At 40.0% G+C, this 64,422-nt stretch overlaps 2 protein-coding genes and 1 long non-coding RNA gene across 7 annotated transcripts; 2 read left to right on the forward strand and 1 right to left on the reverse strand.

Moving 5' to 3' along the window:
- Positions 1-8,533: 8,533 nt before the first annotated feature.
- Positions 8,534-56,840, reverse strand: SLC16A4 (solute carrier family 16 member 4). Of its 4 annotated transcripts, none has more exons than XM_032625717.1 (10): positions 56,142-56,839; positions 54,876-54,994; positions 50,486-50,618; positions 49,630-49,773; positions 49,288-49,449; positions 47,493-48,008; positions 45,357-45,568; positions 44,189-44,282; positions 11,212-11,273; positions 8,534-9,239 (listed from the first exon to the last, which is right to left on the reverse strand). In XM_032625717.1, exons 2-9 carry the CDS (start codon positions 54,960-54,962, stop codon positions 11,251-11,253), a joined length of 1,371 nt encoding a protein of 456 aa, XP_032481608.1. In that variant the 5' UTR covers positions 54,963-54,994; positions 56,142-56,839; the 3' UTR covers positions 8,534-9,239; positions 11,212-11,250. The 4 variants fall into 4 exon arrangements, with proteins under 4 accessions (XP_032481608.1, XP_032481600.1, XP_032481591.1 ...); XM_032625709.1 differs by having other exon boundaries at positions 8,539-8,946; XM_032625700.1 differs by lacking the exons at positions 8,534-9,239; positions 11,212-11,273 and adding an exon at positions 25,765-27,592 and having other exon boundaries at positions 56,142-56,840.
- On the forward strand, positions 12,630-20,036 carry RBM15 (RNA binding motif protein 15). 2 transcript variants are annotated; one of them, XM_032625677.1, is made up of 2 exons: positions 12,630-15,656; positions 19,671-20,036. In XM_032625677.1, exons 1-2 carry the CDS (start codon positions 12,791-12,793, stop codon positions 19,691-19,693), a joined length of 2,889 nt encoding a protein of 962 aa, XP_032481568.1. In that variant the 5' UTR covers positions 12,630-12,790; the 3' UTR covers positions 19,694-20,036. The 2 variants fall into 2 exon arrangements, with proteins under 2 accessions (XP_032481568.1, XP_032481561.1); XM_032625670.1 differs by having other exon boundaries at positions 15,939-20,027.
- Positions 41,511-42,729, forward strand: LOC116750721. The gene is made up of 2 exons (XR_004349074.1): positions 41,511-42,001; positions 42,249-42,729. It is a non-coding gene; the product is annotated as an uncharacterized LOC116750721 (long non-coding RNA).
- Positions 56,841-64,422: the final 7,582 nt, after the last annotated feature.

The following is a 64,422-nucleotide window of genomic DNA, read 5'->3' on the forward strand; positions in this document are numbered from 1 at the left end:
CAGCCATAAAAAGGAATGAAACTGGGTCATTTGTAGAGATGTGGGTGGACCTAGAGACTGTCATACAGAGTGACATAAGTCAGAAAGAGAAAAACAAATATTGTAGATTAACGCTTATATGTGGAATCTAGAAAACTGGTAAAGATGAACCAGTTTGCAAGGCAGAAATAGAGACAGAGATGTAGAGAACAAACGTATGGACACCAAGGGGGGAAAGTGGGGTTGGGGGTGGTGGTGGTGGGATGAACTGGGAGATTGGGATTGACATATATACACTAATATGTGTAAGATAGATAACTAATAAGAACCTGCTGTATTAAATAAATAAATAAATACATAAGAAAAGGCCATGCAGTTTCTGCCTGGTTGTCTTGGAATGGAAGCCGATGCCACGTAAGAAGTCTGCCTACCGTCAGACTACTCTGCCAGAGAGGCTGTGTGTAGCAGATTACAACCAATGTCAACTGCCAACCAAGTGAATGACTCACCTTGGATATCCAGCCCAGATGAAATGACTAAAGCCCCAGCCAACATCTGACCGCAACCACATGGCAGACCTGAAGTTTGAACCACCCAATGGAGCCCTTCTCAAATTCCTGATCCATGATTGTTTTTAGCTGCTAAGCACTGGGGTAATCTGTTACATAGCAATAGTAATCGGAACAGGGGTCATTAGCATAGGGGAGAGTAGGACCTCATCATTGTGTTCTGCATAATAAGCTCCCGTCCTCTAATCTGTTCCATGACACTGCATCCTGCCTCACCTTCCCTACCCTACCACCACTCACCTTCCACTGCATCCTGCCTCACCTTCCCTACCCTACCACCACTCACCTTCCACGGAACTGCCAGGGTTCTTTCTTAAGTGGTTCCCAAGTAATCTTATCAAATCGCTTCCCTTCTTGAAAACCTTCCACAGTTCCAAATGGCCTGCAAAGGTCCTCAAATTTCAGTATGTACTATAAAGTGGTACGGTGGTCAACTGTAATGACCATGGGGTGCCCAGACATTTGGTCAAATGTATTCGGGATGTGTCTGTGAGGGTGTTGCTGGATGAGATTAACATTTGAATTGGAAGACTGAATAAAGCCACTGCCCCCCAGTGTGGGCTGGCCTTATCGAATGAAAGATCTAAATAAAACAAAAAGGTTGTGTAAAAGGCAACTCCTCCTACTGCCTGATTGAACTGGGATTATGGTCTTTTCCTTCCTTCGGACTCAAACTGAAAACTTCTCTCTTCATGGGTCTTGAGCCTGTTGGCTTTTGGACTGGAACTTACACCATTGGCTTTCCTGGTTCTCAGGCATTTGGACTCTGACTGGAATTTATACTGTCAGCTTTTCTGGGTCTCCAGCTTGCCGACTGCAGGTCTTGGGACATAGCTGTATCTATCTGTATCTATATCTGTGTCTTAATCTGTATCTATATCATCTATCTTTTTTTTTTTTTTTTTTTTTTTTTTTTGCAGTACACGGGCGTCTCACTGTTGCGGCCTCTCCCGTTGCGGAGCACAGGCTCCGGATGTGCAGGCTCAGCGGCCATGGCTCACGGGCCCAGCCGCTCCATGACATGTGGAATCCTCCCGGACCGGGCACGAACCCGTGTCCCCTGCATCGGCAGGCGGACTCTCAACCACTGCGCCACCAGGGAAGCCCTATATCATCTATCTTTATCTACATCCTACTAGTTCCGTTTCTCTGGAGAACACTGACTAATACAGTTGGAGTCTGGGAATTGATTCCCCAGGTGATTTTGATTCTGACACCGGTTGACAAACCCTAGCCTACAGGATACAGTCCTTTACAACCCAATAGTCTGCTCCCACTTTTGTTAAACATCTCACCACTACCCTCAAGAAGACAATGGCTTTGCTGCAGAACCTCTATATTCTCTATTTATCTACCAGCTTTCATAGTTTGAGCTTTAATTTCTGTAATTTGTATTATGAAAACAATAATTGTATTCTCAATATAAAAATATATAAAATGAAATTGTAAATTAATAATTTACATAATGTGCTTTTAAATATGCATGTGCATAAAATTTATAAATTAAATAGTAACAGTAGGAAAAAGTATCTCTTTCAGATAAACATCCCCATCACCACCCCTTCCATGCCCCTGGAGAATCTGATATTCTGTCCCACTGAGCTAAAAACCACTACTTTAGCCAGTAGGGCTCCCTGAAGATCCCCCAATCATGCTAGTCTCTCTTCCTGGAAGGGTTTTTGCTCCTTTGACATATATTTATTGAAGATTTAGCGTGTGCCAGGCACTGTGCTATGCAACGTAGCCCTCCCTCCCAGAGAGAAGCAATTGATTCTTTCTCTGAGGACCATAGCCCCTGAGTCTGTACTTGTATCCTAGCCTCGTCCTGCCATGATGTGTTAGTTATCGCCTTCCCTAGACTGCAGCTTCTCAGGTCAGGGATTGTTATCTTGCTCATCTTTGTATCTCAGTCACTGGCACAGTGCCCGATATCTAGTAAGAACTCAATGAATGTTGATGAATGAGTTCATAAATGAATGATGATAGCCCAGTGTCTGGCACATCAGAGATGATAAATAAATATTGGTTGAAATGCTATAGAACTGAAAGTACGGGTCACAGAAACAAGGTCAGGAAGAATTTCAAGAAGGAAGGTTTCTTGAACGCAGTCAAAAAGATCCCAAAAGATCAAGAAGGGTGAACACTGAGGAGAAAAAGGAAACATTGGATTTGACAAAAAGGAAGTTAATGTTAAATCCTAGAAAAAAAAAGCAATTGACAAAATGTTTATCACAAAACCAACAAGTGAAGATCAGTGTTTACTTACCTTCCAAGTGTTAGTGGTACCTCTTTACATCCTGTGACTGGGTGAGCTCCCGTGAACCCTGCAGTTTATTATGCCACAGTCTTCACTAAGTAGCTAGTTAAAATGCCCATACATTAACCATCAAAGCTTAAAAATCTTTCACTTACACTTGAATTTTAAGCTTAACCGTACATTAACCAAGATAACCATACAGTTATCTTTCCTAAGAAAAAATGGGACCACTAGCTGAGGGGTTATTACCACAGATATCTTCTCTCTCCATTCATTCTTTGAGCACGTATTTATTATGCTACAAACTGTGCTGGGTAGGGTCCATTCTTCAGCTAATGGTGCAGATTCTATTAGTAGAGCTCATGTGTACTTGTGGCTCCATTTTTCAAATCCTAAATCCTAGACTTGCCGGGATTCCCAGGGCAGTTTAACTCCTGGGAAATTCCTCTTAGGAAACACTTAAACTCTTCTTACCATTTGCTGTACCAAAAACAGCACTAGCTCGGGCAGCTAGGATGTCTCGAGTGGAAACATTGCCCAGAGTACATCCTAGGGAACCCTGGTTTACATTCTGGGTCATATTAAAATGAAGGCTTCTTTACTGCAGGATTTGAGAGAGTCCTTTTTTTTTTCTTTTTTTCTTTCTTTGCCAGTCTTTTATATGCAAAGATGCATGGGGGCAGGGTTGGAGGCTTGGATAATACAGTATAAAGTGTTTTCTAAACTCATTTTCTTCTTCTTGGGACCATTTTATGGGATACTGGGAAATACTGATATAGATTATGAATGTTCATTCACTCAACAAAAATTGTTTGTGTCAGTTATGTGCCTGACGGTGTGCTGAGAACTGTGGATAATATGGTAAGTAACCAGACACACAGGACTGTCCTTATGAAGAACTGGGGGGAGAAAAAGACATAAATCAAATGCACTAAATTGTAAATTGAATAATTACAACAGTAAAATTGCAACTGTGACCATGCAATGAAGGAGAGGCACACTACATGGCAAGTGAGAGCCTATAATAGGGGACTTCAGTCTGGTCAGGGAAGGCTGCTCTGAGGAGGTAACCTGGAAATGATCCCTGAAGTATGAATAGGAGTTCACCCGGTGATGAGGGTGGAGAAGAGCATATGCCCTGGGATGGGAGGGAGTTCCGTGAGTGTGTGGGACAGAAAGAAGGCCAATGGGGGATGGGGAGCAAGATGAGGCTAGAATGGTATAAAGGGCCAAACCATATAGGACATTATAGGCCATGTTAGGAATTCCGGTCTTTATTTGAGGAGCAATGGAAACCATCGATTTGTGTTTTGGAAAGATCATTCAAGCTGCTGAGTGGACAACTGATTGGAGGCGGGCCAGGGTGGATCTAGGTGGACTGTTTAAAAGGCTATTGAAGTGGTCTAGGATGATGGCTATTTGGTGATGGTGGTGGAAGAGATGATGACAAGAATTCATCCTCATTGGTCTAGATCAAGTCCCTCTTCTACAAAGCAGCTGAACCCACACAGAGCTGGGTTTGTAATAATACACAGGTACCATCCACTTCACCAGAGATCTTCTTTCTGCACCTGAGGGATTGGGGGTGTAGAAAGGGGTGGTCTGCTCTTACCTCAATTCATTCAAGCAAATCATTGTATAGAAGCTTTTGTCCTCAGATTAGAGATGCTCTCTGGAGCATCTGTCATTAGGATCCAAAGAGAGCCCCTGCCTGTAACCATGTTCTTTGGGGTCTGCTTTTACCCTGTGGGACTATAGGTTTGTTTCCAGGCATCTGGGAATTTCAAAGCTGGGAGGTGTCACAGAGATCATCTTCACCCTCAACTGTATGCAAGAATTTCTTCTACATATTTGAAAACACCTCAAACAGGTGTCCATTCATTCTATCCCCAATTACACTAGCTATAAGCTGTCTCATCCTGTCCCCAAGCCTCTGGGGTCTTTAGAGCTTAAACACTATCTCATAACTCACCCATAATAATTGCTCTCATTCTCATATTTTACATACTCTCTCATTTCCTCACAATAGCTTCAATTTACAGAGTTTAAGTGACATGCTCACAGTAAGGAAATTTAGGGTCACACCCTTAATGAAACTTTGCTTGGAACATACGATTCTACCCTGTGCATTCTATGTCGTCTGGAATTTTACAATGAACACGTATAATTCCCCTGACTACTCCAGCCCACACTGAGTTCTCTTATCACTAAACTTTTATACTTAACTTAAAATTTTTTATATTTTAATAATTCAGTGACTAATTTTAAGTGTACCTGATTTTTTTTTCGGTACGCGGGCCTCTCACTGTTGTGGCCTCTCCCGTTGCGGAGCACAGGCTCCGGACGCGCAGGCTCAGCGGTCGTGGCTCACGGGCCTTGCCGCTCCGCGGCATGTGGGATCCTCCCGGACCGGGGCACAAACCTGTGTCGCCTGCATCGGCAGGCGGACTCTCAACCACTGCGCCACCAGGGAAGCCCTAAGTGTACCTGATTTTTATCCTCATCCAAGGAAATTCTGGGTAGGGATCATGTCATACAATTTCTCCCTGTATTTTCACTACGCTGGGCACATAGAACATGCTTTTAAAAAGATTGATTGATTGATTAGTTAAAGGAGCTCATAATTTTTTAAATGTCATGGAAATACTGTCTATGGTCATGGACAAACACATGCAAACATTTGCAGAAATCCATTTCTTCTACTAGGTTATTTACAGTTGTGTTGAGGGGCTGGGTTTCCCCAAAGCTGGTTTCTTCTTGCTAATAGTGGGCTCACAGAGATAGCTTGTGAGATCTCAGAACTTAATTGCATTTGTGTGAGAAATTTTAGGTACTAAACACACCAGAAAATATAGAATCTACAACTTTTTGTCATATTCTATTAACTTTATAACCTCACCAGTGTTTATAAATGGATGGAATTCGACATGAAAGATACAGGAAGACTACATACAACACACCATCCAGAACTCCTTAAATTGGAATCTCCACCCGACATGGGAGCAGCAAGAGGATTTTGCCTAATACCCAATAAGAAGCAGCAAATAAAGCTTTGATTGCCTCTGACTTTAGAAGTTTTGTCCAATAATTGAGAGTCTGTGAGTTCCCATCTCCTTTGCAAGTCAGCTAATTTTTGCCTCTAAATTGACTACAATCAAATGAAATACTCTCTTCCAGTTGCTATAAACTGCTGAGGTTAAAACACCATTCTTAAAGTAGGCAGATACTAACACAGTTACTATATATTTTCCCACTATGTTAGTGAGCTAAGGAATTGTCTATGTCATTTGTTGTAAAATTTTTTGTTACAATTTTCCCTGTCAAAGTATTGTATCTGTTCACAACATAGAAGGGGAGAATGGATATTGGGGAGGCAATCAGCCTTCTAGTGTCACCCCTAATATGTAGGGATGACTTCAAATCAAATGCTTTCACAGACTGGGAAAAAAACCAAACCTACACATTTTATTCTTCTTAAGTATTTGTAAAATATATTGGATCTCTAAGCCTCAGTTTCCTTACCCGATAAAAAAAAGGGAGGGATTATAAGCCTGCCTATCTCCTTGGGTTGTTGTGAGGGTGAAGCAAGTCAATGCAAGGAAAGTTTTTGCAGAATGCCTGGTATGTAGCATACGCTCAGTAAAGTCTGGCTTCTATTTTTATTATCTATTCGTGAATTATGTAATCCGATGTACTTGTTCAGATTTCAACCTGTGGGAAGGAGAGGCTGCTGCTGGAGAACGATGCATGTCATTTTCAAGAACCTGGTTCATATGGGGTACAGTGGAAAGCATCCCGCAGTGGGACTTACTTAGTGGACTTAAGTTCTGTCCCCCACCTTGCAGACTTATGTGCCAGATTCAGAAAGTCACAGAACATAAAATTACAGGACTTTGTGGAAGGTAGATTTTGTCGAGAGAAGCCAGGACTCCAGAATTGGGCTACTACTGCTCCTTTCCCTTGGACTTTCTTTAAAACAAAACAAACAAAAAGTACCACCACCAGCAACAACTGTATTTAGCCTCTTGAACCAGTTTCCCAATCTGCAATTAAGATAATCATATTTTCCCTAACTCATATGATTGCTATGAAGATCAAATTGGATAATGTAAGTGAAATTATGAAATGACAGTTTTAATTGAACCTCGCTAAGTACCTTGAGCTTTCCATGCATTGTGTCATGTAATTCACCCAGTAGGTAGTTGTGGAAGACACCGTTGGTGACCCCAATGCCTGTTCTCCCCCTTTTCCTTAGAAATAAGACCTCTGATTTTTAGCTGGGCTAAAGTAGATACAGAATATACTTCCTGGCTTTCCTTGCTAAGTGTGGCCAGAGGTCTACCTTCTGGCGAGTGAGATAGAAGTTTAGTGTGTTACTTCCAGGTAGTGTCTTAAGAGGAGGAGGACATGCTGTTGTTCCTCCCATCATCTGCCCTGTTGGGTGACTGGAATGGTTATTTGATGACTGGAATTTGAAAAGCCATATTAGATTGTGTGGTAGCGTAAGAATTGCAGGGCATCAAAATAGAAGGAAATGATCCATTCCTTGAAAGTCTTCTGATAATATGGAAGTCATAGTAACATTATGAATGAAAAATGCAAGTCTCAGGAAGACTACAAATACAAATTAGTATAAAGTTACAAAATAAGCAAAACTAAAATAACATATTTTTAAGGTGATGTGTGTGCATGTGTATGAGCGCACATGCATACACACATACATATATATTAAAGAACTTTAAAGAATTCATATATATATTTTTTCCCCAAACCTCATGACAAGGATTTTAAAATTACTTTAAAAATTTTTAAATTCCATTAAAAAATTTTTAAGTTCTTAAAACAAAACAAGGGATTTCTAAATACCAGATTCAGGATAGTAGCCATCTGAGGGTAGGCAGTGGGTAAGGGAGGAACATTTATGTAGATGTAGATTATTGATAACTGTCTTTTTCTTGCATTGAATGATAGGTTCATGGGTATTCACTATGTTCTTGATAAGTAAATGAAAAGTTTAAAGGCCCATGGACGGACCATTGATGATTATGTGTCATGAACTAAGGATTATGATTAATCCAATTCTGTGTACTCAAGTTCAGAGAGAAAAGATACTAGCAATAGCAATACATGCTTACTGTGTACTGGGCACTGTTCTTTTTTTTTTTTTTAGAGTAATAATTTTTAAAAAATATTTATTTATTTGGTTGCACTGAGTCCTACTTGTGGCAGGCAGGCTCCTTAGTTGCTGCACGCGTGTGGGATCTAGTTTCCTGACTAGGGATCAAACCTGGGCCCCTGCATTGGAAGCGCGGAGTCTTATACACTGCACCACCACTAGACATCTTCTAAGCTCTTAATACAGTCAGGTGACCCATGGTTGGTTGAATCCAAGGATGCAGAACCTGTGGATACTGAGGGTCGACTGTGTGTTTTAACCCACTTAATCTTCCCAGTAAAGAGGTTCTATGATTATTCCCATTTTACAGATGAGAAAACAAAGGCCCAGAGAGATTAACAGTAACTCTTGAGACCCACAGCAGAGCTGGGATTTAATCCAGCCTGGCTGTTTCCAGAGTTCATGCTCTTAGACACTGCCCTATGTCTAAATAAATGAAAGAGATAATTGTATTAGGGCTTAGTCATGTAGGATAAATTATAACAGAGGCTTTCTGTAACAATGTTAAAGGATGAACCATATGCACAGCTTTTTAAGTATACTAAACACCACTGAACTGTATGCTTTAAATGGGTGAATTTTATGGTATGTAAATTATATCTTAATAAAGCTGTTTTTAAAAATTCTACAAACCACAAATAAGTGACTTTATAATGCAAACTGTGTCCCAAATGATTGTTCGCTATTTTAGGGATTTCATATATGTCTATGGGTAAAATACACACTTTTTCTGTAGAGCAAACAAAACAAACCTTACTGTTAGGAGACCACTCACTTTATGAAAGAAAATGAAGCAGAAAATTTTAATCCACTACTGTGAGTGGGAAAATTTTTTTTTTAAATTCCCAGCTTCAGGCCTTTTTGTATCTGTCAGGGAAATCAAAGGGCTCTCGGCTCCCAAGATAAATTTCATATTGCAGTCATAACTGTCTCTGTATGTACTGAGGATACACAAACAGTAAAACCTAGGAAGGAAGAGGGTGGAAAGAACACATTTGATTGAAAACATACTGATACCTTTTAATTGCACAGCTTTCTTCCATGCACATAACTTTTATTTTGCTTTCCTTTTTAATCTAAAACTGATTTTAAAGGAGACGGAGAAAGCACTGCATTTAGACAGCTAGATGTGGGCAATCTCCTGCTGGGTGCGTCCTCTAGGGCCTTTGAGTTGTACAGCTCCAAGGGGCCAACACTGACACCACAATGGGCAATGGCAGCTTTTCCTCAACACTATTTCTTCGTTTTCGACAAGGCACTAAAAGGAGAGATCAACATGCTGCTATGATAGCTTGGTAGCTTAACTGTGTTTTCATGACTGCTGAAATATCCTCCTCACAGTCAGTTATCCTCACAAATCTGGCCATAGATCACAAGGAGACCAGATGAAAGCCTGGACTGGACCTCAACAACTCGCTCACCAACACAAGAAAAAGTGTTTAAAGTCTTGGCCCTCTAAACCATGGGTCACTTTTATCTTCTCTCAGCTCTCTCTAAAGTGCATGTGTGAACATAGGCTGATATAACCTCACTAAACCACTTCATACTTTAAAAAACACAGAGAAAATGAAAACAAAATAAATCACTTATTTTAAGTACATCTTGGATCAACATATCATGTCATTATTTAGTTCTGTCCTACCTACACACACACACACACACACACACACACACACACACACACACACACACACATCCCACACAGACTATATTTTGGCTCTGTTATTGATAATGGAATCCAGTCCTTTTCTGTCTACCCATTAAACTTACCAGTCCTCTTGATACCAGACAGGCTGTCAGCTCCCCACCCCTTAGATAAACCTTCCTACTGCAGCCACATGTGGGCAGTATCGTCCATCAAGTTCCCTAGTATTTCAAATGGCAAGCCACTAAACCTAGCAGAGCCTCAGGCACTGCCACACATACTGGTATTGCTCTCTGACTTCTCTCCCTCAATTCTTGTGCTCCCTCAGTCCCTATGATGAGATTTGGGAAACTATACTTATTTGGTCCTTTTTTTTTTTTTTTTTGATCAGTGAGTCATCTAAGCAGGTCAATTTAGGCCAAAAATAGTCACCTTGGATGGAACCTGATTTATTTGGATTGGCTATAACACTGATTAAAGTAATCAGATAATGGCTTAACTTCAACTTTGTGTTGTGTTACTATAACCTTGAAACAGATGAAAACTGAACCCCCCTAACTATGCAAAGTTTTTTCTTTTGAATAATGTGTGTTTTTTAATTCCCTAGCATCCAGATTTCTATCTGTAAGTATCATTTCCCACTAAAGGAACCAGAACTCCTAGGAGAAATGGCTGATTCCATGTCAGGGGCAGATAAGCCTGGAACAAAATAATGAAGAGGGGGAAGAGCAAGAGGACAGTGTAGATGAAACAAGATTGACATGATTTGAAAACTGTTGAAATTGGGTGTTGGGCACAAGAGAATTCTTTATAGCATTCTACTTTTGTATATTTTTTAGTTTTTCCATAAAAAGTTTTTTAAGGAAAGCTAAAAATAATTGCTATTTTGAAAACAATGAAACAGCAATAGCATGCACATGGTAAACAAGTTTTCTTTTAACAATGCATAAAGGTATAGAATGAAAACTTGTCTTTTTCCACCTAGCCCCTCCTTAGCATGATCTCAGTAACAACTTCCTAAGTATTCTCAATTAAGTTTCTATGAATATATATTAAAAAATGTACAAACATATACAGGTATATCATTTTTTAAAGCTACAAATGGTAGCATATTATACACATCGTACTATGTCTCATTAAGTTATTTCACTACCTGGTTTTAATACAATGACTATGTCTACACAATACAATATCATAGATATGCTTTTACATACTGGGCTTCTTTCAAGTTTTTTGATGTAATCAAGAGACAAAAGGCTCATATCTTCACCTTCCTCAAGATTACTTAATAAAAAGAAGGATGGCTAAGGCTGGGGTAAACAGGTTGCAGTCCCTAATCTTAAAAGTTTCAAGTTTAGGTTTCCGTTTGGGGGACCCTGTTACCTTGAAAAATGCCTTTAAAAAACATCTCACATTCTCTCCTTACAGACAGGATCTTGAGAGGTGTGGTTAAGAGGATCAATACAAGAATCCTCTTAACCTCTGCCGGGAGGATATCGGGGAGAACTGCAGAAACCTAACCCCTGTGATGAACTCAGCACTACCTCCCTTCACCAGACGGTGGGCAGCCGGACAGAGGCTGTACCTGTTATCATCTTGGTCTCCGGCACCTCACGCAAGTGCTTTATCGTCTGACACGATGAAGGTCTGTGGAAAGAAAGTCGGGTTTTAAAGCGGTTAACGATTGAAAGAACTAAAAGAGATGGGTTTACAGACAGAAAGGTGGCTGTTCTACTGGGTTCTAGTATAGACTAACCTGGGGTGGGGTGACGTACAAGAAGCCACAGAAAAAAACGCGACACATCTGCATGGAGCGTAAATTGTACTCGATTATTCAACAGGGAGGGATACTACATATGAAAGACAAACGCAGCTCTATTACGGAACTACAAAACCCCAAATCCACGTAAATTTGCAACACAAAACAGGAAGCCCTGACCCCTCCGCCGTGGCCTGACAGTTCCCACCCCGCCCGCGGGCGGCGAAACTGGAAGCGTCAGTGACTCTCCTGGGTTGCCCGGGGGCACTCAGGCGAAAACGGAACACGCAGAGCAAGGCCGGCTCCCGAGCCAGGGCTGCGCCCCAGCTCCGCTGCGTCCTCGCTGCGGGTCCCCAAGAGCCCACGTCCTGCCTCCGCCCCGCCCCTGACGTTAGTGCGAGCCGGCGCTTTGCGAACTGTGAACTCCCGGCCCCGCCCACCTGCCCCGCGGGCCCCAGAGCGCTTTCTGGCGCATGGGGGGGTGGGGCTTTTTCAGGCTGTTCTCGCAGAGGCCAGAGGGGGTAAGATGGTGTCGGGTGGGCGCTGCGCGACGGCTTCCTGAAGGGTTCGTGGGTCCCGACAGCCGGAGAGCCTGCCCAGACCCTTGTCCCACACAGGTAGGAAGTAGGAAGCCCAGAAGTTCTGAGGTCCGAGGACCAAAGCACAACCAAGTACGCAGCGGGACCGAACAAATGTTGGAGAGGAGAACGCAGAAAGCGTCGGGAGGCGGAACTGGTTTATGGTCACCGTCTCGCGACGTCTAACTGACGTCGCAGAGCAAGCGCGTATTCTCTTTCACCTTCAGGCAGCCTCCTCAGTGTAGGGGCCTACCCCTTTAAGCGAGTGATGGACAGTTATTTCGGCCTATCAATTTCCTCGTCAACGTCCAATCAGATTTAAACTTCCTTCAGCCGCCGGAGGAGTTGGAAGAAGTGGGTAGAAGGAGGGAACCCTCCCCCTCTCTTTTTCTCTCTCTCTCTGTCTCGCACTCTGTCTCTCTCGCGAGATCGCAGTGACCCGGCCTCTCAGAAAAAAATGCCAGAACATATGGCCCGACTTCCCAAATAGTAGGCTGAAGGACGGGGTCGTAAACCAATGAAAAGGATGAGGAGGTGGGATCACCGCTTTCACCGCGCAAGAAGTACCGTTACAGGGCAGACTTTTTGTCCAATCAACGCCTCCAGACTTCGGGTCAGGTGACCATAGAGTCCGGGGGGCGGAGCTACAGTCTGGCGCGAGGAACCGTTAAGATGGACAACGACTATAACCAATGAGGTACTCTGACTAGGGCGTTGGGAACCCAATAACAGTGGTCGGGCGGGCGCCTTCCCGGAGCGCGGGGAGATGTAAAGACAGACAAATAGTTTTCCCAATGAGACTGTAGAAGAGAGGAGCTAATTGACCAATGAAGACTGCGGGGCGGGAACCTCTGCCGCGGCGGAGTCCAAGATGGCGGCGTGCGGTTCCGCTGTGTGAAACGAGCGCGGGGCGGCAGGTTAGTCAGTTTCGCGGAGAAGACCTCCGACGACCCGCTACAATGAAGGGAAAAGAGCGCTCCCCAGTCAAGCCGAAACGCTCCCGTGGTGGTGAGGACTCGACTCCCCGCGGGGAGCGGAGCAAGAAGTTAGGGGGCTCTGGTGGCAGCAATGGGAGCAGCAGTGGAAAGACCGACGGCGGCGGCGGGTCGCGGCGCAGCCTTCATCTGGACAAGTCTAGCAGCCGAGGTGGTAGCCGCGAGTACGACACCGGTGGGGGCAGCTCCAGTAGCCGCTTGCATAGTTACAGCTCCCCAAGCACCAAAAATTCCTCGGGCGGGGGCGAGTCGCGCAGCAGCTCCCGGGGTGGAGGCGGGGAGTCACGTTCCTCTGGGGCCGCCTCTTCAGCTCCTGGCGGCGGGGACGGCGGGGAATACAAGACATTGAAGATAAGCGAGTTGGGGTCTCAGCTGAGTGACGAAGCGGTGGAGGACGGACTGTTTCACGAGTTCAAACGCTTCGGTGATGTAAGTGTCAAAATCAGTCATCTCTCGGGTTCTGGCAGCGGGGATGAGCGAGTAGCCTTTGTGAACTTCCGGCGGCCAGAGGACGCGCGGGCGGCCAAGCATGCCAGAGGCCGTCTAGTGCTCTATGACCGGCCCCTGAAGATAGAAGCTGTGTATGTGAGCCGGCGCCGCAGCCGCTCCCCTTTAGACAAAGATTCTTATCCTCCATCAGCCAGTGTTGTCGGGTCCTCTGTAGGTGGTCACCGGCACCCCCCTGGAGGAGGTGGTGGAGGCCAGAGATCACTTTCCCCTGGTGGCGCAGCCTTGGGATACAGAGACTACCGGTTGCAGCAGTTGGCTCTTGGCCGCCTGCCCCCTCCACCTCCGCCACCATTGCCCCGAGACCTGGAGAGGGAGCGAGACTACTCGTTCTATGAGAGAGTACGCCCAGCCTACAGTCTGGAGCCAAGGGTGGGAGCTGGAGCAGGTGCTGCTCCTTTCAGAGAAGTGGATGAGATCTCACCCGAGGATGATCAGCGCGCTAACCGGACGCTTTTCTTGGGCAACCTAGACATCACTGTGACAGAGAGTGATCTAAGAAGGGCTTTTGACCGTTTCGGAGTCATCACAGAAGTAGATATCAAGAGGCCTTCTAGGGGCCAGACCAGTACCTATGGCTTTCTCAAATTTGAGAACCTAGACATGTCTCACCGGGCCAAACTAGCAATGTCTGGCAAAATTATAATTCGGAATCCTATAAAAATTGGTTATGGCAAAGCTACACCCACCACCCGCCTCTGGGTAGGTGGCCTGGGTCCTTGGGTGCCTCTTGCTGCCCTGGCACGGGAGTTTGACCGATTTGGCACCATACGCACCATTGACTACCGCAAAGGTGATAGTTGGGCGTATATCCAGTACGAAAGCCTGGATGCAGCTCATGCTGCCTGGACCCATATGCGGGGCTTCCCACTCGGTGGCCCAGATCGTCGCCTTAGAGTAGACTTTGCAGACACAGAACATCGTTACCAGCAGCAATATCTGCAGCCTCTGCCCTTAACTCATTATGAACTGGTGACAGATGCTTTTGGACACCGGGCACCTGACCCTTTGAGGGGTGCTCGGGACAGGACACCACCGTTACTATACAGAGATCGTGATAGGGACCTTTATCCTGACTCCGATTGGGTGCCACCCCCGCCCCCAGTTCGTGAACGCAGCACTCGGACTGCAGCTACTGCTGTGCCTGCTTATGAGCCACTGGATAGCTTGGATCGCAGGCGGGATGGCTGGTCCTTGGACCGGGACAGAGGTGATCGAGATCTGCCCAGCAGCAGAGACCAACCTAGGAAGCGAAGGCTGCCTGAGGAGAGCGGGGGACGTCATCTGGATAGGTCCCCGGAGAGTGACCGTCCACGAAAACGTCATTGTGCACCTTCTCCTGACCGCAGTCCAGAATTGAGCAGTAGCCGGGATCGCTACAACAGTGACAATGATCGATCTTCCCGTCTTCTCTTGGAAAGGCCCTCTCCAATCAGAGACCGACGAGGTAGTTTGGAGAAGAGCCAGGGTGACAAGCGAGACCGTAAAAACTCTGCATCAGCTGAACGGGATAGGAAGCACCGGACAGCTGCTTCCACTGAGGGAAAAAGCCCTCTGAAAAAAGAAGACCGGTCTGATGGGAGTGCACCCAGCACCAGCACTGCTTCATCGAAGCTGAAGTCCCCTTCCCAGAAACAGGATGGTGGGACAGCCCCTGCAGCAGCAGCCTCTCCCAAACTCTGTTTGGCCTGGCAGGGCATGCTTCTGTTGAAGAACAGCAACTTTCCTTCCAACATGCATCTGTTGCAGGGTGACCTCCAGGTGGCTAGTAGTCTTCTTGTGGAGGGCTCAACTGGAGGCAAAGTGGCCCAGCTCAAAATCACTCAGCGTCTTCGTTTGGACCAGCCCAAGTTGGATGAAGTAACTCGACGCATCAAAGTGGCAGGGCCCAATGGTTATGCTATTCTTCTGGCTGTGCCTGGAAGTTCTGATAGCAGGTCCTCCTCTTCCTCGGCCACCTCAGACACTGCCACCTCTACTCAGAGGCCACTTAGGAACCTCGTGTCCTATTTAAAGCAAAAGCAGGCCGCCGGGGTGATCAGCCTCCCTGTGGGGGGCAACAAAGACAAGGAAAACACCGGAGTCCTTCATGCCTTCCCACCCTGTGAGTTCTCCCAGCAGTTCCTGGATTCCCCTGCCAAGGCACTGGCCAAATCTGAAGAAGATTACCTGGTCATGATCATTGTCCGTGGTGCGTCTTAAAGTCCATATGTAACTTGTATTTAGTACTTTGACATGGTTCCTGTTTTGTGATGTGTGATGGGATACAGCATTGGATGAAATTTTCTTTTCAATTAGTTGTTTAGTTGTAGCTTTCTTTTTTATATTTTTATAAACCTCTTTAAAATAGAAGTCAGGAGAGTTTAGCTATTATTTTAAGTGAAAGGGATGCCCTAAAGGTAGCAGGCAAATGGATTTACTTTAATTAGGAGTTCCCACTCTTATGAGTAACTTTTTTCCTCTTTTTCTGCAGTTTTTTCTTTTTTAACCTTAAGCTTAAAAAAATCCTCCAAGTTACAAAACCAGAAATTTGAAAAGTCAATTTGGAAAACAAAGAGCCCACTGACTATATAAAGATGATAATATACACCTGAAAATGGCTTGATTGGTATGTAGGTAAATAATTCCTGTACCAGAAATGTTTGTGTGGCTGAAATTTGATCAGGAATCTCATTAGTATAAGCTGGTAAATCATATAGCATTGTGATTATTTTATTCAGGTATTTGAGTATTTCTCTTAAAATACGTGGTTTATTCCCAGAGAGTTTGCTTTAACATACACATTTTTATCATTGGTTCTTGAGTTCTGTATCCTGTATATGCACTTTTGGTTTGTAGCAGTAACTGTTCAGTAAAAATTGAGGAGTATGTTACAAACCACATATGTCTTATTCTTACAGTAGTATGCAGGAAGTGAGTAGGTGCTTTTAAAATCAGAATTCTTTGGTCAGTTGTTGGTGTGTGGTGGTGGTTTCACTGACTTTTTCAGAGAGATGTAGCAGGTACAGTTCTAATTTAATTGTGCATATTTCAAAACTTGTGTTTTTCATCAGAGATGAGTTTTTATTTTTGTATCCATTCAAATTTCTGATTTCAATAATAGAAAGAAGAGTTGTCTGCAGGCTCATAAGTCATCTTTTGTTTCAGTGGGCATTAATCAGCCATATGTCATCGTGAAATGCCTTTGACATACTCTCCAAATTTTGCTTGTATTTTTATTTTCATATTTAAACGCTAGCAATGACATTACATTATTGAAAAGATTTTGAATATCTTTGAAATTTTATGTTTATATTTTCACTGGTGTCCAACCACAGAAAATTGAAATGTCAGTTTAGGAAAACCCTTTTTTAGTGGTTTATTTTCTCAGACACCTGGAATTAATACAAAATAATTTAGCCCATCCTGACAGTTTTTTTCCAAAACTGAAGATTATATCAACTTCTGGTTCTTAACAAGGGTTTTTGCTGCTTAACAGTAACGAGTGTTTTCCTTGTCTTTTTTTTTTCATCTACCCCCATCACCCCCAGCCCTAGTTTCTCAGGTCATTTGTAGGTATATTTTCCCCCGTGATTTAAATGTTGAGGACTTTAGCTAAGGCCTTTGATATTTAATTATGATTAGAAACTTGAGGACCTTTGGATCATGGTCATGTTTCTAGTCTGTGTAAGTGACTTCTTGAAAGCCTGGCAGAACCCAACTGTTTTCTTTCTGTTATCAAAGCTGATAGTTTTGAAATAGCACCAATAATAACCCAGGGAAACGTCATGTAATTTTTAATTGTCCGTTATGACAGGTGTCTAATGCATGTCAGCATGGAAGCCTCATCACTCTGTGTCATCCTTTTTGGTTTTCACTATGCATTTGTAAATTTTCTTTTTAAGTTTGGAAGTTTTTGTGTTTTTTGTTTTTAAACTGGAAAAACTAGCCATTTTGAGAGAAGGAAGATACTAGGCTATGAGCACAAAGGTCCTTGGTGTGCCTGTAGGGAAAATACCTGAAATCCTACAATTAAGACTTTTGGTCCTTTTTGCTTTTAAAAGGCTTTGCTTGACATTCTAATGTGGAGTAGACACCTGTTCAGAAACTTCTGCAAGTGTGCAGTCTGTGCATAAGTGGGGTCAGAGTACAATTTGCGGCTAGATACATTTTTTCCAGTTTAAATAATCTCACTAACCATTAACTTTTGAATATCTTTTGATAAGATGGCTGGACAAATAATTTCACTCTTTTAGGGAGTGAAGTCCATGACATCTAATTTTACTCTAATCCAAAGTGTGTGTGGTTATTGTTTTTTTTTTAAGTTGATGTGACAGCTTACCGAAGAGCAGAGTACTGTGGGTTTTGCTCCATGTTTGTTTGAACCTTAATCTGACATTGTGGCTTTTGTTAGATCTGGGCAGTTTGTGCTTCAATGTTTTTGAAACAATGGCTTGATACCATTTCTAAATGTATGTATTATAACTATGTTTAGTTTAGTGTGTACCTGCAGAGTGCCATCATTCAGATGAATCTCTTAATTTGTGTTGCTTGTTCTGTTGTGCAGGTTCATAATATTGGTAAACTACTTAAAACTTCAGAGTGTAATGAAAACAAATGTCTAAAACTATCTGGTTCTAATTCTCATTAGCCAGAATTTCGTAATCTCAACATTGGATGTTCTTTGTAACAACCAATTGTTTCTTTTACTTTAAAAAAATGTATTTGTTTAATTGATTTTTTTGGAACTCAGTTCAAATGAATGGAAAGAATTTCTTCAGGATATCATTCGACGACTTATTAAGTATTACTGGTAAAAAAAAAAATAAACCGTCAAGCTAATTTAGATTTTTAATCACAACTTCAAAGTTTATGAAAAATTAATCATTCAGCTCCTAGCCAATTTTTTTATATTATTTTGTTGGTTATAACTGGGATCCCTATAAAGAGTTTTCCACACAAAAAATTTAAATTCCTGGTTTAAGATGTATATTTTTACTCTCACCTGAGAGTAGATAGAGTTTTCCCTTTAAGGATTATATCTTAAAATGTCCATTCTCTGGCTGGTATAAGCTCTTGTCACATTTTGAAGGTAATATATATACTCTGGACCTTCTTAACTCAGATCATTTGAGGTACAATAGTAAAAGTAAGGTGTGTGTTGCTTTCTGAGTCAAACGCTTGTTTAGGTTTATTTAAAAACTATTTTATGAGCAGGTTTTCACTGACAATTTTTCTGTTGTTTTTTGTCTTTTTGATTTTAAATCCACTTTCTTCAGACAGTGAAATTGCTCATTTGCAGATACAGCTTGAACTGCAGTTTGGTTCCCTATAGAACCCACTCACCAAAAACTGTGGTAACAGAACTAGGAAATCCTGTTGAGAAGAGGGCCTTAATGACCTTTTTTGTGAAAAAATTTTTGGAGAGAATTTCTGGACACTTTTTTTCTGTCTCTGCCACAGTGTTTGGTTTGGAGATAGGAGTTAGGTATGAGAACAAGAAGAGAAGTGGAGCTGACCCTCTTAACATTCTGGTTATAGTGATGTGCCTAAAGGGAGAAAATGATTTCAGGTAACTACGGTGAACTGTCTAGCTTAATGAAGAGTTTTACATGTATGATGTAAACAGTTGGAAAGTAAAAGTCCTACAGTGTTCTTTGGCTGTTTAGCGATTGTTTGTATGAGGGTTTTCTTAAAATAACAGCTGCTGTCTTTGATAACACAGATGAAGGTGGATTTTTAAAAGGCTTTGTATCTTGACCCCTTTGTACAGTAATGGAGTAGGTCTGTATTGCTCCATATAAATTACAGAATGAAAATAGAGGGGGTAAAAGTTTGACTAAACTCCACCTTTTTATAGTTTCATTTTTTAAGTTATATTTAGAATATATTGATTATAAATTGATTGTAAACTTGCTTTTTTCTGATATGTTTTACTCAGTTACATGAGTACCAAGGATATTTTCAGTCCTGTAATCCTCACTTAATTGCAGTCTTTAAAAAAAAAAATCCACCCTATTGTTCTACTTGTTGTCTATTCATACAGTAAATTCATTTCAAGGTTTGTGCCAGTGGGTATTATTGGTGCTTTTTGAAGTCAAGGTGGACTATCCAGGAAGGTCTTGTTAATGTTATGTTTAGCTATAATGGCATAGGGGAAATATATATATTTTTAATATTGTAAACGTTTGTACTGAATAACCTTTTTCCCCTCCCCCCCCGCAAGCAAAACTGGTGAACAGCGGATGAAGATACGGAATTCAAAGCTCTAATGGACCTTTTTGAAGAGAAGTTGTGGCTTATGTGGAGTTTACATGGGCCTCTTGATGGAAGAAAGCTAATCTGTTTAGTATTTGTGCATTTTACTAAAATGGCAGCTTAAAGTTGTGTATCTGCTATTGTGATGCCAATGCCGGTGTTTTAAGTGGAAAAAAAATGACCTTGCTTTGTGCTGTGTACACAAGATTTCTGGAAAAGAAAAACCCTTTTTATGGCTCACACAGCTTAAAAGTAGCTGTCACTCAAACGTGCGCTCACAGTTGAGCTGCTTTTGTTTTATTCTAAATAAATTGTTTCTTTTGAGGAAAATGTTTTTCTGCCTGGAAGTGAATTGACGGCAAACCTTTGACCCCTTTGTTTGCAGCTGAGGGGGTACTTGCTGCTGCTCAGATCTTGTATGTCTTGAGCAAGAAGCAGGGAGACCATCATTTTGACTATCACAGTGTGTCAATTCTGAAGGATCACTAGTGTTACTGTGACCCCCTTTGTTTGCAGTGAAGGGGATCGTTTGCTTCTCAGTCCTCAACTTGATGAGGAAATGGTGCTGTTTGCTGGCACGCAAGAAGCCGGGGCAAGCACCGTAAGCCTCACCACAGTGCACGAGTCGGGGGCTTTGCTGGTTTGAAGAGCCGGAGTTGCTGAAATTTAAGTTTTGATTTATTTTGTTCACCCATCACGTTTGGCCTTAGTTTCATTTTTAATTTGAAGAAAAGTTTGAAATTGCTTTATCTTGCTCTTAACATTTGCACCAAATTGCCAAAAGAAGGAGAAATGCTCCGCTTGCTTTTTAAATGTTAATGATGATGTTAATAAAGCCTTTCCTGACACATTTGAGGAGCTCCTCCATCTTCAGGGGCTTCTTACCAGAGTTATGCAGTGATGGGTTTAGTTCTGAATGGATGAAGAGTTCCTGAGAGCTAGCGTTTGTAATTAGAACCGTTACTTGGTATCTGTGCCTTATTTGACCTGTGGTTCCACATGCCTTGGATGTGCATGCACCGTGACGGTTTCATAGGTACGAACGCACACTCAGGCCCAGTCACTTCGGTTGGTAGTACAGATTGTGAGGAAAAAATGGAGGCATCCTTAAGGAGCAAAAAGTGTTTGCCTTTAGTTCCTGCATTATCCTGTACAGGGGCTCCTGAGCTTTGGAAGCTGTTTCCAGTACAGGAGAACAACTCCCCTGTTTGCAGCAGGAGACTTCGGTGCACAGTGACAACGCTGGAGTTCAAGAGGAAGCCAGCAGTGCTGCACCATTGGCTTCAGACACCATTGTTGTTTGCCAGTTTTAAACTTAACTAGTTGCAGACGAAGACCACCTTGAAATGCAGGCTTGTTGGGCTTGTTTTGAATTTTAACCTCGGATGGAAGAGGCCTAGTGCTGTCTGTCTCCATGCGGGATGATGATTACTTAGGCAACAGGTGATTATCAACAAAGGATGCCACGCTTATACTCTGCAAGGTGGTGTTCCAGTGGCAAACAGCTGTATAAACTCTTGTAAACAGGTAAGAGGGTTTTTTAGAGGTCAAAATGCATTATAATTATTAGGGTGAGGGCTTTTAATGTTTTGGGGTATGTTTCTCTGATTGGAAGTCTTTAGGTACTCTGCTGCTGTTACTAGCTTCCTCCCCTCACCAAAGTGTTGTATTAACAAAGTTGCAGGCCAGAACTTTTGTTCTACTTGGTATTTTGAGTTTTTTAAGTTTTAAAATTTGTTTTAACGTTTGAAAAAATTATTTTAATGTGAGAGCCAAAGTATTAAAATCCTGGTTATGGATTTGGATCTACAAAAAATTGACGTTTTCTTTTAGCCATAGCCTTCACCCTTAGTGGTGATTTAATGGTGCTGGAAGAACTCAACTGGTGTAAAAATGTTGCTTATTACAAACACTGATTTCTAAACCTCCAAGTTAAGAATATTTTAGTATGTATAGCAAAAAAGTGTATTATCAGACTGGGAATGACAGATAACTTAGCCAAAATAGTTAATTTTTTTCTTTTTCCACAGAGAGATTTATTTAATTATAAAATTAGGTAGCTACAACGAACTTTAGGAGGTGAATGGGCAGTGTTGAGGAAGATCTAGCGCTTAACCATTTTCATTGTCCATTTAGCCCTGCCAGCCTTCTGAGCCCTTCCAGCCCCTCCCTCCAACATTAATCAAGTGTGAGGCTTTGGCCGCTTAATACAAGCACAACTTCTTGAATGTATAATACAACTTAGGTTTCCTTGCTTTATTTTAAATGGGATCAAATATTTTGAAGAGAATTTTTCTTTTTCATGAGATTTTTGTCTTTCATCTCTTTCCAAAGGGGAAAAGTGAAGTATGATGGTTTTTAGGTTCTCAGTATGTCATTTTCAACAGTTTTTAAAACATGAGTTGGTAAATGATCTCTCATGTACATTTCTTTAAACAGTTTGTTCCTGTTGGAAATGTTAATTTCCAGTGTGTTTTCTTTCTCTGACTACTGAAAGCCCATTAAGTAGTTTTTACAATTAGTAAAAAAGTATTTAAAATCACTGTGGCAATTTGAGGAAGATTTTGTTACACTCTACATATTTCTCCATGTTTGGTATCTTTCTAAGATCTCAGGCTTCATCTTTCAAGAAGAAAAAATGTTGCAGACAGGGCATTTGTTTATTTGTATCTGAAACCATGTCATGCAAAATGGAAAGATACACAGTTTTTTGAAACTACTCATGAAATCATTTTATTTCCAGCTGCACCATGAAGAAAAAATATTAATTGGGTTGAGTATTAGATCTAGAGTTCTGGTTTTATAAATTGGAAAGTGCCCTTTGGAATTATATGTGTGGTTTTTCCAGTGTCTTTTGTATGATCTGAATTTAGGGTTCTACTATAAAGGAAATAGTTCCAAGAACACCCCTGAGTTGACTTGTGCTCATTTTGAAAAGTCTGGTTGTATTAAAATTGAAAATGGGGATTACCCTGAGTTTAGTAAAACAACCTAGATTTTATAAATTGCCACTTCAGTAACTTAAGGCACATTATTATTTACAAGCTGTTTATCTGAGGCAATAAATTTAGTGCTTATGGCTTGTACAGCATCTATTTTTCTTCTTTGCAATAGGATATATGGTTATGGCTTATCTGACCATCACCACCATTTCCCATTCAAGTTTGCTCTTTTTAAGCTTTCCTGGTTAAAATAGGATTTTTACTTAAAAACTTGGATTATAACCTAGTTATACGTTCTAAGCAGAGGAGTTTATTGAGCAACAAAATTCCTTCAAACCTCAGACAAGATTGTTGCTAAGAAGCAACCAAAAAGAGATTTTGATTTTGAGGTAAAATTACTTAACATGCTTCTGTACCCAAATGCTGTGATATTAAGCATTCAGGTAGGGTTCCTGTATAAATTAAATGCTGGCTGTATGTTAAGAACTAAGATGCTGAGTATATAGAACAAAGTATCAAATAGTGTCTACCCCTGTCAGCAACTTGTACTCTAATTGGAGAAACTAGATATAAACAGGTAAATAGTTAAATATCAGGGCAGAAAAGTTCATAGTTTAATAAGACAACTATGAGAGATGTCACAGGTCAAATTTGATTAATTGAATTTTTACTGGCCATATGGGTATATGATTGAGTATATGAACTTTAAGCTGGGGTGGTCAAGAAAGGCTTTACAAAATAATTTGTTAGTTAGAGAAGGATATAGAATGGTGGAGGGAGGTTGGGATTGAGATGTCAGGCCAAGAAGCATGAGTAATAATAGAAGTTGATACATGGAAAAGATGCAGGCTGAGTCTAGAAAACTAGTAACGTAGTTGGGTCAACAAAATAGGGAGTCCTGAAAGGCAAGCCAGTTTTAGGCAGGTGGGGAGTGAGGATGCATAATCAATTGAGGGGTGCTGATGTAAAGCAACAATACTAATAGGAGTCACTTATTAAATAGCATTCTGCCAAGTCCTGGACAAACATTGTCTCATCCACTTTTCACCACAGACCAATCTGACAGCTAGTAAGTGATAGAGCCAGGGTTCTAACCAGGCTTTTGTTCTAGCTTGGGCTCTTGGTCACTGTACTGTCATACCTCACTTTTTTCCAGCGGCTGGGATGGGATTAAAGCTGCAAACTTGAGAAAATGTCTGGATAGTGTATTTCATACTATAGTGTATCAGCATTTGAGGTTCTTGGGAAGCATACAGGCCCTTGGCTCCAACCCCAGAAATTCTGGGCTTTGTTAGGGCCAACATGGCCCAGGAGTCTTTGTTCTTTTACAAGCCCTCTGGGTAATTCTGATGTAGTCTGTGGTCAGTGGCCATGGGTTGAGCAACACTAACCCACAGAGAGTAGAGTGTTGAAGTTATAAACTTGGGGTAATGTCATATTTATGGCATGGGAAGGGAAGATGGTGCTAGAAAAGAGGCTCAGGTAGGAGAGCCAGAATAGTGTTCAGATTCTGAAGCTGAGAGGAGCTTCCAGAAGATAAATTCAGAGCTATTGAAGAGACAAGCAGAATGACACTGCAAATGCCGTGGAATTTATTACTTAAAATTGTCACTTAAGTAATTGTTTTATAGTCATGTAATTATATCTCCCAGGAATTCAATCTAGCTTAGTATTTAATTTTACCTTATAACTGTCTGTGAAGAAGCGTTGCTGTTTAGTTTATGAAATGCTAAAGGGGTACCAGAAAAGTTTTATGACTTGGCTGAGGGGTACATAGCCAGAAACTGATTGAGGTATCCTTGAGTTTTCAGTTAATCTAAAAAATAATGTGATTGTAGTCTATCTTGAAATTGAAAGCAGTTGTAGGATTGAGTGAGTATATGTGTATGTACACAACGTAAGTTGTTTTCCATCAATGAACCATCACTTTTCTCTACTACCTCCTAACTAGGTTACTAATAGGATTGAGATACAATGGAATTATAGGTAAAGTTGAGTGTATCTTTGACTTGTAAATGGTTGAAAGATTTCCCATTTTGAATTATCAATACTTGGTTTGTCTTTGATTGGTGTAGCTAATTATTTAATTCTTCAAATATTTAGGTACGTGTTATGTATCAGGTAGTATTCTAGGTCTTGGGAGTATATTGGTGAGGAAAACAGCTCCTTATGTCTCATGGAGCTCATATTCTGATTGAAGAAGGGAGGTAGGTAGTAAACTAAGTTAGGGCCTTGTTGCCAGGAACAAAGGGTTTAGATTGTATTCTAAAGCTGAATGCAGTGGAAAGCCATTGGAGGTTTTAAGCAGGGGGATGAAGTGATTTGATCAAGATTTGACTACGTGTCTCAGGGAAGTAACAAATAAATGTCTTTCAGATTTCTTTCAGTTATTCCCAAGATCTAGAATACTGCCTCGTATATAATAGGTACCCAAATATTTGAAAAATTAATTAATTAGCTACAGAAATTGAAGACAAACAGTATGAGTAATTCAAAACAGGAAATCTTTCAACCATTTACACATCAAAGATAAATGAACATTTCAAATTCTCTGCAAGACGGTGAATATGTTCTTGCTCAGAGATAAGCAGTGTTCTTTTATTTAAATACTGTAATAGAGATTTTATTTCTTCTTCAGGCTCATAATTGTTGACTACCCTGAGTTCTTCCTCCTTGTACATCCTCATTTTCTCAACATGTCATTTTTTATTCTTTCTGCTTTCAGCAAACTGTCATGACAGTTTACACTATAGTCACATATAGTTTCTGCTATAACACATTGACCGTGTTTTCTATATTTCATAACTTGTAATTTTTCTAGTGGTATCAAACCAAACTTCCATACTAAAAATCAATTTAGAGAGTTTTTGTGGAATGGCTGTCATCCTGTGCAAGCCAGTTACATGCGTGTATACAGTTTTAAAGTACTGAATTAGTATCTGACCTTTCTCACGAAACCAGCAGATTTTCCTTTTACCCAAGCCAGGGGCTTAATGAAAAGCTGTCATGCATAAGCTTGTTATTGCATCTATGTTCAGGGTAGAAATATTATTACAGGTAAAATTAACACTTTGAGGCACCATATAAATATATATTTTTATTACATATTTTTAAGGCATATTGAGAAAAGTGTTTGATAAAATTGTATTTTAGCATATAGAAATTGACTGTCAGTAGTTTTACCTTGCTCCCAAGATAAGCATATCATTTGTGTATATTCTTTTATAGAGAAACACTTCAATAAATACACTCTTTAGAATTTTTCTGCATTTTGTAGCAGAGGTCTCAAACCTGGCTATGCATTAAAATCACCCGAGGAACTTTTCAGTACCAATAGCTGGGAGTCTCTCGTAGATTATTTAAATTGATCTAGGTACAGTGGGGCTCTGCCAGGGCCCCACTGTTGTTTTAAGTGCCCACGTGATTCTAGTATGTAGCCAGGGTTGAGAACCACTGCCCTAGAGACAAATCTTAAACATACGGACCAACACACGCACAATCAGCCTCTTAAAAACTGTTTGAACATCAAAGCGAAAAACTTTCAGAGTATAATTTGGATTCAGTAGAGTATGTATATTGTTTAGTCTTCTAGAATTTCTGCTGTTGAAAGTGTGGCCCTCAGACCAGCAGTAATAGCATCACCTAGAAGCTTGTTAAGAAATGTAGAATTGCAAGGCCTCACACAGACCCACTGAATGGACTCAGATCCCTAGGTGATTCCTCTGTACTGGAAGGTTTGAGAAGTACTTACTAAGATGCAGATATATAAATGTCCTTTGTAGTAAAAATGGGTGATTAGAATCTTATCCCTCATGCATAAGATTCTCAGATTTGTGCATTAGTCAATGACATTTACTTTAAAGATTTAAAAAAAATATTTCAGTAAGAAAAGTAAGAACAAGAGTTCATAGGTAGTGAGCTTCTGGTGACTAGAGAATTACCAGAGGGTCTCTGCCACCAAGATAGGGGAGGGGTTATTGTTGTCTTTCCTAGTTGGTTGGTTCTTGCTTATTTTGTTACACTTATATTTTTTTCTCTCCCTCCTCTTCTGTTCTAGCCCACTCTTTTCATTGTGAGATAGAATATGTTATTTTTTTATAGATACAGGTGAGGATATTTGAGACACTGTACTGATAGGTACCCCATAATTTAGAAAATTTGGTAGAGGTAGGTTCAGAGCTTTCTATGGAGGGCATGGGTATGGACAGGACTGAAGAGTGGTTCCTAATTGCTTTTGTTTTTAATTGTATGATAATAACTTCATTAATAAACTGATTTTCCTCACATAGCAACAAGAATCTAATTATGTTAAAGTTCACAGTGACAAATAATGAATGTTAAGATTTGTATGTATTGAAGGGAATGGACCAATGTGAATGTTCAGAAAATACTGTAAATTGCATGATATCAATTTAGATACAGAAATGCTATTTTTAATGCATAAGTTTTTATGATAAAAGATTCTAAAATACATTAACCAAGCAACCATGTTGATATCAAATGAAAAATTGCAGCCAGATTATTCTCATCCCACAAGTTTTTAATTTTTAAATTGGCATATGTGTTTTAGAGGGATTTTTCATTAAGAACAGCAATGTCAGTGTCTCTAGAAAACTTTTCTAGGGTGGTTTTATGATTTATAGATTTCTCCTGAGACATGAGAGGTGTTTTTTTATTTTTTAGTGGAGACTTACCTGTATCATTTATCTCTCCTGACAAATTTCATTTATGAAGTTTACCCTCTGCAGTGTTATTAATCTTACTGGAAATTCATTCCACGAAAAGGATGAATTCATCTGAACTTTAAGGTTTGGTGGTTGAAAATACTTTATTTCTGTGATACATGAGTGTTTTTTTCTTTAATATTAATGGTTTAAAGTTATTTTGAACCTTCAGAGACACCTTTTCTTCTATTTGCTGCTCCTTAAGTTTGGAGATGTCTGAAGCCCTAATTTAAAAAAAAAAAATTAACACATGGTATTGGATCTACCTCCTCTATTTTTTTTTAATAGCCAAGTTTAAAGGAGGGAACATTTCTAAGTATAGTAATTGGTTAAAATGTCTTTTTTTCCTCCTGGGTTTCTTTTTAGGAACTACTGACAATCAAAAACCTATAGCCGACTTTGGGATATGGCTTTAATATTCAGCAACTAAAAGATGAGTTCTAATTGGCAGACTTCTGGCATTGGCACTTGTCCTTCTGTTTCTATAGAAACTGGGTTGGAAGTCAGAGCTGCACAAAGGGAAAGGGTAAGTTTCTTTTAAACTCCATATTTATAAACCCGTATTAACTGTGGCATGGTATCAGTTTTCACATAAGGATATATACATTAGTGTACTAGAACGCAAATATGAACTACTGATTTTTACTTGAGTGGAAACTGACATCAAGTCATTAAATGTAATAGGAGGGTTTAAATATGGATTTATTTTTCTCGTGACTCTGACTTCACATTCTTGAAGCAGTGAACTCAGTATGATAATTTTCACTTTCACTTATATCTCACTTCGGGGTGATAAAATTGGTTTTTATCCTCTTAGATCTTTATTGTCGTTTTCTGGTAAGTGAAAATTGGGGTATAAAATATGTACAGAGGACATTTTAAAAGTCTGCATGAATTGTAAGTCTCTTCTCTGGGGCAGAGTCTGATTCTTTCCATTATAAAACAAGTACTGTACAACTGACTAGTTTTTTAGCTTCTCTCCTCTCTTAGCCAAGCAGGACGAGGTCGTCTGTTGGGCACATACATGTGTTCTCATCCAGGCAGACACCCATTAATCGTAGAACCTAAGACACCTGCCAGTTGGTGAGTTATCTTATTACTATGGCTTCAGAGGACTGTGCTGCACAGCTGGGGCATTTAGGCTTGAAATGGTTTAATCAAGTGTGATAAACTCCTCTGATCTACAGGTTGGTGTTTGTAAATTAAAACTTTGACTAGTTGGGATATTGAAGGAAGGTAATATTAGCTCTTGTTCTTTAAAACTTGTCTATCATTTCCTTGGTCATGAAGTACTGCTCATAAGGGATAGATTTCTCTTTTCCTTGCTAAGAGAATGTTGAAGTTGGTTGACACCAACCAAAGAGTGGGACATCTTGGCTTTATTTTGGCCCAAATTGTTAGTTTTGTAAAAATAGTGTAAAAGCGAAAGTTGGAAATTTTTCAATAGGGAAAGTTAATTCCGTTTTAAAAATTTCACTTCACAAGTCTTTGGTCAGTTAATGCCTGAAAGTAGATTTTCATTAAAACTGTATGCCTCCCTTCCTTAAGTACTACTGTGTATCCTATTTGTTTCTATTTGCTCCCTGGAGCTTGAATGATGTAAAAATAAATTGAATTTGTGACTGTTGGTAAATGTGGACAGAAAAAACTTTAGTCTCTAGCTGCCTGCTGTCAAGTATCCAGACATCCAGATGTGTCTTTACTCCTTAGTAAGGGTGGCCAACTTGTCCTGTTTTTAAAACGGAGGGTCATAGGTCGCAGGAACTCACTTATTTCCAGGCAAGCCAGACAGTTGGTCACCCTGTCTTATTCTCTGCATGCCTGAAACAATGTCACTAGGTTGTTACTGATCATCGTTTTGGATAGAAATAGATTTTTACAATATGTTAGCTTCTGTTGGAAAGTACCAGAGGGTAAGTTCTTCTTTTTAAAGAAATGATAGTCTTATTTGTCTCAGTGATCCTAGGTAATGCCAGCTTCCCTCTCATAGAAATAAAACATGAATTTTATTTTATTTATTTATTTTTTGTGGTACGCGGGCCTCTCACTGTTTTGGCCTCTCCCGTTGCGGAGCACAGGCTCCGGACGCGCAGGCTCAGCGGCCATGGCTCACGGGCCCAGCCGCTTCGCGGCACGTGGGATCCTCCTGGACCGGGGCACGAACCCGTGTCCCCTGCATCGGCAGGCGGACTCTCAACCACTGGGCCACCAGGGAAGCCCTAAAACGTGAATTTTAAACTGATCGATTTAAAGGTGATTACAAGGACTTTTGTTGTTTTTCATTTGTGTCCCCATGTTAAGACCATGGGTGATAAATGTGAGACATTTAGGTAGATATTTGTGGTGAATGAGTAGCCAAATGAGGCAAATATATATGTATATATGTCTTAAAGCCTTATACAAGTTGATTCTGTTTTAAGAGAAACACTCAAGGCTTTTAATAAGTATTGGGCTTTGGTTTTATAATGAGGTCCTCAGAGGAACTAGGTTTGGATTTTTAAAAATTACATCTAAGGGCTTCCCTGGTGGCGCAGTGGTTGAGAGTCTGCCTGCCGATGCAGGGGACATGGGTTCGTGCCCCGGTCCGGGAAGATCCCACATGCCGCAGAGCGGCTGGACCCGTGAGCCATGGCCGCTGAGCCTGTGCGTCCGGAGCCTATGCTCCGCAATGGGAGAGGCCACAACAGTGAGAGGCCCACGTACCGCAAAAAAAAAAAAGAAAAAAAAAATTACATCTAAAATCAAATATTAATACACGGTGTGCTTTTTTTTTTCTCATGGAAAAAGCCAGTTTTACAAATTAGGCAAGTTTATGTGCTAAGGAGCTAATTTTTTGCAAAAAACATAGCATCACATATGTTAATATGCCTAGATTACTTGAAAAATATCACAAATTATTTCAGTCCATTTAAGTAATTGTTGCTTTTATTATACTTTTAGAAAATCATTAGAGAAGAAAAGCCAGGGGCTGTGATCTAATCAGCGTTGTTAATTAGTTTTCAGAATTGGTTCCATTAGGACTAGCTTTGTAACTTTAGGCGAATAACTTGGTCTTAATTTGCTTTTGTCCTTAGGTGTAAGACAGGAATATTAATACCTATCCATCTTCCTCACAGGATTAGCATGATGCTGATGAGGTAATAGGTGGGAAAGAACTTTAAAAACTTAAAAGTACTGTAAGGTGGAGTTTTATTTATTTATAAATTTATTTTATTTATTTTTGGCTGTATTGGGTCTTCATTGCTGCGCGCAGGCTTTCTCTAGTTGCCGCGAGCCGGGGCTACTCTTCATTGTGCGTGGACTTCTCACTGCGGTGGCTTCTGTTGTTGCAGAGCACTGGCTCTAGGCGTGCAGGCTTCAGTAGTTGTGGTGCGCGGGCTCAGTAGTTGTGGCTCACGGGCTCTAGAGAGCAGGCTCAGTAGTTGTGGCACACGGGCTTAGTTGCTCCATGTGGGTAGAGTTTTAGTATCAGAAATAGTATTTCATGAACAACGTATATAGAAAATTCCTTTTACAGTGGTGGTATGACATTTTCTTAGAGTAAGAACAGCAAGAAATGGTATCTTAATAGTTTTAAATATCTCAGCAAGTAACTGTGAAGAAAGTATTATTGAACTTTTATGTTCAAATTATCATGCTCTACTAAATATGTATATTTATAGATAATACTTTATAAACATTTCAACTAATATTTTAGTATTGAGGAATTATAAGTGGCACATACTTAGGCATTACCTCCTTTGGTCTGGGTTGGTGAATATTGGAAGACCTAAAAAAGTTCATTATCTTTAACAACTACATTATTATTGCATTGTAGCAGATGTGTTTTGTGACTTTAATTTGTTCGTTTTGGTTCTTAGGTATTTTGCATCCTCATTTTCATTTCAATCTAGATATTAAAAGTTTATGCCAATTTGAGTTAGAACGAATTTATTATAAGATAACTGCTTACAATTAAATTAGCTTCGTAATCTTGTGACACTGCTAAGAAGCCAGGGTTTTCTGAAGGGGAAAGTGTAGGGTTTTTTGTCAGTTTGAGTTTGAGTTATGACTCCTCTACTTACTGGGTGTTTAATTACTTTGACCTTAAGTTTATACATTTGTAAAATAGTCATCATAGTATTTTATTCCGAAGTTTGTGAATATTAAATTAAGATTAAATATAAAATGTGTCTGCCTCAGTGACTAGTATGTATTAGATGTTGAAATAAAGTTCTTCACCAGCCTACTTCTCCAAACACATGCTAAGCCTCTTTGTTTCCTCTTTGTCCCATGGGATATCTTGAGGGGGAAGGAGATAGAAAATCGGTGTACTCTTGCTTTTCTTGAAACCCTGTATCTGTCCGAGATAGTATTTCTAGATTATGGTTACTTAGAAATGTGTTAACATCTTATAATATTGTTCAAGGGCAGGAGTAAATGAATAGGAACATTTAAAGTTGATTGTTAATATAGTGAATACATTAGTTATGAAGTCTTTAGCTTCCTGTAGTCTAGGGAGTCAGTCTTTCTTGATCCACACCGCCCAGGTTTAGAGGGGCTATTAGCATGGAGTAGGATGAAGAACTGCTCTGTTGTGTAAGAATCATAAAGCCTATGTAAATCAGAATTCAACTTGGAGTTCTTTAGTTGGTTCTACTTTTACTGTTTTGTGGGTTATTTTATTTTATTTGTTTTTGGCCGCGCGGCTTGCGGGATCTCAGTTCCCCAACCAGGGATCGAACCCAGGCCATGGCAGTGAAAGCCCTGAATGCTAAGCACTAGGCCACCAGGGAACTCGCTGTAGTTGGTTCTGCTTAAAATGTATAGTTTGCTTTCATAGGAGGAAAGAAACTAGTTGCCCTAGGTAGTTAACGTCTTTTGAGAACAGTTATTGCTCAAGAGGGAAGGGGGGATGGATGAGAGTGGTTCCTAGTAAATCATTGATTTTCTTAATCTTGTGCTTTGATGTAGAAAGAAGAAGAAAGGAAATTATCAGCTACTGTGTATGAAGGGTATTTTGCTTGGTACAAGTATGTTTTCATTTAATCCTCATAGTATAGCTGTGAGGTAGCTTGGTGGTATCCTCATTTTACAGAGGAGGAAATTGGGACTCAGAGAGGCTAACTTTCACGAGGTTACATAGTAACAGGTAGCAGAGCTTGGATTTATTATTATTTTTGCTGTTTGTGTGAGGCGGTACTGTTTCTGCTCTATTCATATTGTCTTACATCTGAAATGTAAAAGGAATGTTAGACATTTACATTTAAGTGTAAAACCTATACATTTTAAATAGGACCAACTGCCGTTTTTAAGATAACCCAGATGTGAACCCAGATTAATTTGGTTCCAGAATTGGTGCTGGCCCTTGGGAAATAGATCCATCTTGTTGATCTTGCAGACTGATGGAAAAGATTGACATGTCAGCTCATATAGTGCTCTGTTAAAAGTTAGATGGGGGAAGGGTAAGCTGCGACAAAGTGAGAGAGAGGCATGGACATATATACACTACCAAACGTAAAATAGATAGCTAGTGGGAAGCAGCCGCATAGCACAGGGAGATCAGCTCAGTGCTTTGTGACAGCCTGGAGGGGTGGGATAGGGAGGGTGGGAGGGAGGGAGACGCAAGAGGGAAGAGATATGGGAACATATGTATATGTATAACTGATTCACTTTGTTATAAAGCAGAAACTAACACACCATTGTAAAGCAATTATACTCCAATAAAGATTAAAAAAAAAAAAAGTTAGGGCTTCCCTGGTGGCGCAGTGGTTGAGAATCTGCCTGCTAATGCAGGGGACACGGGTTCGAGCCCTGGTCTGGGAGGATCCCACATGCCGCGGAGCAACTAGTTCCGTGAGCCACAACTACTGAGCCTGCGCGTCTGGAGCTTGTGCTCCGCACCAAGAGAGGCCTCGATAGTGAGAGGCCCGCGCAGCGCTATGAAGAGTGGCCCCCACTTGCCACAGCTAGAGAAAGCCCACGCACAGAAATGAAGACCCAACGCAGCCAAAAATAAATATATTAATTAATTAAAAAAAAAGTTAGATGAGATTACAGAGGAGAGAATGACAATGCTGGGGGAGGTTTTTCAGAGGCTTTTGGTGAGTCAGATTGTGAAGGATAAGTGAGACCGTGCCTGGTGGAGAATGGCAAGCCATTGGGATTGTAACTGGTGGCACAGCTTGTACAAAGGCACACGTAGAGAGTGAGAGGGTGTGGCATTTTGGAGCTAAAACCAGGCTTTCAGTTTAGGATTTTTCTCTATAGGCAATTAATAGATATTTCAAAGCAGAGAGGAATGGAAAGATGGAATAATAATGGTAATAATAGTCTTGAGGACCATTCAGAAGGAGATTCTAGAGGAGGTTGGTATTGCAGAGAACTCTAGGGTGATCTTTTTTTCCTTTTAAAATCACCCGGATAATGAAGAGCTCTCTATCCACATGCAGTTGCTTAGTCTAAGTGACATTAATTAGTTAACATAATTATTCCATATTTAAGAAACATCTTTTGGTTTATCTCCCGTTAAGAGCCACCTATTCAACTTTCATATAAAACTTGTTCTAAAGATATGTCTAGATATTTAGCTTGAACATTCCAGATAATTAGATATAGTGAAAAAGTAACATTGTTTGGATGAGTAGGAATACTATTCAAATGATCTTGCAATAAAGGTTTGTTGTTCGTGGGGTTTTTTCTTTTTTTAGCAGTTCTTATTTATTTTTTATTACATAGCAATACATGTTTATTATAGAAAATTTAAGAAACAAAATAATGAAAGAAAACAAAGATTATCTCTAGTTAAGAAGCAAAGATAAACTATTTGGGGGGTGTATACTCTTCCAGTCACTAAACAATGTTTCAATGTTCATTCACATTCCAGAGTTCAATGGCTCTGTTTAATACTGCTTTATATGAAGGAAAATGGTTTTCTGTCTTTACATATTTTTGCGACTGAATTACCATGGCACAACTGAGAGTTTGGTTAATTTATTATTACAGTACATTCTGATTTTCATTTAATATCTAAAGTAACTGCTTCAACTGATTAAAATTTTAGCCTATTTGATTAAATACTAACAGAGTTTAATTTAAGTTGCTATTACTCTTTTCTTACCACCAGTTAGACATTCTTCAGAGTGCTAAAGCAAAAAGGAACCTTAAAAAATTACGTGGTTCACCTTCTTAGTTTACAAATGCGGGTACTTTTCTTCCATGCTTTTGTTTCCAGTGACTTCTAGTTTAGACTTTCTTTTGTTAAGCTCTCACTTGATTGCAGTCCTCTCTCTTTCTGGTCAGACTGTTTTTCCATCTCTCAGCCAATGGTACAAAGAAAAGGGAAACTGAAGAGAGGAGATAGCATATGCCCGAGAGGTAGAAGGAGCCGGTGTATGTCTGGGTATAATCATATAACCAGCCTATATGGAAGGAAGGATTTCTGTTAGTGATGCAAACCTTTCCATTAGTAGTTCTCAGCCATGAACCGTTCCTTGAAGGAAGGAGCCTCCTGTACTTACTAGTCTGTATTGTGACCCATTAGAAAGTTAGTCAAGCTGCTTACCTGTCTTATTTTCTATTGAGGAAGTTAAATCAATTCCATCTGAGTTAGGGGTTTAAACGTTGGGTTAAAAGTAATTGTGAACCCAGAGCCCATCTCCAGTCTTGTTTTGGAAGTTGGAGAAAATTAGGAACACGTACCATTTCATTTTACAATGAATTTTATTAGAAGACCACTATTCTTATGAAGAAAAGTATTGTGAATTACTATTTTCCAAAGAAAAAAATGAGAACTGATTATTATCTTTTTTTCCTTCACTGAACAGACATTTGAATTCTTACTGTGTTCCCAGCAACGTGCTAGGTGTTGAGGATATGATAATGAGCCAAAACAGACATGGTCCCTGCCCTCATAGACCATATAGTTTAGTGGGGATTTGGTATTAACCACATAAATTACACCTGCGATAAAGGCTGTGAGGGGATGGATGGTTCAGGAGGTTATGAGAACAAATGAAAAGGAACTGACTTACTTGGCCAAGTGGGTTAAACAATGACGATAATTCCCCCTGAAATCTCAAAGTGCTCTTTTAAAAGCAAGAATTGGGAGGGTCCTCAAAATCATTTGGCTAATGGCACATACTAGAACTTCTTAGGTGAAATGCTTTTTTTTAAAAAAAGTGTGAGCTTGTGGTGGCAAAGAATATTTGTGCAAGGCACCAATGTTTATACATTATTGCAAAAGTCAACCCTGTGAAAAAGGCAAATAATGTCTCAATATTATTATGAAAATAGTTTTGACCTCAGGCTCCCTAAAAAGGGCTCAGGACCTCTCGGGGAGTCACAGTCTTTTCTAGATTATTGTATGCATATTATGTTTGTAGATGCAAACTTAAAATACGGCTTTTATAAGTTTTTATATTTAAAATCTTGAAAAACCTTAAGTCAAGGCTGTTATTCTGATCATTTATTCAAAAAATTTTGGTACTCTATGCCAGCACAGTTCTGGTTACTAGGGATAAACCCATGGACAAAAATGGATGAAAATATCTGTCTGCATGGAGCTTACATTGTATCTTTTGATTTTCACTTATGTCTTGGAACATGATTTCTCACTGGATGTGTAGAGTATACCCTTTTTTTATTTTTTTGTCTATGATTGTGTGTCTCTATCTCCTCTCCTTTTTATTCTCTTACTTGGCTCTGATAGAGACTTTCAATTTTTGTTTGTTTGCTTCATTAGCTTTTTGTTTCCTTTTCTTAATGTAGTGAATGAATGGAATGTTTTATTTAAATTCAGCTAACTTTAACTTGCTTTTACTGTTTGATCAGTGACCTCAATTAAATGTTTCTTGGAGTTAAGCAAAATAGTGAAACCGACTGGGACAAGTCTTTGTATTATGTTGATTGACCTTTAGATATCTAAGAAATGGTTGACCAATCTGTCAGTTTTTCTAGAAATTTCTATGAAGGAGGAACTGTGGAAAGCAGCAGCACCCCCTCTTTTCCTTTGTCATTCTTGCCTTCGTCCCTTAGTATAGCAATTTACCAGTTTATATATAACCTGTGAATTTTAAGACAGGGGTATTTGAAGTAACACTCTTGGAGAGGGAGGTAGATAGTGCTGCTAAAAGGTCAGGAGGGTAAAGCTAAAAATAGTGAAACTGAGTTGTTTTATAAATCCTGGAGGGACTAAAACAGTTTAAGAGAAAACTGCTTATAAGCCTTTCATTTCACACACATTTGAAGTCAGAATGTTGTTTCTGAAATGTGAAAGATTAAGATATTTAGTGTATTTTCTTACCAGGGCAGGGAATTACTTAGCATGCTTTAGAACTGTTTCCATGTATTTCCATGCAAAGTTTCTATTTATTTATTTATTTATGTCGTGTCGCACAGCTTACAGAATCGTAGTTCCCCAACCAGGGATTGTACCTGGGCCCCTGGCAGTGAGAGCGCTGAGTCCTAACCACTGGACTGCCAGGGAATAACCAATGCAAAGTTTAATGAAATAATTTGTTTTAAATCTGTTTCTCCCATTTATGCTTGATTATTGAGAGATTAGTATATTTTAAAATTCTGCCTCTAAGATCTAATTACCATTCCATACGATAATAATGTGCAGTTGAGTATTTGGTTTTAAGATGTTATTTATAATAGCAAATATGAGGTGAAATGTAAGATGCAGGACTATATTGTACTATTATTAATTAATTGTCCTATGAAAATATTAGCTTCATAATCAAGCTTAAATTTAAGTGGCTACTAGGTAAGTTAAATTCATAGCTTTGCTGCTCTAACCAAACATCTCTGTTTGGTTGGAATAATTAGCCTTTCCCCACCATTGAAAGTAAAATAAGACTGTGTAGGGAATTGGCTGGCAGTCCTGTGGTTAGGACTCCTCACTTCCACTGCACGGAACGCGGGTTCGATCCCTGGTCAGGGAGCTAAGATCCTACACGCGACGTGGTGCAGCCAAAAAAAAAAAAAAGAAGAAGAAGACTGTATATTTGATCTGATTTTATTAGGTCTTTGTACTTTTTTTATAATAGCACGAAATAGATGTATACAAATGCACTTTCAACCCTAAACAGTTTCAGGGTTATTGTTGGTAGTTAAGAAACCACTGCGTTCTAATCATTTTCAAATGGAAATACACACATAAATTGACATTCAAAAGACTGGGTTTCTTTGTGGTCATAGCAAAAGCATTGTGAGTGGCAGAGAATACCAGCCACAGTCCAGGAAAGCGTGCAATGGATCTGAGCCTCCACTCCATGCTAAGGAATACTGTATGTAGCCAGCATTCTGAGGAGTACGCTGCCTACTGGTGCAGACTTCCTAAGCTGAAGTCCCCTCTAAGCATTTCCTTGGTGTCTCCAGACTGCCTGCATCAGATTCACTGAAGATGCATGTTAATTGTGCAAATTCATTGGCTTCCTAAGCATACTTCCTCCTAGGTGGCACCCAGTTGATTCTTACATACAATAAAGTTGTTGTCCAAATTACTTCTTTATAGCTGTAACCCTTGTTCTGGGTAGGAATATCTAATAATGTTTCCCGTGATAATTTAAAACAACTAAGAAGATAGGCCTCAACTTCCTTAAACAGTTTTGCAAACCAGTTTTCTTACAGTCAACAAAAAAGGGATTGGAATAATCTTTTAAGTTTGATGTTTAATATAGAATCTAAATTCATTTTTTTAAATGTCAACATTTTAAAAATGATACTCTATATCATTTTATGGGTTAAGCCATACACGTTTAAAAATGAGTTTAACATCTTGTCTAAAAAGTATTCATATCTGATATCTCAGAAGTTGATTTTTAGCTGATTTATGAATCCTTTTCAATAGGATTACTACTGTAAGTTTATTATTGGTCATCTTGTTAAGATTTGAAATACCCCTAGAAGGCCCTTAATTCCAAAGTTCCTTGATGGTAGTTCAAATTAGTTGTTGAGGATTCTGTAAGTGACTGGCCGGTGTTGAACCAGAGCTTCTAGCTGTTAGGCTGTAGAATAGTGGCAGACTTCCAAGGTGTGCAGAGACAATGAACTTCTCACATTCTTGGGGTCACTGGAGCTGCCCACTGGCTGTTAGCAGCCTTGTCATTTTACTTAGGGTGTGCTGTACAAATATTTCCTGTATGTGCCATGAAGGGAAAAATCTTGGGAAACATGGTTTAGCAAATATAAACCTCAGTGCCTTTTAAGACAGGAGCTCTCTGAAGGTCTCATGATAGAAATTTGCCATAAGATTTACTGGTAGTGCTATAAGTATTGGCTCTGTGTTGTAAGTTTTATTAAGAAGATTGTGGTCTGTGTTAGGATTTTGAAACTTGATTCCTTGGCCTTGCAAGGAAAGGACTACCTCCCCCCTCTCCTTTTTAAACCATAATAGAGAGCTATTTGGAATTTATTTTTGATGCTTTTGTAGGGATTCATTAATCCTAGGAATGCTGTATCAAAGTAAAATTCTGTGTGTTTTGTTGCTTATGGGGAAAATAACCACTGGATAAAGAAATGATTTACATTGTTTCCTTTTGCCTCTTCAGGGTATAATATATTTCTCAGGATTTAAAGGACAGAGAACTTTGTTCTGCCTTCTCACTTGTCCCCCGTATCCCCAATCTCCAAAATGGACTTATAGCAGACCTAAAGGTTGAGTTGCTTGTGTGTTTGTTTTCCAAATAAAATTTCAGGCTGTAGAGAAATTCTCAACTGATAGGCCAAGATGACTGATAAAACTCTAGAGGGCATGGTTGATAAAAGGTGGAGTGAGGACTGGGTGGAATATCTGTTTAACATTGTATCTGAAATGAGGATGTAATAGAGATAGGAAATGACCTGTCATTTCATGAGGAGATGAACTTGTCTGTGTTCATGGGACAGAGAGACAAGCTTAGATGGATGAATTTCCATTTTAGCCATTGTCTTTTCTTGTAAAACGCAGATAAAGAGTTAATGCAGGACTTCCCTGGTGGCGCAGTGGTTAAGAATCCGCCTGCCAATGCAGGGGACACGGGTTCGAGCCCTGGTCCTGGAAGATCCCTCATGCCGCGGAGCAACTAAGCCCATGCGCCACAACTACTGTGCCCGCATGCCACAACTACTGAAGCCCGCGTGCCCAGAGCCCATGCTCCACAATAAGAGAATGAGAAGCCCACGCACTGCAACTAAGAGTAGCCCCTGCTTGCTGCAACTAGAGAAAGCCCATGTGCAGCAATGAAGACCCCACTCAGCCAAAAATAAATAAAACTACATAAATAAATTTATAAAAAAGAAAAAAACTTGGAAAAAGTTAATGCAAAATTACCAGTTTTGCTCCATGGTGTTTCTGATGAATTGTGAGGTTGAATAATAATAGCAAGAGGGCTTCCCTGGTGGCGCAGTGGTTGAGAGTCTGCCTGCCGATGCAGGGGACGTGGGTTCATGCCCCGGTCTGGGAAGATCCTACATGCCGCGGAGCGGCTGGGCCCGTGAGCCATGACCGCTGAGCCTGTGCGTCCAGAGCCTGTGCTCCGCAACGGGAGAGGCCACAACAGTGAGAGGCCCACATAGCGAAAAAAAAAAAATAATAATAATAATAGCAAGAGAGAGATGTATTTCTTCTTTAGGAACGAGTTACCTTTAGCTTATTCTGGAGTACAATCAACTTATAGTTACTTGGCATTAGAAATAACTCTCCTTGAATTTATTGAAAAAAATTATTTTTGTGAAATATCTGCTTGATTGAGTGAAGCTTTACTATATTTTAAGGTCATTTTTATTATACCAAAGCTTAGGGTGCCTTCATTTAAAGGTAAGAAAATGGAGACATGGGTTACAGTGGCTCAACCGAATTTTCAATTAATGAAGTGGAAGAAGAATGCAAGTTCTAACAATTCTCAGTTTTAGACATTTTAGACTAAGTCCTAATGTTAAGCAGTGTATGTGGCTGACAGAGTGAATGCTATACCATGATCCAATAAGGTATGAAAGAACATTGAACAAATAATTTTGTCTTCTCTTTGTCCATGTGGCAGCTAGTAGAGTTCTGTGCTAATAAGTTGCTTAATAATTATTGAATGAATACTGAGTTATAATCAAATAATTATTTGTGAACCAAACAAAAACAAAATAAATGAACAAACCAAACCAAACAAACATGTAGATACAGAGAATAGAGTAGTTGTTATCAGAGGGGAAGGGGCAGGAGGGAGGGCTAAATGGGTAAGGGAAATCACCTGTATGGATGGAAAATAAATTTTTGGTGGTGAAAACAAAAACAAAATTATTTATGGCATTTTAAGGGAGTTTTCAGAGATTTGTGATTTAAATTTTTTATATTAAAATAAATATTAGCATAATATATGCACTCATCAGTTGGGAAAGGGGGGTGTATGTGGAAGAGAGAGGAACTACATTCGGTGGTTTTGTTTTATAGGCAGCTGATATGGGCTGTTGGTGGTTTTATTTTTATTTATTTATTTATTTGTTTGTTTGTTTGCGGTACGTGGGCCTCTCACTGTTGTGGCCTCTCCCGTTGCGGAGCACAAGCTCCAGACGCGCAGGCTCAGCGGCCATGGCTCACGGGCCTAGCTGCTCCGTGGCATGTGGGATCTTCCCGGACCGGGGCACGAACCCATGTCCCCTGCATTGGCAGGTGGACTCTCAACCACTGTGCCACCAGGGAAGCCCAAGTGGTTTTATTTTTAAATGAAACTGAACAGCCATTAGCATTTTGAGCTCATACGTCAAATACCTCAGGTACAAGACTAGGAATTTAACATAAGTAATTTATATCTGTCTTGTACATTGGAGAATATGACTGTATACTTGTTTTTTTTGCCGAAGGCACTATTTTTGTATTTAGATTGCTTTCTGCAGGTGTACTTTTGTTAACAGGGGTCTATTAGAAATGTATATTAAGTTTTAAAAATATTAATACTTTTTATTTTTCCACAACCTTCCAAGGCTTCCATCTTGGTGTCAGTGTATAGTTCTGGATGCCATCTACCAGCAAAAAACAGCATTTGGGTTTGGATGAACAGTGACATTTGGTCTATCCTTGGGTCTACTGACCGCCTAGGTCAGGAAACTAGAAAAACCCCGAAACTGGTCCAGTCTGAAGCAGGCCATATTATTAACTAAAATTGAATTTGTTGCTGAGTATTGGCAAGAATAGGGAGAGCTGTGGGGTGGAGTGGGCAGGGTGGTCGCTTGTGGGGAGTGGGGGGGTATAATTTTTAAACTATTATTTATTTCAATCCCTGTCAATTTTAACCAAGATCTGATGGAGAATTTTGTTGCCACTGTATTTCTTATCATAATCACCATTACAAAAGATGTATAAATAATTTTCTTGCCCATATGCTCTATTTACGTTTTTTTAAAGAAAAAAGTAACTTTAAAAAATCTCAGTTATATGATTCCTTGGGTTTCCTATGCTTTATATTCCCCTTTCCTTGAATTTTTAAAATATGCTGTATAGAACTAACTTGTTTTTCTTTTTTATTTCCATACAGGAAGGAGAAAATTATTATTCATGTACCATTTTTAACTAGTCTTTTGACTGAGGATTATTGTGAAACATTTTACTGTTTGCTAGATTCCTTATTTTAAATGCCTGTAATCTTTTATAGGAATTTCACCTTTTGTAATGACAAGTCTAGGTAAGTAAAAAATGAGCATCTCATACAGTTCGGAAGATCTAAGTTTGGTTTAGAATTTAATATTTTATAACCAATAAGCCTTTTGATTTAGTTAAAGCTAAAGACAGTAACGTAACTTGCCTGTACCTGTTGAGGGTTGAGTGGATCTGTAACTCAGTATTTCTGATGTTCTTTAGTAGTTGCTGCTGGAGTCAGAAGTTAGTAACAAATCTAATGGCCTTTGTAAAACCCTCTTGTCACTTCACAGAGCAAGGACCTACAGCAAGGGCTCTCCCGAAGTCTCCCTTCAGCAAGAAGCCTAGCACTACATTGTAGTCAATGAGAAACCGTGGTACAGAGCAGGAAACTAATTATAAACTGAATTATATATTATTATCATAATCTTGTTTAAGATACTCTGAGCAACTCCCAGACTAAAAACCTGTACTTAAGCTTTCAGCAATAGCCTTATCACTTCCTTTGACGTTTTTGTAGAACTTAAAAAATTTATGATTGCCTAAATAACATTTTCAGAGTTAGCAGGTAAAAATTCTACCATGAGCTCTGTCTTTATCCTCACATACAGTGCTAGGGTATCATGGACATTGGGTAATAAAAGGCTTGTAACTTTTTTTTTTTGACTCACTAATAGTAAGAAATGTGTTTTACATCACATATGTTTTCTGTTACATAGGTGTGTGTGCGTGTGAAATAAGTTTCACAATAAAGTGATGCACTCTGATTTCTAATCTGCTCGTGGTCCTTTTTTATTAAAAAAAAATTTTTTTAAAGATCATGACCAACAAATTGGTTTCAAGACCCACACATACATCTATAGCTTTTTCCTTTTAAGTAATACTCCTCACAAAACTTGCTTTGTCTTCTCATACATTGAACTCTTTAAATATTTTTAAATGTATACAAAAACATTTATCTCTAAACATGTTGTAGTTTTGTTATTTGCCTTCATCATTTGAATAAGATATTCTGTGCCCTGGTATTTGTTACTTCCCTACACTTTTGGCCTAATAGGCTTGAAGAGTTCCAAGACATCATTAGGACAGCCAGTGAAGAAGGGTCAAAATTGAAAAAATTCATCAGCAAACTGTATTTGAACTCTGTATTTCACTGACCTGGATACTAGCCATAGAGTAGCTCTGCTAGCCACCTCTGGTGCTTGGTCTTTTACCACTCCCTGTATAACAATTCTGGGCTATAAAATTCTAGCCTGTTTTCCAGTTACGAAGTATTGGCTGAGTTAGAGCTCATGGGAAGAGGTGTGTTCATAAATGCAAATAAGGACTTAGTTGTGTATTTGTGTAATTTTTTCCTTTAGATGGGTATACCTAAATTGAAACTCAGATAGTGGTACATTGTTTTACCTTCAGTAATAATTTCTTTTATTAAGTTTTTATACTTTTGATATTTGCCTTTAAGTCTTAAGTTCATAGAGGTGTAAATCTAATGTCATTATAAAACTTAGTTTAAAAAAAATGATAGTGGGACAAGATCAGACCCTTTTTCTGTCTTCAGGACTGAGGGAAGCAGAAGTAAGTTTTAGGCTGAATTCCTTTTTGTGGATGATTGGAAATGCTGTACTAATTTGTAATTCAACTATATTGAGAACCTATAGTGTAAGATACTAAAGCTTAAGTCTGTTTCTTAAAGAAATTTGTGAGTAGGCAGTCTTTTAATAGTCTTAGATTAAATGTTCAGCAAGCACAAAATGTCCCAATAGGTAAAAAGTGAATGTAAAACAATGCTTCAGTCTTAAAGTTGACTTAAAAACAGAACTCCCCCAAGTTTTACTCTACTTGTATTTAATGTTCTCCAGTGGCCCCACATATCCTCTCCACAGATTCTGGCCTTAATCCAAGACAGCTTTTGTTTGTTTTTGTTTTTAACCATCATAGGTCTTTGGGCATCTGATAAAACTCTGGATTGTCTCCCCAGAGAAGTAGATATATACACAATCCCTGCTCTAAGACTCCCAAGAGAATGTAAGAATCTGCCTAGTGCACATCTGTTGAATTAACCCTGAGATTCTCCTGGATTAGTGATGGAGTTGTGAGAGTTGGTATAGGAACAGCAGAGATAATCATCAGTTTCTTTTAACCTGATAACGTCGTTCCGTGTTACCATTAATCATGGATCAGCATTTTGTTTCATTGCTTTTGAAGTTTACTTAGAATGTGGGTAAGCTGTTACCTGCTAAAGGTGGTCCAGAAAGGACAGCCATCCCAGCAAAGAAACTGGCAAGCCCCAAGAACCTGTGTACCATAGAATTCCCAGACAGATCAACCTGTAGGGATTAGAATCCAATGTTAGCCATATTGAGGGTGAAATTCTGTGGAGACCTTTGCCTACAGAGGGGCAAATACTGTGTATGTCATCTGAAACTGTGAACAGTTGACTTCTGAGGTGATTTGGATGGCATTTTACCCTGATATTATGAAAGAGCTGAGGCAGATAGGGAATAGTAATTTCAGTAGGCAGACAGTGTTTTCATTTTATTAGTAAGGAACGTTGGTTTTTGTTTCTTTTTAAAAATCTTTTAATTGGTTCAGGGATACTTTTTTCCCTTGAACCTCACTGCTCTTCTCTGTTAGGAAATGGTATTTACAGTTGGAGCTGACAGTGGTATTACTGAATCCACCTATGGCTGAATACCAACCATTGGTTTATAAGAAATCAGATATCTCAGGAGTGGATTTCAGCTTTAGAAAGTTTGATTTTTGCTTAAGCCTCATATAAGATCCTGCAGCACTTCTGCTAATATTGATATCAGGTCAGAAGATTCCGGGGGATTCTGTTGCAGCACACTGGGGGCCTAGTTCTAAGAACCCATGGGGTTCCAAGAAAAACCCAGAAGTATTTGTATTACTCAGTTCCGTTCAGGTCTAGGACTTTATGTAAATTTGGGGTAAAGATGGAGAGGAGTTAAAAACACAATGTCCTTATTAAAGTGTACAGAACTTCTCTCAACAAAAGAGAAGCCAGTGCTGGTCAGGAAGCCCTTTTTTCTTTTAAGGAACTCTTCCAAGATGTGTCTTAGAACCAAAGAAATTTCTGGACCTGAAGGAAAGAAGTGAACAGAAGTCTAACCTGGGAGACTGATAAGCAAAATGGAATCCTTCTGATCCCTATTTTGCTCTTCTTTCCTGTCCCACTTCCCACGGGGGGATAGTCCTCTCACCCCCCCGGCCTCACCCCCCCAAGGTAAGATGAATAGCTGGATAAGATACAGCTACAAGGTTTCTGAGTATGTTTGTTTTTAATTATAAAATTAATACAAAATATGTTTTCTCTTTTGGGGAGGTGATTGTTAACACTTTTACTAAATGGTGTAAGAACATTAATGAGTACATCTACTCACCAGTACAGGAAGTATCAATGCCAGGTAACCACCGGAGAAAATGGCAAAGAAGATGGTATAGGTCGTAAGTAGTGGAAATGTGGTGGCAAAAGGAGCAAGCAGGTTAGTGATGCCGCAGAGGATGAGGTAAGACTTGTGGTAATGATACTTCTTGATCCAGTTTTGATCAGCAACCCATCCGGAGATAATCTGACTGACTGTCTCAATGATACCTGGAACAATATTGAAAAGGTCTTATGAAATCCTAATTCCATTTTCCTAGCCCCTTTGAAAACTGTAAATGCATAAGGCATCTTTTCCTAAGTAATATGACTTCATCCTGAGGCTGGGACATAAGAGAAAAAAAAAACGGTTCCATTTGTCTATCAATAGATTCTGTCATTTACTTACCTATTCCAGACACATCAATAAAATACCAGATAGGCTCCTTCAGAGTTGGGTAGAGGACTCACCAGGTATTTTTTCTGACTGTGTTTGGGAAACTCATACCGCCAAACTGGGAATACCAGGTTATAGAGAACGCTGGGCTCAGTAGGCCTCCCTTGAAGTGGTGAGCAAGTGAGATTTCTTAAAGATTAGTAAACCCACAGGTTAGTGTCCTGGGGAAGTCATATGGTGGACGACTGGAGTATAAATAATAAAGTCTTATGGTGAAGAAAAAAACAGATGTTGAGACTCATAATTGTATATGAGGTTTTGATAATTAAGTCATTCTCCAAAGGCTATTACGTTTAACTTGAAAATATGTAGAAGGTCTGGAAATGGGAGATCATCTCTTGAACACTGGAACTATGGTGTAACTTGAATAAAATTTAAGAATAACATTTTTCACTTAGTTTTATGATAACAGAACATTCTTATCCTTTATCCTATTATATGTTAATGTAGCAGTTAAATACGGAAAGATTTTCACCAAGAGGAGCATGAGCTGCAGTTGTTTTATACTTAAAATTCTTCCTATGGTTCAAACATAAATTGCTCCACGAAAAGGAATTAAAAATTCATACTGCCATCTCTATATCTATTTTTACAGTTATTTCCTAGGATACATATTGAAACTTTATTATGTTCTTTGGTCCTGCTGTGAAGCCCTAATCTGATCTAAATTGATACTACCAGACGCTTTAGTGGAAAAAAAGTCAGTTTAGCTATGTATCTTTTTCTTGTGTACACAAGTTTTATTTGACTGAAGCAGTTGGAAATGGGGTGCAGTCAGTTTTGCAAGGGCTTGGTAAATAGGCTTCTCCAGAAATTAGCAAGAGAAAAGTTAATGTTGAGCTACTGAGAATTTCCAGATAGAGCAAACCAGTTCCATTTCATTCATTTTCATTTTTTTAGACTCCCTATTTTGTCAGTTGAAAGAATCCATATCTTCTAGATCAAGCATTCTGTTTCCATACATTTTTATAAGTACTCAACTAAAATGATTTTTTTTTTCATTCTAGTTCATTTTAAGTGTTAGCCTACCCATTAATGACTAGCCTTAGTATGCTTATTTATCTTATCCTCTTACTTTGAGTTAAAGGGGGAAAAATTCTTAGCTACAAATACTACTAGAACATTATTGAATGCTTACAGTGGTTCATGTACTATTCTGAACTCTACATGCATTGCTTGCTTAATCCTAATAACCTTCTGAGAGTAGATGCTACTATTCATATATTACAAGGAAATTGAGACACAGAGAAGGCAAGTATCTTGCCCAAGGTCACACTGTCATATACTGCAAAAACTTGAACCTGGAAAGTCTAGCTCCAGAACCAATCCTTTCAACCACTGCACTGTGCAGCCTACCTAGGATTGTTTTTGCTTGCTAAAATGGCTGTTGTCACTGAGCACCAGCTTTCTAAAGTTTGGTATCCAACAAATACTTAGATACTGACATATGAAAATAAGACTTGCTTTGGGGTCCGTTGTCTGGTAGGGATGAGCCTGTGTGCAAGATGCAGTGACAGGTTGGAGGGAAAGTCCTGCTGCTCCCGCCAGCCTCAAAAAACTTGCTTTTCTGGCCTTCCCACAACTCCTTTTTTAAAAAAATTATTATTCTTAAGCTTTTTAAAAATTAAATTTAATAAATTTTTGTAAAATTAAGTTCGTTTCTCCTTTTGAGGGTGAGGTTGAAGTAGACTTTCTTACCAGCTACAGAAACGAGGTAGGTGGCGTCCATGATATTAATCCCCAGTGTTTTGGCTCTGGCTACCAGGTGAAAGGTAGGGATGAAATATGCCAACTGACTGAGGAGAAAAGACCACGTAAATATGTAGAAAAAAGGATTCTTAAGAAGAGAAAAATCAAAGAGTTTTTGTTTGCAGCTCCACAAAATAGTCTTATTCCCATAACTTTCTTCATTAGTTTTTTGGAAGAGTCTGTTCCTGTTAGGTTCATTGTTGAACTCTTCATTTTGATTTTGTGAGACTGTTAAACTTATACCAGGTTGTCCATCCTGCATAGTATTGTCCCTGATGGCAGACTCTTGTATCTCATTGCGGCATGATGTTTCTGTCCCACATGCTGCCTCTGGACCACTTGCAGAAAAGCTGCTACTTTTATCTTTAATATCGGAATTGCTCTCGCTTTTGATATGGGTGGGTCTCAAGAGCATACTAGAAGGCACCAAATGCAATGTGATTGCTCCAAATAATATAAGAGCACCTAAACAGGAGAGAGAAATTGAGAAGTTAAGCTAAAAATTACCTCTCTCATTTCACAGTACTCTAATGCTTAGGCTCAGAAGACCACCACTAAATATTCAGTCATAGTGCAGTAATTCCTGAAAACACTGCTTTGTCCTTGTATTTAGCTGAAAGCATTTAAATCCGTTGACTTAACTGTTAGCCGTACATACTGATGTATCCTTGTGAAAACAGGGAGTCCTTGCAGATAGAAAAGGGGAAAGCTGTGCCACTAGGGGGCATGGAAGGAGAGTTATTTGTGCTAAAGGAAAAAAAATGGTTTGGGGTGGGGGGAAGTCATTTCAAATGTTAGAAAATTACAGTGTGTTTTAAGTATCCTGAAGGGAGGGTGAAGATTTAGGTACAGAAAATACAGAATTAGGTAATGGGAATCATTTGGAAACTGCCTTAGAAGAGGAGATAGCCTGTCATCTGGTGATGTTTTAAATGTCCTCGAAAGAAGACATGCCAGTGTTGCCTTTGAAGCTGAGTAGTTGCTTGACTTCAGCGTGTCCTGACCAAAGCTGTGACTTGGGTGTGTTGCTTCTAGAGGTAGAATTAGCTGTAGGTTCTGCTATCCTGTATTATGGATTTGTCAGCTGGTCTTGTTCACCATGAGACTACTGGTGGTTTTTTTAATCAGGAAAGGAAAAGTTCAACAAAACTGCTCTGTAGATAGGAATAGGCTTATATATTCACATATATGTACATATACATAGATTTTTTCCCCCAATACTTTGAGGTTATTTTAATCCAAATGTTTTATCTCAGGTATGAAGAAAATTGTGGAGTGAACGGTTTTTATTCATTTGTGAAAATTTGTAGTTGACAGTATATAAAAGATTAAGTATTAAGGAACATAATCTTCTTTTCACTCAATTTTTTTTCCATCTATTTTAGTGAATCTGATGGAGGAGACTTTTTTAAATGCAGATTTTTTTCTTAAAGAGAAAATTTGAAGAGAATGCTTTGAGTAGAGGATCCTTGTTTCCGCAGGAGTACCGCTTTCCCTGCAAAGGTGTGTTTCCCCAGCCGCATAGATTGCCCTCCATCCCCTCAGACTTGAACTCTATGGTGAACTCTGAGTTGCCTGCATGGCGGGCAAAGCCTGCAAGTAGTTCAGAGTCTCTTTTGCCATATATTCTCCAAGGAAGAATACTTTACTTTAGAATCATGCTCACTTCCTCTGTAGTCATCATAGAGAGGGCTCAACATTAAATCTTACAGAGTTGATGGTTCAGAAACTTAGAATGACTCACCTGTCCAGTCATATAGATCTATCAGGACTTTTGTAAAAGGCGCCAACAGAAATGTCAGTCCCATCCCTGAACGGGCAATAGCTGTAGAAAGAGCTAATCGTTTTTTGAAGTATTTGGTAGTGACCACAGCAGCGACTTGGTACAGGAAAGCAGAACCCAAACCTAAAAGAAAAACATAATAGCTTGGAATCACTTTCACATTAAGTGGCTTGGTACTGGACAAGATATTCTCCTGGACCTGAGATAATATAAGTAGGCCTTTTGAACTCATGGAGAGTAAAAGGGAAGGTTCCTGGTTCCATTTTTTTTTTTTTTAAGTCTTAACTTTTACAATGGACTCACCAGGTAAAAATCCCATAGTCACACAAAGAAAGGGAATGCTTGTAGCCCAGCTGCTGATCAGATATCCACCAGTAACAAGGAAAGCCCCAAGAATGGAGGCAGTTTTCTCTCCAATTATGTCACAAATAACAGCAACTAGGGGACCTTGGGGAAAAGAAACAAATGCTAGTTAAATGTGCACTGGCATCCCTTATCTTCTGGTGTGCAGTTTAAATGGGCAACTGAAGGGAAATAAGAGGACTCTACATTTGTGTATCCTTCAAAAAGGTGTCTGTGTTGAGTTTCTTAATATTCCCAGCCCCACACTATTTTGCTTTTAGGAAGAAGTTTTGTTGTTTTTTGTTTGTTTTAAAGAAAAGATTGTAAATAAGCAGGTTTGGAAAGGAAGCTTGCTGAAAATGCATTATGAAACCTCTGCAAAAAACGGTTGCCTCTAGTGACCTATGACTAGAACAAAGTTCAATTATTTATCTACACCATGTTCTAGCTCCAACTAGAACTAAAGGAAGAGGAATTGGTTCTGTCTTTTAGAGCTTTATGGTCGACATTCCAGTTGAGAGACTGGCTCACTGGACCTCTATTAAGACACTGTTGAAAGAAACAAGGCATGAAAATTGAATCATGGAATTAAATAGTTGGATTCTTCACCTTTCTTTGTTTAAGCACTAATTTTTCTAGTTTTTCCAAGTCAAGCGGAGGCTAAACACTGCAAGTCCTTTTCTCAGCTTTAAATGTTGATAAATGAACCTGAGTTTTAGCAAAGCTTCAGTCTTGATTGACTGACAGGTGAGTCTTCTTGGGATTGCCCTTTGGTGGTCCTTTTCCTTGGACAGCAAGCTTATTGATGGCTTTATACCTGCAGAAAAACGAAGCGATGACATGATGGATCCAATCCAACCAGTTTGCTCTGAGGTGCCTTCAAACTCTTCTTGAAAAACCACAAAGAAAATTGCAAAAGTCTTGGTCATCCCCATCACGAATACATTTACCTAAATCAAAGCAGACCAAAGAGTCCAAGTCAGGTGGTGAGTAAGCCATTACAGGGGAGGTTGGAACTGCTGGAGGCTCTGATTCTCTGTGTCACCTGTATTTTACCAGTTTGTTTGCCAGTTCCTCTTTGTAACATTTAAAATTTTAGGGGCGGGTTGTCCACTTAGAGTGTCTAATCACTTTACATGAAAGCATCTCATTTAATTCTCATTACAAAGGCATGGAATAGGTGTGTCAATATTGTATTAGAAATTCAGGAAATTGAGATTTAGCTTAAAAGTTGCTCAAGATGGGGATGCTGGAGCTAAGACTTGAACCCAGAGAGACTGACTCCAGACCAACCACTATACCATCCTGTTACAGTAGCATCTGTTAAAAACAGCTGATTCCACTTACCTTTGTGAGAGATGTGTGTTGATCCAAAAGAATTGTTGTCAGTCCTTAGGTTAGCTTTGCTTTAACTCTGCTTTTGAGCTGAGTACCCTCCCTCACCTGGTATATAAATACGGCAACCATAATACTTTATCACCCATTTGAAGCTCTTTGAGAGTGAAAAGTAGTGCTATTAATTGATGCCTGGACAGCAAGGGTAATGAGGATGTATGGTCACCTTACGGTTAGGTCATGTGCCCCACCCTTTTTTTCTGTCCCATCTAACCCTTTTGCCCGCACCACCCTCCTTCCTTCCACTAGGGGGAGCTCCTCTTTTGAGGTCAGGTTTTCTTTCAGTGGAGTAGCAGCATTTGTTTCTTGGAATTCTGATTAGAAGGGGGGCAGTGAGGAGCAAGGTTCTGAGGGGAACTAGAAGGGTGGCCTAGCCAGGCTCAGCAGTCAGTCAAAGCCCAGGAGCCACATGTACTCACTCTTGTCTCCAGGGGCTTCTTAGTGGCCCCTTTCCTTTGCTTTTTTTCATTGGCCTTGGTGTTTCAAGGCCACTTTCTCTGCTGTCAAGCTGGCTAGGCATTGTGGAAGGACCACAGATCCTGGGTTCCTTTTCACTGATTCTTTCTCTGTTCACCTGGTAAATATTTCCCCCTGTGGTTCTGCAGTCATCTCACTTTATACCTGCCGCATAGACAACCATTCAGTCTCAAGGTTTTAATTACCACCCTTGAACTCATTGTGTAGTTGTGAATACTGTGTTCCATCTGCAGTCAGCCTGCCTCGGCCAGAATCCTGGCTCTGCTTCCTATTAGGGGTGTGACCTTGGGCAAACTACGGAAGTTAAGCGTCCTCTTTTATAAAGTAGAGGAAAAGTAAATGTCACCTAGCTCATAGGACTGTGAAGACTGAGAAAATTCTGGTAAAGTAATACTTAGCACTTAATACTCAAACTATTAACTATGTTTTTGTTACCTTGTGTAACCATTCTGCTCTCTCAAGAGCTCGAGACTCATGTTAATGTCTACCATATCTTTTTAACTCAGGTTAACTTATCCAAAACTAAACTCATCTTTCTCTTATCCCATGCCTACTCTTCCTTTTCATTTCTCTTGATTGGTACCATCCACCCACTCACCCAAATCAGAGACCTGCCTCCACTTAGGAACCTCCTTCCCTCAGCCTCTACCTACTGAATAAAATAACCAAGGCCTTCCCCTCCATCCTCTCTGCTAGACTCTTACTTCAGACTAGTATTATTTCTTGTCTGGAGTAAGGGACTAGGAGTCAGTGGTGGTGCTCCAAGGTTGCAAAAGATGGGGTGGTGAGGAGGAAGTCTCTTAAATGTACTTTTTCCCATTCTGATTTGATAGAAGCTACAAGACTTTCCTTATTTAGAGTGAACAATGCTATGGACACCAGGGCTATATATGCAGAAATGAAAAAAACATTTTATCAAGCACTTTGTAATCATAACGTGCCTTAAAGGCACCTCTATCAGGAAATGAGGCTAGAGAATATACATGAACCTTAAATGACCCAGACTTGTTTCTTTCAGTTTAAAATACAGGGCGGTGATTGCCTCCTCTCATGAGCAGGGAATGTGACAATGAGGCGTCATTCTGTAAAATTACCCTTCCTCTTTTTCTGTGGACATGGGTTCTGTGCTGGCATCTACACGATGCTGGCCTCTATGTTCTTAGCCATCTGAGTTTGGCTAGCTACTGGTCCCCCCAATTTAGCACCTTTCCTCTCTGGTCTTTCCTTGGTGTCTGGGCATAGCAGCTGTAAGTGGATATGACTTGTCTCTAATAACTGGGTCTGTGCCTTCCACTGTGTATATCAAGAAGGCCAAGGACATAGCCTTTGTAGCCACCCTGCCTCCCTCCCTTAACTTGTAACCTTCCAACTTTGTTTCTGTTTTGACTCAGAGCTATTAAAAATCTTTTCCCCAAGGTCCAGATGTTCCCTTAGTTAACTAAGCAGACTAGATAAATCTATATTATACTATTTCATCTCATGTTTTGGACCAAGGTTGATGGGTTTCAGTCCTGTTCCAGAGTCCACATCAGACACTGTACATGGGCTTACCGCATCATCCATCCATCCATCCTCCCATCTGTCAACAGGTATATATTGAGTGCCTACTGTGTTCCAGGCTATTTACTAGGGCTTACAGTGGTGAGCAAACAGACTTGGCCCCTGTGCTCATGGAACATTCAGTCCTGGGACACAGGCTGAATACAGAAAACAATCATGCAAATATGTAGTTATAAAGTATGGTAAGTTAGAATATGAGTCATTTTTTTTTTTAAAGTAGGGAGCTCTTGAAGAACATGTTATTGAGTATTTCACTCATCTTTTCAGGAGCTCATCTATTATAGAAAAGTAGACTTGTAACTTATGCAGACACAAAAGCATCGTCATCTTAAGTACCCACATTACCACTGTGGGTGATTGGCCTGAGTTAACTGTTAACATTTTGAGGACCCAAAATGTTTGTTTTGTGTGTGTGCTTTTATAAGTAGCATCACACCCAAAAAAGTGGGACATTGTTTATTAATCTGGTTGTTAGACAACTTTTCTTACCAGCAACTAAATTGATCAAATAACTTCCTATCCTCAGAGGATAATACAGGAAAAGGAAGGGTGGTTATTGGGGAGAAAGGTGGGAGAATTAGAGATCCTCACCAACAATGCCAGTTCTGCAAAGCCTGTGATGTGGGGAGGTGGCCCCAGTCACAGGAAGGCTCTCAGACTTAGGGTGTCCTTAGTTTCCTTTTTAGTAACACTTCTGGGAGGGAAAAAAAGATTCCACATTCTTTGGTAATGAAGCTAATGTTTAACAAATAGTCCTGTGGTTCGGAGTTTTGTATTATGTATATCCTGGCTGAGGACTTCTTCCCCTCCTTTCCCCTTCTCTGTCATAAGGGAGGAGGTGTGGTATTTCTACATTGTGGGCTTCAGGGTAGTTAGTAGTCACCAGGACCTGCACTCCCTTCCCTGGGAGCTTCTTACTGTAGGGCTGGGCCGGGGAGGAGGATCAGGAGGGAAGGGTGTCTTTGTGAATACATCTCAAAGTTAACTTACTTGGGAACACTTAAGAGGAATTGGGGAGCTGGTGCCATTCTCAGGGTGGTTTGGGATATAGCTGTGATGGGGTTCACCAGTCCCTCAGAATGAGCATGCTGAGTCACATCACCACTGTCTCACATAACGACCCCAAGAGCTTCTGGGAGGACGAAGGAAAGAAGTTAATTAAAAAACAGAGTGCGGAGTCCAGCTGCTTATGGATGAAGGAGAAAAATCAGGCTCCAGTTTCAGAATCCACATCATTCTCTCCCTTTCCAGACATGACAGAAATATACATTGGGCCTAACTCTAGCATAAGGTATGGTTGGCGGGGATGGGTTGGGAAGTGGACAGCAGGCAGAACAGAAGAAAAGTCCCTGCCCCCTAGGAGAGACGGAGGTTGCTTCCAGCAGGGTTACGTCTATGCTGAGCTGAGCTGGGGAACCCCCTTCCCACCCACCCCTGCAAAAGCACTTTTTAGCGGTTTCCAGTGCTACTTCTGGGATGGTTAAATGTACGATTGTCCGCAAATCCTAATTGCCATGCAGCGAGGGCAGAGCTGCTGATGGTAACTGGAGCACTCTGTAAGTTTAAGGAGGGGTAGGAGACAGGATGGAATGCTTCTGCTTTCACTCAAGGAGAACATTTTCACCTTTCTCTTGGGTTCATTGGCAGTTCCTGGCCTTGCTCTAACCCCCTTTCCATTCAAATGTCAAGGATTTCATAAGTGATCTTAGTCTGCTCTGAGCCTTTCTCAGGGAGCCTTCTTTCAGGCAGTAGCAAAGGGGAAAGTAAATTCTTACCAGGAAGAAATGAAACACAACCATCCATCCCCAGCCTCCATCCAGGGTTTTCGTGTAGGGTCGGACCTTCCCCTCCCTCTTCAGCATGATGCTTCGTTTGTTTTAAATGCAGAAGATCCCTGTGACGAATCCAAGACAGAGTTGACTCAGTTGACAAAATGATCTTAACTTTTATTTCCTCTGTGGTATAAAACCACTTGTACTGTAATTTTTTTTCAGCCCACCTCTGAAACTAGATGATTTCTCCTCATTTCTAAAGTTTACAGACTCTGGAGTTTATAGACTCTCTGATCTCAACCTCAAAAATACAAGCAGGGCTTTGTACCATTTGGGGGATTTTTGTGGAGGTCTGCTGCCTGGCTTCCCCTGGAAGTCCACAGGGAGCTGACAGTTCTCTTGGAGTATGTCCTTAGTTACATATAAAGTCTGCCCGACTAGACTGTCCCGTTATCCTCGTTTATTCCATAATCATGATCCAGGCAGAACCATGGGAGAAATGAGAAAAAGATAACAAAAGGCTGTGATGTGAGGGACATCAAAGCCACCACATAAATCTCTCTTCCACCAATTTGAATGGCCTCTGAAAGATGACCACTCAGTTCACTTCAGGCAGGAATAGCAAAGGAGTTGATCGCAAAGCCTGACCTCACTGACTGTGGAGTGGCCATTCCTTGCACTATTCTCCTCCCAGGTCTGCAAACCATATCCTAGGGCAAGCTGTGCACCCTTTCACAGCACTTGCTAAAATGAAAATATTCTAATGGACTAAATAGACATGACAACAACATGCAATGACTGTTCCTCGAATGGATCCCAGGCCAGAAAAAAGTTGAAAAGGACTTTAGGAGCTGCGTTGGGGAAATTGGAATGAGGACTGTATAGCAGACCAGGTTGGATCTCTTAGGGGTGACGGTGGTCTCGTGGTTCTGCCGAAGAATGTGCTTGTTCTTAGGAGGCATGTGCTAAGAAGCTCAGGAGTGAAGTGTCATAGAGTCTGCTACCTTCTCACAAGTGGTTCAGTAAAATAAATATATATAGAGAGAAAAAGCAAAGAGAAAATGTAGATATTCTGAGAGAGAGGGCGGCATTCTTTATTTGCCACCGGCAGGTAGGCAGGCAGGCTCTTTCTTCCTGGGAAGGAGAATCTGCCGGCACGGCGTGTGGTACGGCCGTCTGTCTGGTGAGCAGGCCGCGCAGGGAGAGATGCCAGTTGTTCAAAACACTATAGAGGACCAACCCCAACACACAGTCCCATTTTCATCCTACCTTTGATGTGGTGTGTAGCAAGGGAATCCTCCACAGACTTGAGACAATCTGGGAAGAAAAAGAAACTATACAATTTTCCAGAATGTTGCTCTTTTGCTAAGGCGTTTCATTCTTCTGCCCTGTGAAAACAAGCAAGCATTGTGAGAGCCCAGGGTTAGAGCCAATTTAGGCACTCCTGCCAGTGGACTTTACTTCCTGAGGGGAGGAGGAAAGACTGTAATTTGACATCATCCTAGGCCCTCCCTCCACCCAAAAGCAAGCATCAGAGTAAACCAAGTAGAAAATCCTTTGGGTAACTGTTGTTGATTAAACCTGGAGGCCCTCACACTAAGGTGGCTCTAATGCCAAGTTGGCTTATGTTAGCAAACCAAAATCAAAACAGGTTATGAAATGGAACCTAAGGATGACCAGTCACAGCCAGTCAGGAATTAAGCTGTGGCCCATTAATGACTTCCTTGCTTCGCTTCTGCCCTCTCTATAAAAGCCTTTCCCTGAGCTCCCGTTGGTGGAGCGCTCCTAACATCTTCCAGTTTGACACTGCCTGGTTTGAATCCATTTTTGTTCAAATAAACTCTTAAAATTTTTAATATGCCTCAGTTTGTCTTTTAACAGTTCTGGTGTCAGAAGAGGGAACAAAGGAAGGAGACCCCGAGCAGCCACAGATAGGTATCTGCTGAGCCTATTGGCTTGCTGGTTTCTAGCTGCCTCTGGAGGTGTGGGTAAGTCCCTCTCCCACCCCAGCTCCACAAGCTTTTGCAGTATGAACTGTCAGACTTTAGTTGAGCCTTTCTTCTTCCAAACTGGGTCCAGAAACTGGTTGGAGACAGCCTGGGTCCGGGGTCAGACTGGGTTGGACTTAAACTGGGCTGGTCCTGTGTGAGGTCTCAGGTGAATGAAATTTTGTTTTAAGGGTGAGCAAGTAGGCTATTCTTACCAAAGATAATCTTGTACTACAGTAGCCACAGTTTATCCACTTACGAGGTGCCCTAGAGAAAAAGGGATCCCAGCCAACCCTTACAATAAGGGTAGAGGGAAAATTATTCTTCCTCCTCTACAGTTTCTGGTGACCAGGATGACACCTGCTGGGACACTCCACTTGCTTTAGAGCCTGCTGATGGGATCCCGGGAAAGCTGGCAGAAGCCCATAAAGGGTGAGAATTCTTACCAAAGTCAGTTCTCCTGGACCTCCACCTGTGGTGCCTGGTTGAGAGAGGAAGGTACAATTTCACAGTGTTCCTTCCATTCTAGATTCAGATTGGCAGGAGAAAAATGTTTGTAAGAATTAGATCTTTGGGGGCTTCCCTGGTGGCATAGTGGTTAAGAATCTGCCTGCCAATGCAGGAGACATGGGTTCGATCCCTGGTCCAGGAAGATCCCACATACCGCAGAGCAACCAAGCCCGTGTGCCACAACTACTGAGCCTGTGCTCTAGAGCCCTCGAGCCACAGCTACTGAGCCTATGTGCCTAGAACCCGTGTTCCGCAACAAGAGAGGCCACCACAATGAGAAGCCCGCGCACCGCAATGAAGAGTAGTCCCCACTCACTGCAACTAGAGAAAGCCCGCGTGTAGCATTGAAGACCCAATGAAGCCAAAAATAAATAAAATTTATTAAAAAAAAAAAAAGAATTAGATCTTTGAATGGTGGTTTGTGAACTTTCATTTAAGTCCCCACTGGTTCTTGGTCTTTTTACTCCCAGGGACAGCTATAGCTTTCTCATTTATCTTGTTATGTCCTGAGAACTTGGCTTGGCTTTCTGCCCATCAGGGCACACAGGTTGGCAGTTCTTATGTGTGCAGGCAGCTCAACTGTCACATTGGGGACCCCCAAAATGTGGCTGGACAGAAATGTGGGTCACCAGCTACCAGGGGAATTGTCTTTCTTTCTTTCTTTTTTTTTTGCGGTACACGGGCCTCTCACTGTTGTGGCCTCTCCCGTTGCGGAGCACAGGCTCCGGATGCGCAGCCCCAGTGGCCATGGCTCACGGGCCTAGCCGCTCTGCGGCATGTGGGATCTTCCCGGACCAGGGCACGAACCTGTGTCCCCTGCATTGGCAGGCAGGCTCTCAACCACTGCGCCACCAGGGAAGCCCTAAGTCTTTCTTTCTTTGATTATCTTTGGGAGTGGCTCTGGATCTTGGGGCTGGGGGAGTAGTATCTTTTGTACTTTCTTTGGGGATGCGTCTTGCATCCATGGTTAAACCATGGTTTTGTTTTTGAGTCATTTGATAGGGATACCTTTGGTTTAAAAGTAAGAGAAAAGTTTGTTTAGTATTGCCAGGAATAGTTACTGTTTGTCCCACCTAAAACGTGTTAATAAAATATTTAAAAGGATTTTTTTAGTGATCTTTGTGGTTAGAAGTTGGCCACTCTGGGGAGTTCCTTGATGGCCTAGTGGTTAGGATTTGGTGCTTTCACTGTGGAGGCGGGGCTTGATCCCTGGTCGAGGAACCATCCCACATGCCATCCTGCTTGCTGCGTAGCAAAAAAAAAAAAAAAAAAAGTTGGTTACTTTGGAAGCTGATATTCAGAGCCTGATAGGAACTGATTTTAAGGGCTTCTCCACCAAGCTGAAATGAAATTATGTACCCAGAGGGAAAGAAAAACATTCTGAGGCCACTGTGGAAGAATTTACTAAAACATTCAAAAGATGCACAGCTCCAAATCTGGAACATAGGAATCTTTTAATTTTCATCTTAGTTGGAAATCTCCCTGACATAAAGAAGCAAATTGAAGATAATATAGTTGGATGGGTGGGTTCACTGGGCCTCAGGTGGCAACCCAGTTCTTTGAGGAATAAAGAACAACTACTTGTCTTACAAATCGAGTTTTGACAAGAACAGAAATGCAGCTCTAGAAACAATGAAAAGTCTGTCCTTTTTACCAATCTCAAAACCTCCCCTATTCAGCTCAGAAGGCTTACAGATATTATAAAACATCTGGATTTAGGGAATAAGAGTCCTTCTTGGTGGAACTTACATCCTTTTTCTGTGCCTTTGAGCTTTGAGCTGTAAGCATTCTGCATCTCAAGTATTTAGAGCCATTTCTTTGAAATGTGGATTTCAGGGAGGTGATTCTTATTAGAAGGACAAAAACAAAAGTATGTGGGGGGCGATTTGGAAACTAGGTGAAAGTTCTACTGAGTTAAATTATGGATATTCATTGACTAGATCATTTCCAAGTAAGATAAAATACTGAAACATTAATTACCGAACACAAATTTATCTACTTTGGCTTCTTATTACAGAGGAACTAAAGATATTTGGGTTTATTGGTAAACGTGTTTTATGCCATATCGAAAAATTTACTGTGAGGGAGAATTTACTTCTGGAAATTATGAAATGTGTTTATAAATGTGCCAATCCACAGAATGCTAGTGTAACAGTCCACAGTTGCTTGCTTCTTAGTTTTCACTAGGAAGTAAGGATTCTAAGGGTTACGAATTCTAACCGTTATATGTAATTTAAAACTACTAAAATACAGGGATGAAAGGAAACAACTGTGAAAAGTAGGAAGGAAAGTAGAATGTGTCTAGGGGGTAAGAAAAGGTATGGAAGGACTTTATTAAAAGTCTTTTTGTCATTTGCAGAGTTATTGTTTTACTCTGATGCTTTCACAGAAATGCTTCTTTGTCTTTAGAGTTTCATGGAAAGATCTAGAATACAGGTTTCTGATAAGTTTAAGAGCATTAAAGTGAACTGGGTAAGAATTTTCAGAGCTAATGAAAAAACTGGATTCATCCTGAACAAGAATTAATAACATATGATTAAATGAACTGATGAGGATGATTATAATGCTTTTTACAACTTTTTCTTTGAAACACTGCTGATTCCTTAATGTTTTGTTTTCCAAATTTAAGGAAACCTTTCTCTCTTAAGCTGTTTATGACTTAAGGCAGTTTGGTAAATTATACCTTTGTAAACAAAAGTGAAACGTTTTTTTCCCTACCTGATCCCTCCAGAATTTGGAAATTTGTTGTGTAGTCTTATTTTCATGGCAATATAGTGATTTACATAAGCCCAATAAGAATATGTTCTTATAACAGGACACAATTGGAAGCCTTGGTTATATTACCAAGGCTTTGACTAGAATGTCACATTTGAGAATATGCATAAAATCAGATATGACCAGACAGTTTTAAGGAACTAAGGCTGACTTTATGGAGGCAATAAAGCTCCTAAGAAAAACTGGCCTGGCATCTTGTTTATAGGGTTCCAAGAAACCTTACCAGGTGAGTAAGGAAGGTCACTTCCTGGCAGGCCCGAGAACCTCAGGGTATCTTAGGGACCTTGAGAAGAGAGGAATTCACCCAAATCTATAGGTATTCCAGATGAAGTCTGAAATGACAAATCCTTGACTTGACTTCTTAATCTGGAGAGCCTTTAAAAGTTCAATCTAAGATTCCTTATGAAAAGTCCTAGCAAAACAGATTTAAAAAGAGCCTATATGGTCAATTACTCTTCCTACTGCACCTCTGTAAATAACCAGCCCAAGTTTTATGAGACTAGACTTATTCTGCAAACAAATTAGTCTTACTGTGATTATCTTTGATAGAAATGGGGGTGATTATAAAAAAAATTATGTTGCAGTAGAAAATTATAATACGATCTTGTGGATATCAGATTCTAGTCCTATTCACTGTCTTTGAGCTTTTGTTATATACCTGTAAACCGGACTGGATCCTGAATTGTTCTAGTTTTCTCAAATATCTGGCTACTCTCCAAACTAAGATTTCCAGTTTTCTCCTACCCTTCTGATTTGAAATCACTAAGAACAAAGACTACCCTTGAACCTCCTTAGAAGGGACCGTACCAAGTCAGCAGTCAAACTTCAGGGCCTTAAACCTTGGGTCCATATCTCCCAGTTAAAAAGGGCTCCTCCAGACTCTTGGAACTGTACAACTGGAGACCTAAAATTAAAATTGGCTTATGGAGGTTCCTCTCCAGAAGCAGAGAGCATCTTGAGATGGACAGCTCTCCCGAGGTCACGGATCAAGATCTTTATTTCCTATTTGAAACCTTTATTCCTTTTGCCTTTTCACTACTTGCTTTTTTCTCTCTGTTAATGCACGGCAAGACAATGCTTCTCTGGCAACTATCGCTGAATCTTGCTAAGGACATACCTACAGAAGTCCCTAGGTTTTCTTGGTAAAATAATTTGAGATAGTAGAATTGCTTTAGATTACTTGTTGGCTAAACAAGGAAGAGTCTGTGCCATAGCAAATACCTCTTGCTGTAGCTGGATCAACACCTCTGGTAGTGTAGCAAATGCAAGAAATTAACAAGCCACTTGGCTGAGGCAACAGGAGGCCATTAGACTAAGGTGGCTCTAGTGCTGTGTGGCCTACATAAGCAAACCAAAACCTAAGCCTGTAAATGCCTGAAGGTTATGAAATGAAAACCTAAGGACAACCAGTCACATACAGCCAACTAGGCTTTAAGCTGTAGCCAATCAATAATTTCCTTGCTTTGCTTCTGCATTTTCTCTGCAAAAGCTTCTCCTTGAGCTCCTGAATGGAAGAGCGCTCCTAACCTCCTCTGGTTTGTCAGCACCAGCTTCACATCGATTTTTGCTCAGATAAGCTCTTATCACTTTTAATATGCCATAGTTTATGTTTTAACATTATGCTCAAGGCAGGGAGTGGGGCCCCAGAGTTGGGCAATACGTTTCCTGGGCCATAAATGGCAATCTGCAGCATATTTGTGTACCTTCTGTGTAATGACTGAAGATTCTGGTTAGTACTTTGGAGTTCCAAGCCCTCTTTTAATTACTTTTCTATACATGTTACCTTAACTCCAAACACCTCCCGTGAAAGGTGTATACTTATATTTAATTTTAATGAAACTTTTTTTTCTATTGCATTTTGGAAATGGTTAAGGCTGAGTCTCCTAGAACATTACTGGGACAATTCAGTTTTCTTATCCCATTTCCTTCCTCTGCTCCACCCTCCACATCAAAAAAGAAAAAAGAAAAAAAAGTCAACAGGAAATTGCCTTTCATCTTCCCAGCACCAACGTTCCAGGTTTTAAACCAGAGTGTATTTTAGGCTGATGTGTGTTTTTCTGGTTTTATCTGGAAAATCTGCACATATTTATTATGCATGTTCCTTAAAAGGTAAGGGGCTTCTCAGGCTCTTAAAACCAACTCTATAATATTTTTGATTCAAGCGCTAGCAGAAGCACAGCTTAGTGGTTTGGGAAGATGGCCTCTAAGTTAACAATGGAAAAGATTATGCAATTATGTGGGTCTGGTGGTAAGGATCAAACAAACCTTCAGCAGAAGACAAAACCCAAAAGAGGGAAGGTGAGTGTTTTTCAGAGAGTTATATGTAGTTACTAACGTAATCTAGAAAACATTTTTTAGTAAACATCTGTAAGACTTTGTTTTTGGTAGGTACTTGTTGCTCTTTTAAAGCAGGGCTATCTGATTCTGATCACAGGATGACATGAGGCTAGCTTTGTATTGCTAGAGAGCTCTGATGTTGAGGGCTGGGTCAGATTTGAAATGTGGCAGAACAATGAGTCATTTCCAGAGGCTAGGAAAGCTGCAAAGAAAGATGCTGTCAGAGATGAACCCCTTGAAACATGTCTTTCATACAGAAAGCTTTGAGGTATAGTGGGAAATGCAGACTTTGTTAGAATCTCAACTTTGCCATTATTTAAGCTTGCACACTCTGGGCAAGTTACCCTCTCTGAATCTGTTTCCAAACCTGTAAAATGTGGCTAATATTATTTACAAGTTTGTTGTGAGGACTATGTATATACAGTAACTGCACATTAACAGACCTGCTATTGGTACTTAGTTTATTAAAAATGGTTCTTATTAATCATGTGGGGCTTTATATCAAGAGCAAAGAGTTCTTAAGCCACCATTGGGATATTAGTTAAATTTTGACATCTGTACCCAATCGACTTAATAAAGCTTATACGATTTTTAACTAAAATAATTCCCTCAACCTCTTTCTAACTCTTGGCCCTAAAGTTATTCAGCAAGGATGCAGCATGATTTTCCTGTCACCACTATTACCCTCACCCCACTGATAAATACAGTCCATGAAACTTTTTGGCACTTAGGGACTTAGAGTATAATACAAGCACTACCAAGATTTTATTTTTCCTGTCCTCACTCTTTGTGAAGAAATGAGTTAAGATTTGGGGAGGGTTCCCACCATTCCTTAAATTATAAGAGATCACTGTGCTTAAACTAGCACTTTATATATTTGTAGTTGCTTGATATTTTTGAATAAATGATATATATTCTTTGTATACTGTCAAATATTAAATTGCTAGACAGCAATACGAGCTGCATTCAAATTCAACAAAATGAAGTCTTTTGTATCTTCTTATGCACCATTCTGTTGAGAATGATAAAGTCTGAAGACAAGACAATGTCCTATACTTTCAAACTGGTAGATTTTCTTCTGGCCAAACATACCTACTTCTGTAGTAGTCTGGCTGTTAAAAGTAAGGCTCTGACTTGGAGGCTTGGGTCCAAATGGTGACTCTGCTAATTCCTTAGCCTTAGTTACACAAATGCAAAATGGGTCAAATTAGAGTACCTACCATATAGGGGTTTTTTTGACAACTATTTATGAAACTTTTATGCTTCCCTGTAATATTAGAAAAGTTTGTCAAGTTTACAAAAAAAAATTCCTACTGCCATCTTTATTACAACACATTGAATTCAGGAAAAATTCTTTGCAGATTTGATATCCTTTTGTTACATTGTATTCAATATTTTGTATTTATTTAGTTCTGCTCAATTTTTAATCCTTAAGAGTTTAAACTTTTTCTCCATACAGGTTTTTTCATCCTTTATTAATTCCTAAATGCATTATTGTTTTTGTCGCTATTGCAGATGTCTTCTTATTTTCTATTTTGAGGTATAGAAGAAGCTTTTTCACTTTTTGTAAGTTGATCTTCATCTTGTAATTCTGCTGAATTTTTTATTAGTTCAGGTGGTGTTTTTATTAGTTCATGTTTTTTAATTAAAACTGTTTTATTGTGGTAAAATATATAAAACAAAATTTACAATCTTAACCATTTTTTTATCTTAACCATTTTAAAGTGTACAGTTTAGAGGTATTAAATACATTGATATTATTGTTGCCACCATCACCACCATCCATCTCTAGAACTCTTTTCATCTTGTAAAACTGAAACTCTGCACCCATTAAACAGTAGCTCCCCATTTTTTCCCCTCACCCTAGCAACCACCATTCTACTATCTCTATGAATTTGACTGCTCTAGGTACCTCATATAGGTGGAATCATACAGGATTT

This window comes from Phocoena sinus, chromosome 1 (assembly GCF_008692025.1).
Source record: "Phocoena sinus isolate mPhoSin1 chromosome 1, mPhoSin1.pri, whole genome shotgun sequence".
In the NCBI taxonomy this organism is placed as follows: Eukaryota; Metazoa; Chordata; class Mammalia; order Artiodactyla; family Phocoenidae; genus Phocoena; species Phocoena sinus.

Excerpts from the sequence above, each read along its gene's own strand:
- RBM15 (XM_032625670.1), top strand. The coding sequence starts at position 12,791 with ATGAAGACTGCGGGGCGGGAACCTCTGCCGCGGCGGAGTCCAAGATGG. Across the intron at positions 15,657-15,938 it reads GGTCATGATCATTGTCCGTG|TTTTTTCTTTTTTAACCTTA; the intron begins GTGCGTCTTAAA and ends CTTTTTCTGCAG.
- SLC16A4 (XM_032625689.1), bottom strand. The coding sequence starts at position 50,603 with ATGGGGATGACCAAGACTTTTGCAATTTTCTTTGTGGTTTTTCAAGAA. Across the intron at positions 49,450-49,629 it reads GACTATGGGATTTTTACCTG|GTTTGGGTTCTGCTTTCCTG; the intron begins GTGAGTCCATTG and ends TTTTTCTTTTAG. Across the intron at positions 45,569-47,492 it reads CTACCTCGTTTCTGTAGCTG|GTATCATTGAGACAGTCAGT; the intron begins GTAAGAAAGTCT and ends ATATTGTTCCAG.